This window comes from Corythoichthys intestinalis, chromosome 22 (genome assembly GCF_030265065.1).
Source record: "Corythoichthys intestinalis isolate RoL2023-P3 chromosome 22, ASM3026506v1, whole genome shotgun sequence".
NCBI classification, from domain to species: domain Eukaryota; kingdom Metazoa; phylum Chordata; class Actinopteri; order Syngnathiformes; family Syngnathidae; genus Corythoichthys; species Corythoichthys intestinalis.
This window is the reverse complement of record NC_080416.1, coordinates 22,576,510-22,648,598: the sequence shown is the minus strand read 5'-3', so window position 1 is coordinate 22,648,598 and position 72,089 is coordinate 22,576,510. Positions and strand designations below refer to the sequence as shown.

The window sequence follows — 72,089 nt, the reverse complement described above, 5'->3', positions numbered from 1 at the left end:
TAAAGGGGCAGGTTATAGAGAACAGTCATTTCGAGTTTTTTTTTTTCCAGACATCTGTCTTGCTGCTTCACGCTTCTCGTTCCACTGCTCCTTCCTACGAAGTGAACTGACCAGGGTTTGTTGCTGCGGTCCATCCCCAGCCACGCTGAAATATTCCAAAACACTGACATTTTCTTCTCCTCGTTTGTTTTTCCTCCATCTGAAAAAGCTGCCCCGGCATTGGTTAAGTGGAATTATTGGCCCGCTCTCATTGGTCTGGAGCAGGTCAATAGCGATAGCTGCTTTGGCATGCAAAGTAATCACGTGTGATGACACCACACAGAGTGTAGTGAGCATCAGGAGAAAGAAGGCTGCGGTCAAGTGTTATAATTCTGGACCGGTAAATAGTATCGGCGCCCTATTTGTTGGTACTCGCCGATACCGATACCACCATTTTAGAGCTGGATCGCTATGGAGGTAGATTTGTGTCTTTATTATGCAATCAAAAAAAAACCTTGCTTCAATCAAATAAAAAGTTGCTTCAATCAAAATATATATTTTCAATCAAAGAAAAATGTCACTTCAATCAAAAAAAATGTGTTTGAATGCAAAAATAAATTTGAAACTCTAAAAAATATATTTGAAAACTATTTTTCTTTGATTGAAAATTTTTTTTTTTAATTTGAGTCAAGTTTTTGTTTATATTGAAACAACATTTATGATTGAAGTCATGCAATTTTGCGTTTGGACCACATTTTGGCTAGGACATTTGTGTCTTTATTATGCAATGAAAAAAATAAGTTGCTTCAAACAAAAAAATATATATTTTCAAAAGAAACATCACTTCAGTCAAAAAAAAAAAAAAAAATTCAATCGTAGAAAAAAAGGTTTGAATGTGAAAAAATATTTGACTCAGAAATTCGCATTTGAACACTTTATTTTTCATTCAAACTGTTTTCTTTGATTAAAGCAATCCTTTTTGTGTTTGAGCCATATTAGGGGTAGGACATTTGTGTCTAAATCATTCAATCGCAATAAAACTTTCTTTAATCAAAAAACAATTTATAATCAAAGAAAAAAATCATTTGCAAAAATATATATTTTTTGAAAATATATTTTTTTATTTGAAATATATATATTTTTATTGAAGTGTCACTTTTTTTGAAAAGCAAAAAGTTTTAAACTCTTTTTTTTTTTTTTTGTGGAAAAAGTTTTGAACGCACTTTTTTTTTTGAAGTGGAAGAAGGCCCTCGTTTTCGATTGAATTATTTTGACACAAAGATTCAACTTCAACGCTAGTTCCGGTGTATTTGAGTGGCAGGTGACTCCACCAATGGCATAAAAGTATGATGAATATATATATATATATATATATATATATATATATATATATATATATATATATATATATATATATATATATATATATATTTTTTTTTTGTTTGTTTGTTTGTTTGAAGCAACTTATTTTTTGATTGAATAATAAAGACACAAATGTCCTAGCCAAAATGTGGTCCAAACGCAAAATTACATGACTTCAATCAAAAATGTTGTTTTAATCAAAAAAAACTTGACTTAAATGGAAAAAATTTTTTTCAATCAAAGAAAAATAGTTTTCAAATATATTTTTTTGAGTTTCAAATTTATTTTTGCATTCAAACACATCTTTTTTGATTGAAGTGACTTTTTCTTCGATTGAAAATATATATTTTGATTGGAGCAACTTTTTATTTGATTGAAGCAACTTTTTTTTTTTGATTGAATAATAAAGACACAAATCTACCTCCATAGACCCCCCCCCCCCCCCCGCCGATAGTGGTATCGGTATCGGTGCATCATTAATTATTATCATTATTGTTATTTTGATTTATAGTTATAATTTGTTTTGCATTGTGTAATTGGTATTTGTAATTGTACCAGCAGTAATTATTAAGGATTTAGCATACGTTTTTGGGCTGTCGAACAAATGAATCGAATTATAATGTATTCGTATGGGAAAGCACCACTCCACATACGACCATTTCGAATTACAAACAAGGTCCTGGAACGAATTCCAGGCCAAAAGTTTGGATACACCTCGTTCAATGCAACACAAATGAAGGTCCTAACCCCATTGATAAAGCAATCAAGATACCAGAATATTGTCTTAATATGGTTTTAGTTTTTTTTTTTTTTTTTGCTAAGTATATAATTGCACATGTGTTCATTCATAGTTTTATTACTTTCAGTGAGAATTTACATTGTAAATAGTCATGAAAAAACAAAGAAATCGCTCGAATAAGAATGCGTGTCCAAACTTTTGGCCTGGACTGTATGTAGCGGTATCACTGTAAATATAAAACGAACATTGTTTTGCTTCATGCTAAACAACAATGCCATAAATGAGACCATGTTACTGTATGTACGTAGAGCAACAGATGAAGAAAAACAATATAAACATACTAGTAAGGCTCCTTCATCCTCTGCAAACTAAGATGTAACCTTTGAAGTGAAAGTTTCTGAGGTGAAGGCTTATTAACAAATCATTAAAATAATATCAACTAAGAAAATTATCTAATACACACTGTGCCACCAGAGGGCACCAAATCTACATTTCTCACTTATTTCTGCAGATGCCTGTACTGGTGTACTATCTTGCTCATTCAGTATTTTAAACAAGTTCCTTCATACAGGTTATAGTGTGGGGGGATTACGGACGTATGGACCACAAGTGCTTCATGGGAATGGCCCAGATCCTGTTGGAGGATTTGGACCTCTCGGCGACGGTCGGCGGCTGGTATAAGCTGTTCCCTACCTCCTCTCTGGCAGACCCCAGCATCGGACCTCTGGCCCGACGCCTCTCGCAGTCCTCCCTAGAGAGTGCCACAAGCCCATCGTGCACCTAAGGCTGAGGCATGCAAACCCCTCGTACTGTACATACAACTCAAGACTACATCCTGAAGCGCAAGAGCCGATGTACATCCCACTCTGTACACGCACGTTCTCACCGAGCAATTTTTTAAATAGGGAAAAACTCATTAACATTCTACCGGAAAACGTAGCATTTTTCCTCCTCCATATTTCAACATTAACAACCATGACACATTTGGTTCACAGAGTGCCATAAACTGCATTCCAAGGTTCCGCAATGCCATCCCAGGGCCATATTGATGACACTTTCTAAACTCTCTATGCCAAACTTAAGGAAAAAAAACAACATTATTTTTTAAAACCAAAGCAATTGTTATTGTCGTAGTCATTGATGAAGTAATAGAAAAATATCAAGTATGAATATGTAGCAAAGCTAATGACTTTAAAGTTATAATCTGTGGGCCAAAATTATAACAGGAGCAGATATTCACATAAAGGAACGTATGTGAGGTAGCAAGTTAGCAACACTGCTATTGTACAGGGCAGGGCTAAGTTTATACATAGATATGCATATATACATACTATATAGTCCAACATTTATTTGTGTTTATGTCTGTATCGGCTGCAGTCTGCATGCTTGCTTGCAACCTTTGTCGAAACCTTTAGAAAGTGCTTCAAACTTTCTCTTTAACGTTTGACTTCAACTTTTTAAAAGGGCATTGGGTTCAGTGGAAAGCGAGGTGACTCATCGATGACCCTGTTTCCCAATCTTTACAGAGTCGAGGCACTTTATATGAAACGGCACACCACCAACAAAAATTTCATGAAAAACAGAACATTTTGTTTCATTCGGCACACTTGTCCAGTGCACTATAACCCCTTATACTGTAGGGCACTCATTTGCTGCCATTGACGGTAGCGATCATTAGCCGCCATCCTCTCCCAGTCAAAATAGATTGGACGTATAGCGCCGTCAATGGGACTGAAGCATGAGCATTCATAGCCATGCCTCCCAGTTTAAATAAATTGGAAGTTATCGTAGGTAATTGTAGGCAATAAGTTTAATACTATGAAAAAAAAATCCAACTTTACAGTAGGCATGTGCAGGTATGATATTCTGACGGTATGATAACCTTAAGCCAAAATATTACGGTTTCACGGCATTGCAATTTCAGCTCTAAAATGTGTTACTATGAGTTATCTGGGTTTAAAAAAAAAAACTAACTTTTTTCCATCAAACAGGATTTTTAATTTTCAAAACTTATTAGCAAACTGGAACATAAGTACCGTATTTTTCGGACTATAAGTCGCACCTGAGTGTAAGTCGCACCAGCCATAAAATGCCCAACAAAAAGGAAAAAAAAACATATATAAGTCGCACTGGAGTATACAGTGGGGCAAATAAGTATTTAGTCCCCCACTAATTGTGCAAGTTCTCCCACTTGAAAATATTGGAGAGACCTGTAATTGTCAACATGGGTAAACCTCAACAATGAGAGACAGAATGTGGAAAAAAAAACAGAAAATCACATTGTTTGATTTTTAAAGAATTTATTTGCAAATCATGGTGGAAAATAAGTATTTGGTCAATACCAAAAGTTCATCTCAAGACTTTGTTATGAACCCTTTGTTGGCAATAACAGAGGCCAAACGTTTTCTGTAACTCTTCAAAAGCTTTTCACACACTGTTGCTGGTATTTTGGCCCATTCCTCCATGCAGATCTCCTCTAGAGCAGTTATGTTTTGAGGCAACACGGACTTTCAACTCCCTCTTCACCCCGTGGCGTCAAAATGATAACAAGAACGGGGAGCAAAAATCCCAGAACCACACGGGGGGACCGAGTGAATGACTTACAGAGAGCTGGGATCACAGTAACAAAGGCTACTATCAGTTACACAATGCGCCGCCAGGGACTCAAATCCTGCACTGCCAGACGTGTCGCCCTGCTGAAGAAAGTACACGTCCAGGCCCGTCTACGGTTCGCTAGAGAGGATTTGGATGATCCAGAAGAGGACTGGGAGAATGTGTCAGATAAAACCAAAATAGGACTTTTTGGTAAAAACACAGGTTCTCTTGTTTGGAGGAAAAAGAAAATTGCCCCATAACCACTGTGAAGCATGGGGGTGGAAACATCATGCTTTGGGGCTGTTTTTCTGCAAAGGGACGAGGACGACTGATCTGTGTAAAGGAAAGAATGAATGGGGCCATGTATCGAGAGATTTTGAGTGAAAATCTCCTTCCATCAGCAAAGGCATTGAAGATGAGACGTGGCTGGGTCTTTCAGCACGACAATGATCCCAAACACACAGCCAGGGCAACAAAGGAGTGGCTTCGTAAGAAGCATTTCAAGGTCCTGGAGTGGCCTAGCCAGTCTCCAGGTCTCAACCCCATAGAAAATCTGCGGAGGGAGTTGAAAGTCCGTGTTGCCCAACGACAGCCCAAAAACATTACTGCTCTAGAGGAGATCTGCATGTAGGAATGGGCCAAAATACCAGCAACAGTGTGTGAAAAGCTTGTGAAGAGTTACAGAAAACGTTTGGCCTCATTTATTGCCAACAAAGGGTACATAACAAAGTATTTAGATGAACTTTTGGTATTGACCAAATACTTATTTTCCACCATGATTTGCAAATAAATTCTTTAAAAATCAAACAATGTGATTTTCTGGTTTTATTTCCACATTCTGTCTCTCATGGTTGAGGTTTACTCATTTTGACAATTACAGGCCTCTTTAATATTTTCAAGTGGGAGAACTTGCACAATTAGTGGTTGACTAAATACTTATTTGCCCCACTATATCTGGCGTCATCTAGCGTCGTGAATGGGTATAATGTCTAGACCGCGAATATAAGACGACCCCTTCTTTTTCAATCTTATTTCATTGCAAAAAACGCAGTCTTAAATTCGGGCCAATATGGAGGAAATCTCGACCACTCCTTGATGTCTGCGATTTCTGCATCGCGACCCTTGTTATAGGACCATGTTTCACCCATAAAATCCCCAATAAATCCAGCTGTGGCCATTCACAGCTGTGTCTTGACACGAGTGATACATGCTACATGGATTTTTTGGATTGAAACAAGGTAAGTACGCGATAATATCACGTTAAAGTCATGGCGTCTGTAATCCTGTTCTCACGTGCTCTGACCTCCAGATAGGGTTTTGCTGTTTCAAAAACTTGCCCTCCTGTTCAAAATTTTAAGCTTTCCAATGATATATCACACATTCATATCGGACAATTTTGAAAGTTGGCTAAATTGGGGGTCTCAGAGCGGAACTTGAAGTCACCTGAGTGTTTTCTGCCATATATAGTGTACTGGATTAACAAGTGTGCCCCTAGTGAGCTGAATTCTCCTTCCAGTGAGGAAATTCGAGTACTGTACATGGAAAATCAAGGATATCATTTCATTTTTCTGCCTGTCTATATAGGCTGTGGATAGGTAGACGAAAAATACATTTGTGATATGAAAAATATTTTCCAACCATTTAAGTAAAAGTGGACGATGCCGTGCTTGCTAATCACTGATTGAGGAGATAATGGGTAAAATACAAGACGGCTTTATTTTTCAACCCCAGAAATTTGAACAGCTTTATTTATTCCCAAGCAGGATGTATTACTTCTTTTTTCTGTGTACAAGCATTGGGAGTTATGTGAGTTTTTTATTTTAACTATGATTAAAAGGAAGGGCAAACCATGAAGGTGACCTTTCGCCACATCTGATCGCAACCAGATTTATTTCTACACTCGTGTTGCAGTGACAGTTATTCTAAAGACAGCACTTTAATGTGAAATACTAGTCTTTATAATTAATAATTAACGCTATTGTTTCTCATGTAACGTTGTGATTCTTTTTAAATTTAATGCCAGCATGGAAATGTAGTCACAGCACATTTGCTTGTTTATGTATTGTTTTTTTTTTTTTCTTTGAGGGGCTTTATTGATTTTTCTATTTTTTTCCCCCACTTCCAAAAGAGCAACAAAAACAGGTCAGTTTTACTTGTAGCACTTTCCGTCATTGATCGGACACACTTGCATCTCAGTAATAGAAAATTCAGCAAAACAAGTTGTAGCAGAAAGTTGAAATGTAGTTCTTAAGTAAGCTCAAGCTAGTAATTGGCGTTTTGGTTTCAATTTATGTACTGAATATAACATTTTTATTGTACTTACAAGTGTTGGGACCAGGACCAAGCTACACAAACAAATGTCCAGCTCTTAAAAAAAGCTATGAATTAGCATGTTTTTACACATGTACATTCCGTTTAGCTGCATTAATAGCTTTTGTCTTCACAGCACTTGGGAAACCAACAAATTTTCACACTTCCACTTTGGATTTGAATAATATGTGTGTTCCGATGTTTTGGACATGATCTATCATATTGTAGGGTATTATAAAGAGTATGAATATACACAGTATATATAGTATATATAAATCTTATAATTTGCGTCTTTGTGGACAACTGGCATGATGTAAAATGAGTACAAATACGTATTTTGCACACAATCTCTTCGGTGCACCTTTTTTTTTGTGATTCCTCGATCTTTTTATCTTTGACAAGGTAGAAATCCTATGTTGTTAAAGAACCCCTAAAGAGAAAACCACCTTGTAAAACATCCATGTTCACTGCTGAATGTTTACTCCTTTGCAAAAAAAAAAGACAAAAGAATATTTGCTATGTAAATTTCAGTGTTTTGGAGCCTCTATGGATGTGTTTGTTACCTTTTGCTGTACAGTGTAGTGAGGGCAGTAACTTCGCTGAAGAAATGCTTATTAATGAACATCCAAATCTTATGAATTCCGCAACCAAAAGCAAAGAAAAATATTGCCTTTCTTTAACGTGTGATGCAAGTGTGCACATTTATTGCATTGCATTTTGAGTGTGAAAGATTGAGATCTTTTAAAATGTGTAAATAGCTATTACTGTATTGCTGTTGAAAGGTGCAGGTTTTGAAATCAGAGCACGATTCTTAAAAGTCTCTGTAAAGTGAAAATGTCTTCTAAATTTGGCACAATACTGAAAAAAAGAGTACATCCTGCCTTCTCTTTGTGATGTTCGTACACTCACTGCCAACAACGAGGCACTCTATAGTGGCCACAACAGTGTACTATCTGAAGGGAAGGTGAAACGTTGATAAAACGTCATAACAATTATCAATTTTTCACAGCTGTATAGTTCTAAATTCACTTTACAGGGTCTTTAATCTTCACTCAAATGTTTTAAAGTGCTATGAAAAAGTTTCTGAACCTTTCGGAACTTGTCACATTTTTGCATAAAATCACTGTCAAATGTGATGTGATCTTTGTCAAAATCACACAGATAAAAAAGTGTCTGCTTTAACTTAAACCAACCAAACATTTATAGGTTTTCATATTTTAATGAGGATCGCATGCAAACAATGACAGAAGGGGGAAAAATAAGTAAGTGAACCCTCTGCCTAAGGTCACTTATAAAGCAATTGAAACTAGGGTTGTTCCGATTATGTTTTTTTACTCCTGATCCGATCCCGATCGTTTTAGTTTGAGTATCTACCGATCCCGATATTTCCCGATCCGATTGCTTTTTTTTGCTCCCGATTCAATTCCAATCATTCCCGATAATTTTTCCCGATCATATACATTTTGGCAATGCATTAAGAAAAAAATGAATAAAACTCGGACGAGTATATACATTCAACATACTGTACATAAGTACTGTTTTTGTTTATTATGACAATAAATCCTCAAGATGGCATTTACATTATTAACATTCTTTCTGTGACAGGGATCCACGGATAGAAAGACTTTTAATTCTTAAAGGATAAATGTGACTTTGTATATTGTGACTAAATATTGCCATCTAGTGTATTTGTTGAGCTTTCAGTAAATGATACTGTAGCCATGCCCAAATGCATGATGGGAAGTGGAACGATGACTGTGCGTAGTGCTACCAATTGATATATCTTCTCTGCGTTGGGAAATAAAACAGGGTGTTAAGGAAAAGATCAATTACTACCTTGCTTCCCCACATTGCTTCCCACGATATTTCTAATCGTAGCGAGAGGGATTGTAAGGCTGTAGCTATTTAAAACAAGGGTCCAAAGGCTGCCAAAATTCACTCTACTCATTTTACGCTGCCTTTTAGCTCTCTATATAGGTAAAACGGCACCATTACAGATTGAGCGCGACAATGCGTGAGTGGGTTGTGCAGCGCATTCATTATTTGCGTTAAATATTTTAACGTGATACATTTAAAAAAAAATAAATTACCGCCGTTATGGGGATAAATTTGATAACCCTACCTTAAGCCTAAACTAAAGACTCTGGATAAGTGTAACATATTATGTCTGTAACGTTAAATACAATTAGAAAACGATTTAATTAAAAAAAATATATATATTAAAAAAAGGCATGTCCGATATTTTTTTGCCGATTCCGATACTTTAAAAATGACGTGATCGGACCCGATCGATCGGCTCGATCGGGAAATCTCTCATTGAAACCAATTTTTACCAAACAATTTAAGTCAGGTGTGTGCCCAATCACTGATGAGCGGTTTAAAGTTGCCCTGCCCACTATAAAACACACCTGGTAAGAATTGTCTTGATGAGAAGCATTGTCTGATGTGCATCATGGCTCTGTCAAAAGAGCTGTCTGAAGACCTGCGATTAAGGATTGTTGATTTGTATAAAGCTGGGAAAGGATACCAAATAATCTCTAAAAATCTGGATGTTCATTGATTGACAGTCAGAGAAGTTGCCTACAAATGGAGAGAGTCTCCCAAGGAGTGACCGTCCACTAAAAATGATGCCAAGAGTTCAGCACAGAATACTCTAAAAGAACCCTAGAATGTCGGTTAAAGACTTTCAGAAATCACTGGCACAGTCCCGTATTTCTGTGCACACATCATCTATATGTAAAACTATGGCTAAGAATGGTGTTCATGGGAGGACTCCAAGGAGGAAGTCACTGCTGTCAAAAAAACAAACAAACAAAAAAACATTGTTATTCGTTTAATGTTCGCAAAAACGCACTTGGACACTCCACAGAAGTTTTGCCAAAAATATTTTGTGGACTGATGAAACCAAAGTTGAATTGTTTGGGAGTAACACATGTCATGTGTGGAGGAAAAATGGAACAGCTCACCAACATCAACACTTAAACCTCACCCTGAAGCATGGTGGAGCGAGCATCGTGATTTGGTGCTGTTTTGCTGCCTCAGAGCCTGGGCAATGGAAGAATTAATTCAAAAGTTTATCAGGATGTTTTGCAGGAAAACCTGAGGCCATCTGTCAGACAGTTGAAGCTAATAAGAGGATGGATGCTGCAACAAGACAATGATCCAAAACACAGAAGTAAATCAACTTCCGAATGGTTTCAGAAGAACAAAATACACGTTTTGGAGTAGCCAAATCAAAGTCCAGACTTGAACCCCATTGAGATGCTGTGACATGACCTAAAGACAGCGATTCATGCCAGACATCCCAGGAATCTGACTGAACTACAGCAGTTTTGTAGAGAAAAATGGGCCAAGATTAGTCCTGATTAATGTGCCAGACTGATCTCAAGCTACAGGAAGTAGCCGATCACGTCATTTTCAAAGTATCGGAATCGGCAAAAAAATATCGGCCATGCCTTTTTTTAATATATATATATTTTTTAATTAAATCGTTTTCTAAATGTATTTAACGTTACGGACATAATATGTTACACTCAGCCAACTCTTTAGTTTAGGCTTAATGTACCAATAACGGCGGTAATTAATTTTTAAAAAATGTATCACGTTAAATATTTAACGCAATTAATGCATGCGTTGCACAACCCACTCACGCATTGTCGCGCTCAATCTGTAATGGCGCCGTTTTACCCATTTAGAGAGGTAAAAGGCAGCGTAAAATGAGTAGAGTGAATTTTGGCAGCCTTTGGATCCTTTATAATAGGCTAAAGCCTTACAATCCCTCGCCCTACGATTAGAAGTATCATGGGAAGCAATGTGGGGAAGCAAGGTAGCAATTGATCTTTTTCTTAGCACCTTATGTTATTTCCCAACGCAGAGAAGATATATCAATTGGTAGCACTACGCACAGTCATGGTTCCACTTCCCATCCTGCATTTGGGCATGGCTACAGTATCACTTACTGAAAGCTAAACAAATACACTAGATGGAAATATTTAGTCACAATATACAAAGTCACAAGTCTTTCTATCCATGGATCCCTCTCACAGAAAGAATGTTAATAATGTAAATGCCATCTTGAAGATTTATTGTCATATTAAACAAATACAGTACTTATGTACTGTATGTTGAATGTATATATTCGTCCGAGTTTTATTCATTTTTTTCTTAATGCATTGCCAAAATGTATATGATCGGGAAAAATTATCGGGAACGATTGGAATTGAATCAGGAGCAAAAAAAAAGCAATCGGATCGGGAAATATCGGGATCGGCAGATACTCAAACTAAACGATCGGGATCGGATCGGGAGAAAAAAAACATGATCGGAACAACCCTAACAGGGAGCGTCTGGTTGAAGTCATTGCTGGCAAAAGGGGGGTGCCACAAAATATTAAATATGATGGTTCACTTACTTATTCTCACCATTTTTTCATTGTTTGCAAGTTATACTCATTAAAATATGAAAACCTATAAATGTTTGGTGGTTTTAGTTAAAGCAGACACTGTTTTCTCATCTGTGTGATTTTGACAAAGATCAGCTCACATTTGATGGTGATTTTATGCAGAAATGTGAGAAATTCCAAAAGGTTCAGATACTTTTTCATACCACTGTATCTGTTTCTTGACGCTTCCCCACTTGTTAGTGGCTTTTATAGAACTAATTACAGTATTTGCTGAAAGTAAATGTTGAAGCCTCACAAGCAGCAAGGTTGACAATGACAGTGTTGGGTCAGGTTCTGGTGACTTCTTGAATGTGAAGGTACTGAAACGGGTCTCTGGTAGACATGCTTTTTTTTGAAGGGATGCTGCATGCAGCACATGAAGCTGTTCAAACTGGTTGATCCAATGTAGATGAGGTTTGACTGTCCGTGTCTGGTATTTGTCAACCCGATTTGACTCATTTATGTGCAAAAAAGTACTGTATTGTTAATCAACCTGTTGAAAATGTATTTTATTTTTTATAATTAGAGAGGAACTATATAGAGGTGGCAGCATGTGGGCGAAGCTGCCTTGTGTTGATGAGGGCTTGTTCAGTTTACAATGGCCTTATTGTTCTAATACTTATTATTGTATTATGGAGATCAATGCTTCACTATTGTATTACATGTTCGGAAAAATGTATTTTGCTTGAAATATTGTTACTGGAGTTCTACATACAGTATATAGAGAATCCATGTGTATAGTTTTCTGAATGTATTTCTTAACCCTTACACATGTTTTTGATTTACTTTGCCGTCTTGTACTGTATTTTTTGGGGTGTATATTCCCTTGAAAGAAAACGATTCGGTGGTTGAAAGAAGCATGCACAATGCTCTTTATTTATTTATTGTAACTGCAATGAAAGCGTCGCTCCCGCTTTCTTGCACCAACAAAATTTTCAGCCACGATGACGGAATTAGTTTGATTTCAGTATGTGTCATTCTTTACCGCATGGTTCTTTTACAATCTGATTTTTCTACATTGTGTAGAATGATTCTTAATTTTTCAATTAGGATGCATTTGAAGTCAATGAGGGATTTTGAAGAGATGAATTGCATTCTTATTTCAAAATTAATAAAGCTGTAACTTGGGTTGCGTATAAAACAGAAATGATGAATAGTTTTGTGAAACTTTCGATGGGAAGTTTAGCTGAGGAAATTTGGAGAACTTTCTCTTCTTATAGTGCATATTTTTTCCTTTAACTCAATTTTGTTTAAAACTTTAAGGTTATTTACACGGCTACAATATATTGCATTTGTACAGAATTATAATGATCAACAAGCAACATGTATGCAATACAGTTCTAGAAATACTTTTATTCATGAAACGTATTTTAATCAAGAACAACAAGAAAAAAACATGAGCCCAAAACCCAATTATATTGTAACTCAATATTTATGTACAGTTGTGGTCAAAAGTTAAAATACACTTGTGAAGAACATAATGTCATGGCTCTCTTGAGTTTCCAGTTATTTCTACAACTCAGATTTTTTTCTGATAGAGTGATTGGAACAGATACTTCTTTGTCACAAAAAACATTCATGAAGTTAGGTTCTTTTATGACTATATTATGGGTTAACAGAAAAAGTGATCAAATCTGCTGGGTCAAAAATATACATACATGGATCTGAAAAAGCGAATGGCCTTCCCAAAACCCCATTGAGAACTTGTGGACAATGCTGAAGAAACAAGTCCATGTCAGAAAGCCATCAAATTTAACTGAACTGCACCAATTCTGTCAAGAGGAGTGGTCAAAGATTCAACCAGAAGCTTGTGGATGGCTACCAAAAGAGCCTAATTGAAGTGAAAATGGCCAAGGGACATGTTACCAAATATTAGCGCTGCTGTATGTATATTTTTGACCCAGCAGATTTGATCAATTTTTTTCTGTTCACCCATAAAAGTCATAAAAGAACCAAACTTCATGAATGTTTTTTTGTGACAAAGAAGTATCTGTTCCAATCACTCTATCAGAGAAAAATCAGAGTTGTAGAAATAACTGGAAACTCAAGAGAGCCATGACATTATGTTCTTCACAAGTGTATGTAAACTTCTGACCACAACTGTATCTATTTTTCCAAAAATAGATACATTCAAGACTTACCAAAAAACTCCAGATTTCCATTTTGTGCAAATCCCAGCTAATTCCCATGGAAAGTTGGACATTCCTAATACGATACAACCCAAATCTTAAAGTAGCACTGGCTCTGCCAATTTTCTCCAGGCAATAAGCACTGACTGTAATATCAAAGTTGCTCAAATTTACGCATTTTTAGACCGTGCAGCTGACAACCAGGACTTTAAATCTTATTAGCTGGAGCCTGAGGCAACAGCACAGCACGCAATGCATTGAGAGTAACGCAAAAGTAGTACAGTAGCTATTTTATCATAGCGCCCCAATGAGCAGCCTCTTTAAGTACTTTATCCTTTTTCCTGAGGTTTTTTTTATTGTAGCAAAGCGACACAACAAACTGTACTGTAAATCTTGTAATATTGTGTTCATGTCATGTGTCTCTGTCTTTAAAAGTCATATGAGCTTTTATCTGATAACCCTCTTTAAGGCCATATATGTACTTATTGTACTCACAAGACAAGTCAGCAAATGCAGAAATGCTATAAGTGACCAAGTCCATGAACTAATTGGCTCTTTGTCTTTTCTGGTACCAGTAGTGACAAGAAGAAGACGAAAAAAAAAACATTTTCAAACTTTTTATCATCTAAAATCCTACCGTAATTTTTGGACTATAAGGCGCCACCCACCAAATTTGACATGAAAATGGTATTTGTTCATAGATAAGCTGCACTGGACTATAAACCGCAGTTTCCTCACTGTATTATGGGATATTTACATCAAAGGATATTAACCAGTAACACTTTATTTGACAGCGGCATCATAAGACTGTCATAACATCAAATGAACCACCATGAAACTTTGAACCAATTGGCTGCAAAGCTTCATTGCACCATCACAGTTTCTTTGGTGAAGACAGTCAACCTCTGCTGCCACCTGCTGTCAACACTGTTGTCCTCCAAAATGCCGCTTAGCATGCATTGCAGCGCTACAGATGTAAATAACAATCAAAATTCATGTTCTGTGCTAATTCATTTACTGTTCCAGCTTTTACATTAAATGCTAGTTATCTATTTAGTAATACTTTATTTGACAGTGGCGCCATCAGACTGTCATAAGACCATTATAATTAAGACATTACACTGCCATGAGCATTAATGAATGCTTATGACGGATGTCATTTTGTATCATCCGTCTAATTATCTCACTTTTGAATGGATGTAAAAGATCCGAGATGGACCTAAATAGAGTTAGTGACATAATTTGCCGGATGACACTTATTGACATCTGTCATAAACATACATTAATACCCATGATAGTGTCATGTCTTAATTAGGACTGTCTTATGGCAGTCTTATGACGCTGCTGTCAAATAAAGCGTTATCTATTAACTTGAATAGATAAACAAATAAGCCGTACCAGACTATAAGCTACATGATTCAAAATGAGCGACAAAAGTAGCGTAATTAATTAATTACAGCTTAAAAATTAATTAATCGTTATTAATCGCAATTCAAACCATGTATAAAATATGCCATATTTTTCTGTAAATTATTGTTGGAATGAAAAGATAAGACACAAGACGGATATATACATTCAACATACGGTACATAAGTACTGTATTTGTTTATTATAACAATAAACCAACAAGATGTCATTAACAATATTAACATTCTCTTAGAGCGATCCATGGATAGAAAAACTTGTTCTTAAAAGTAGGGCTGTCAAACGATTAAAATGTTTAATCGAGTTAATTACAGCTTAAAAATTCATTAATCGTAATTAATCGCAATTAATCGCTATTCAAACCATCTATAAAATATGCCATATTTTCCTGTAAATTATTGTTGGAATGGAAAGATAAGACACAAGATGGATATACTGTATACATTCAACATACGGTACATAAGGACTGTATTTGTTTATTATAACAATAAATCAACAAGATGGCATTAACATTATTAACATTCTGTTATAGCGATCCATGGATAGAAAGACTTGTAGTTCTTAAAAGAAAAATGTTCGTACAATTTTTATATAAACGTTTTATTAAAACCCCTCTTAATGTTTTCGTTTTAATGAAATTTGTAAAATTTTCAATCAAAATATAAACTAGTAGCCCGCCATTGTTGATGTCAATAATTACTTACACAATGCTCATGGGTGCTGAAGCCTTTAAAATCAGTCGCACCCAAGCGCCAGCAGAGGGCGGCAAAACTCCATAAAACACAATTAACAAGTGAGCGTTTCACTGTGCCATCATTTAAATCTGTCTGAGCGGCATCTGCGTTAATTGCGTCAAATATTTTAAAGTGAATAATTAAAAAAATTAATTAACGCCCGTTAACGCGATAATTTTGACAGCCCTACTTAAAAGATAAATGTTAGTACAACTTAGAGAAATTATATATTAAAACCCCTCTTAATGTTTTCATTTTATTAAAATTTGTAAAATTTTCAATCAAAAAATAAACTAGTAGCTCGCCATTGTTGATGTCATTACACCATGCTCACTCCCCAAACCCATAAAATCATTTGGACCCAAGCGCCAGCAGAGGGCGCCAAACAACGAAAAACAAGTAACAAGCGGACATTACACTGCTGTCATTTTAATTTGATTAATCTGTTTGTGCGGGGCATGTGCGTTAAATGCGTCAAAGATTTTAACGTGATTAATTTTAAAAAATAATTACCGCCCGTTAACGCGATAATTTTGACAGCCCTAATTTATATGTATTGTTTCTTAGTGTAGATGGTCTAGTTGTATGATTCTCGCTTCGAGTGCGAGACGTCCAGGGTCCGGCTCCTTGGCTAGCCCCCAAATGTGTCGTGCTGTACAGCATAATAACAGAAAAAATGACCGGGTAAAAATGTAGGTGTCGAGAGCAGGTTGCAGAAAAAGTGTCCAAAAAAAGACAAAGATTTATTACAAACAAAAATCAAAAAGAGCAAAAGTACTTGATTACAGAGAAAATGATAGCATAGGGTAACAGAAACATGAGTAAAGTGATCAGCTGTCAGCAGGCAGGACCCCACTGGTCATCATCAGGCTGGCCGGCCAGTCTTATATACCAGGCTGATGACGATTAGGCTCAAGTGGGCGATCTGGGAGGAGAAAATGTGGGAGAATAACAACAAAAGAAAAAACTACGGCCTTGTGCCGTAACAGCGTTAATGAAAAAAAGGCAAAAATTGAATTCCTTTAAATAATATTAAATATTGCTGCTCGTCACCGTAAAGTCAAAAATAAGTTTAATTACAATAAAAAAAAAGAAAAAAAAATTCTGCACGATAAGGCGCAACTAAAAGCCTTTAATTTTCTCAAAAGCCAGCTGTGCGCCTTATAATCCAATGCGCTTTATATATTGATCAATATTGGTTAATCATGGCATTAAATTCCCTTTAGCGCAGCTCCATCTAGTGGTGCGCATAACACAACCCCTGCTACTACTACTACTGCGCCTTATACTGTGATCCCTCGCCACTTCGCGCTTCAAACTTCACGCCCTTATTCCATTGCGTTTTTTTTTTTTTTTTACAATGAAATAATAAATACATAGAAACAGATGAGCTGTCCTGATCCTATCACATAGTCTCACTCTCCCTCCTGTTCCTTTTCTTGGTCAGGCAGTGCACAGGAGTTGCTTAATAAAGTTAACGATGATTGACAGACATTAAGGTTTGATCTTGCCAGAGATGCCTGGAAGCCAAAACTTCAAAGCGTTGCATACGTCAATCATCGTATAACTTGAAAAACAGTTGCTGTAGCAACTCATTGTGTGTAAGTGAGTGGCTTGAGTGGATTTGAGTGGACTCGCTCAATGAAGCATTCAATTAAGACAAGCATTTTTTTACTTTATTCTTTTTTAAAATTAATTTGGTGGGACAGTAACATGTATAATACTGATTGTAATTGTTACATTTGAAGTGCTTAAACACCATTTATTAAAATGTATAAATTAGGGCTGTCAAAATTATCGTGTTAACGGGCGGCAAATAATTTTTTAAATTAATCACGTTAAAATATTTGACGCATTTAACACACATGCTCTGCACAAACAGATTAAAATGACAGCACAGTGTCATGTCCACTTGTTACTTGTGTTTTTTGGTGTTTTGTCGCCCTCTGCTGGCGCTTGGGTGCGACTGATTTTATGGGTTTCAACACCATGAGCATTGTGTAATTATTGACATCAACAATGGCGAGCTACTAGTTTATTTTTTGATTGAAAATTTTACAAGTTTTATTAAAACGAAAACATTAAGAAGGGTTTTATTATAAAATTTCTATAACTTGTACTAACATTTATCTTTTAAGAACTACAAGTCTTTCTATCCATGGATCGCTTTAACAGAATGTTAATAATGTTAATGCACTCTTGTTGATTTATTGTTATAATAAACAAATACAGTACTTATGCACAGTATGTTGAATGTAAATATCCATCTTGTCTTTTTTCCATTCCAACAATAATTTACAGAAAAATATGGCATATTTTAGAGATGGTTTGAATTGCGATTAATTACGATTAATTAATTTTGAAGCTGTGATTAACTCAATTAAAAATGTTATCGTTTGACAGCCCTAATATTAGGGTTGTTCCGATCATGTTTTTTTGCTCCCGATCCGATTGTTTTAGTTTGAGTATCTGCCGATACCGATATTTTCCGATCCGATTGCTTTTTTTTTGCTCCCGATTCAATTCCAATCGTTCCTGATAATTTTTCCCGATCATATACATTTTGGCAATGCATTAAGAAAAAAATGAATAAAACTCGGACGAATATATACATTCAACATACAGTACATAAGTACTGTATTTGTTTATTATGACAATAAATCCTCAAGATGGCATTTACATTATTAACATTCTTTCTGTGAGAGGGCTCCACGGATAGAAAGACTTGTGACTTTATATTGCCATCTAGTGTATTTGTTGAGCTTTCAGTAAACGATACTGTAGCCATGCATAAATGCATGATGGGAAGTGGAACCATGACTGTGCGTAGTGCTACCAATTGATATATCTTCTCTGCTTTGGGAAACAACTTAGGGTGTTAAGAAAAAGATCAAATGCTACCCTGCTTCCCCACATTGCTTCCCAAAATATATCTAATCATAGGGAGAGGGATTGTAAGGCTGTAGTCAATTAAAAAAAGGCTCCAAAGGCTGCCAAAATTCATTCTACTCATTTTACGCTGCCTTTTATCTCTCTATATAGGTAAAACGGCGCCATTACAGACTGAGCGCGACAATGCGTGAGTGGGTCGTGCAGTGCATGCATTAATTGCGTTAAATATTTTACTGTGAGACATTAAAAAAAAAAAAAAAAATTACTGCTCTTATTGGGATAAATTTGATAACCCTACCTTAAGCCTAAACTAAAGACTCTGGATGAGTGTAACATATTATGTCTGTAACGTTAAATACAATTAGAAAACGATTTAATTAAAATATATATACATATATATATATTTAAAAAAGGCATGGCCGATATTTTTTTGCCAATTCCGATACTTTGAAAATGACGTGATCGGACCCGATCGATCGGCATCCCGCTCGATCGGGACATCTCTACCTAATATAAATACATAAAAGTTTTTTTTTTTTTTTTTTTTTAATTAAACATGTCTTAAATGTATCTTTTTCCATTGCTAAATCTGAATACATTACACAAAAGAAAAAAAAAAATTAGGGGGTGGGGGGGGCGCCCGGTTTTTCAATATCGCGGCAGGTCCTGGTCACCATTAACCGTGAAAAACGAGGGATCACTGGACTGCTCTATATATGAAAAAAATTAAAATAGGTCAATCATTCAAGGTGCACCTAATATTGTAACGTAAATTGAATACATTAATAAATAAATGTTGGAAAACAAAAAGTTCCACGAAAAAATAACTGCAAATATATTGCACTTCAAAGTTAAATACAACTGAACTGAGCCTATGAAATACACTGCACAATAGTCATACAAGCAGGCTGAACTGTCTTACGAGTAAGGGCATCCTTGTAAAATGGACCTTCTGGTTCCATTAAGTCTATCAAATGAATGCTCAAAAGGTTTTTCATACTGTTCATGTTGCTAAACCACAAAGTAAGTTTCCTGAGTATCTACAATATGTTGTCAGTCTCTACTTTAGGCCACTGTATTCCCCTTTAAACTTCCTCCTCCCCCATGTAAAACCATTAAATTCCAAGCCAGCAAAGCACAAACATCCCTGAATGCAACACGGCGAGGACAAAGCAACTTAAGAAGGTACTTATGAGGGAACACAATGACGCCCACGAGCACACACATACACACAGCAGTTGAACAGCTTGGCGTTAGTACACAAATATTCATCCACATTGCTGGTGTTGGTCCTTTTCTCAAACTGGCCTTAACCTTTCCACTGAGGTGTTCGCAAAAGGGCAACGTATAGCAGAGCGTCTTTGTGATGGGAGGATGCATTTTATGGCAAAAGTAGAAAAAGGCGGAGCTGTAATTTTCTACCTGTGCTTTGTAAATGTTTTCTATGTGCAGTATTTGATAATGTAAAACTGGTATTTTTGTGGTTTGTAAGCTGCAAAATTGATTACTCAAGGTGCACGTAGTTTTTTAAGAAAATTCAAATTGAGGGGTTAAAAAAACCTAACATTTCGGGTTCGGAAGCCTGTATTTGCATGTCCTTTGACCAAGCAAGTCAATAAAGTTCATTTGAATCACAGATTTCTTCTGTCATGTGTGCATTCTATTTTGTGGCATTGGGAACTAATTTACAGTGGTATGAAAAAGTATCTGAACCTTTTGGAATTTCTCACATTTCTGCATGAAATCACCATCAAATGTGAGCTGATCTCTGTCAAAAATCACACAGATGTAAAAACTGTCTGCTTTAACTAAAACCACCCAAACATTTATTGGTTTTCATATTTTAAAGGGTATTACAACACCTGGGGAAATGCTAATATTCCATCATTTATCCATAAACGCATGTCTTTTGAATTGATATCATGTCACTTTGTGCAATTACACAAATCGCAACACCAAGAAAATCGGAGAAATTTGGATCGATTGTCAAGCTAAAACGACCGGCGCCCGAGATCCTGGAAATCTGGCAGATTGTGTGCGTGACGTCTTTGCGCAAGCATACCCTACAAGAAATAAGTCAGGCAAAAAAGCTGCCGAAAAGATATTTCAAGACTACATTCCCCGTTTCTACATTCCAAAAGAAGTAAATCAACTTCATAATGGTTACAGAAGAACAAAATACATGTTCTGGCGTGGCCAAGTCAAAGTCCAGACTTGAACCCTATTGAGATTCTGTGGCATGACCTAAAGACAGTGATTCATGCCAGACAACCCAGGTATCTGACTGAACTACAGCAGTGATGTTGAGAGGAATGGGCCAAGATTTGTCCTGATCGATGTGCCAGACTCATCTGTAGCTAGGCCTGTCGCGATAACAAATTTTAGTGGGAGATAAATTGTCACATAATTTTTTGCGATATGCGATATTATTGCACAAAAAAAAAAAAAAAAAAAAAAAAAGTGGGAATAGTGTATATTTTAATAGATGAGTACACTCATTTAAACGCAATAAATGTTTATTCTTAAATTAATTCAAAATTACTTTTTGAAAAATCACACCCAAAAACAATAGACGATGCACTTTAAGTAAAAGACAATATCACACAGAAACACAGAATAATAAATAGTCTTTTTCAAGAAAAAAATGAAATTGCACTTCAATAACAAGCATTTAGGCACAGAGGTATGAACGTGTTGTAACATGAACAATTGCACTTCAACAACAACAGAAAAAATAGAGTAATAAAGTAGCATTAACAAAAAAATGGCTTAGTATCATACAACATTAAAATGAGGTATCAAGTTGCTATAAAGTAGAAAAACTGCCAATCCAGTTTGTCAAAGGTAAAACAAAAAAGTGCAGAAGAACATTAACACTTCAGTATGAACAGTCTATCTGCATATATTTCTGGCTATTTTAGTTTGGGAGATTCCTTAAAAGAAACACACACATGTTGACATTATTTGGTTTAAGGCAGGATCTCTGTGGAGTTGCAATGTTGCCAGCTGTGCTAAACATTCTCTCTGAGCTGGAGCTTGTTGTGCAGATGCCCATGTATTTTTTTTGCCAATTTGGCCATCCAAGGATATCTTCTTTGATTTTCACGCCACCACATCAGGGGGTCAGATGATGAATCAAGGGTTTGTTCCTTGAGGTACATGGAAAGCTCTGCTTCAACCTGCACACTTTTTGGAACATTAGCCTGACACTTGAGCTGAGCTTTTCTGTTTTGAAGAAGGTCACTCAACTTCTTCTTTTTGGGTGGAGGAGACACAACCACATTTCCTCTGGCATCTTCTGAGCTGGTACCTTCTCCACTTTTTTCTGGATCCTTTAGGTCAAGTATCTCTTGCACTAGCTGATTTTTAATATCTTCCAAAGTCCCATCCGCCTCCATTGATGCACGATATCTTGGGTCCAAGATGGTGGCCTTTCTCAGGAGGAGTTGGATTGGAGATGAGCTATATTTATCCATTAACACCCTGCACATGTTTTGCTTAATATTGGCTGTCAGTGAATTATCATCAAGGCTTGGAGTGAGAAGATCAGCGGTCATCAGTTCCAGCACAGGCCTAACTGAGGACACAGTGACATATTTTTCCCCTGAGAGGACATCTGTGATTCAGCTACGGGTTTCATTGCTGCGTTGATGGACTCCAAAACAGAAATGTCCTGCCAGGTTGGGTTGAGGTGACCATGTTTTCTGTCCTCAACCAGAACATGTCTTATGGCTGGGAGCTGCTCCAGCACCCTCTCAACCATTTTCTGCTTAGTGCCCCATCGCGTGGCAACATCCTGTGGGGCATATAATACTTAGGCTACATTCATACTACAGGTCTTAATGCACGAATCCGATTTTTTCGTGTTTTTCCGACTCGAGTGAGGCATTAATTTGACGGTCTGAACGTGACAAGTCGCATAGAACGGGACCATTTCAAATCCGATCTGGGTCACTTTCGTATGTGGTCTAAATCCGATCTGGGCCACATTTTTCCAGACTGTCGCGGCGGTCTGTACTGTCCAGTCCCGCAAATCGGATTTCATGCAGCAATTACGTCATCAAATAGCGAGAGAGTCGTTACCGTAGCGATGCACCTGTGCGTTATTAGCGCCTAGCTTGCAGTGAACACGGCTTTCGGGGAAGGGCTGGGCTTCACAACAGTCATAAAAAATACAAATGGGTTGAGGATAAGCCTGAGAATGCTCAGTTTTCTCTGTTACAAGTGAGCAATATTTCAACATTGCTTACACGGCCGAGAGAGTCGGGGCAAACTGCCCATATGTGTGTGACGTGCACGGACAGTGCGTGCATGCTATCGATCCATATAAACTTTGAATATAAGCCTAAACGGGGATTATTTATGTCTGTTATTTGTGTCCTCCTTTTGAAAAGCAAAACATGATATCCCTGGAATGACGGATGATGTGTGTCATTTGTTTTGATGCTTCTGCGCATGCGGGTCTTCTTGCTTAGCGCATGTCGGACTGCGAATTAGTGCGCATGCGTAATACTTGAACGGTCTCAATGGATAAAAGCAGTCTGAACGGGCACGCCAAAAAAACGTATATGACAAAAAATCGGATTCGTGCATTAAGACCTGTAGTATGAACGTAGCCTTAATGTCAGCAAGCTCGACTCCCATTATGGCTCCAAAGAATTTGAAACCTGCAGACTTGGAAGAAATAAAATCCTCCATACAGAAGTTGGAGGTCTCCTTGACTGGCTTGATTCAAAACCAGAATCAAGAAATCGTCAGAGGGATCCAGTCAATTCGCGCTGAAAACGAGAAACTCAAGCAGGCGGTCGAGGAGAGAGATGTTCGCATCAAGAGGCTGGAAATTTTGGCTGACGATCTCGACCAGTGCCGACGCGCAAATGAGCTCATCATTTCTGGATTACAACTGACGCCTAGCTCAGGTGACAAAGTGGCGCAACTGGCAATTGCTAAGCTGAAAGAGTATGGAATAAACATGGAACCGCTGGACATCCGTCGCTGCTTTCTGCTCCCATCTGGGGGGAGAGGACCGGCGTCGGTGCTCATGAAGCTGGCAGTCCACAAGACCAAGACTGCCCTGCTTAACCAGCGCCGCCACCTGAAAGGGTCGCAGATTTTTTTTGAATGACAACTTGACCCGCCGAAATTGCAAGAAAAGCACGTCAACTCAAGAGAGCTGGGAAAATAGCCAACACCTGGTCCTCGGATTGCAGGATCCATGTTAAGACGCAAGATATGAAGATTAAAGCTATTATGAGTCTTGACCAACTGAGCTCACTTGAAAATTAATGATGACATCAACGGCAGGAGTCTCTACAAGAATCTTGAACACATTAAGGATTATCTACTAAAGATAACAAAGGCTCTGACTCTAATTTGCACGGATATAACATGACACAAATGAATCGGGCATCTAAGGGGGGAGGGGGCGTTGCAATTATAATTGACAATCTCCTGGAATGTATTACAATTGAGCTCCTTATCCCAAATTGTAAAAACATAATTATCTGCTGTGTCTACCGAGCTCCTGATTCAAATGTCTAGTTTACTAAGTATATGGAAAAGATACTGTATAAAACGAATAATAAGCATGTTTTTCATTGTGGAGACATTAATCTTGGGATAAAATATGTACAACATGTTTGATTTTCCTCATACATTCATGTCTGATGAAACTGTTACTGTGATCACCATGTACACCTTAGCAATGTATCCTTTTAAGAGACTTGTAAGAAAAGCATTTTGAGTCGCTCCTCACACCAGCTGTGATAACACATAATCACTTTTGCCACACACATAGCCACAACAAAATGTTCCACAGCAAACAGATGCAAAAATGTCAGGGACATGACAGAGCCATAACCTTGTACGCCCTGAAATTAATCGAGCTGCTTGACTGGACGCTAAGTTACTAAACCCAGATTGTTGATTGTGTTCTTGTACAGTTTTTGATGTATGTTCCATGCCTGAATGGTTTGGTTGTATGGGGGACAGGAAAACTGATAAGCATATGCTTCATCTCTTCCGCCTTTGTCTTCTTCTTCGGTTCCTTCGGGCAAATCATATCACATTTTATAATTGTCAATGATTGTCAACGATACCGATGATGATGACAATAAAATTCCATTCCAATTCCAATGTAGATTTTTCACCATTTTGCCTACATCAACAGTCTTAAGAATTAAGAAATGCATATCCTCTATCATTAATTTGCACATTGTGTTGTTAATATACAGTATGTAATGTTGCATTATAGTTGTCAATGAATTAAAACATCACACACCAGAACTAGACTGTGTTGGGGAAGATTAGCATCATTCTGTGCCTTCCTCTTATTCCAACTTAGATGAAATATGTTGACTAAACTTCTGCATAGTCCATTGGCACGGGCTGTCCATTCTTTTTCGCTGTCCAAAGCGTGGGAGACAGCAAGATGAAGGTTGTGGCCAAAGCAATTTAGCCATGGCCAGCCGAGGTTCCTTATTGCAGCCACAATGTTGGCCCCATTGTCTGTAGTAATGCATGCTAGTTTGCTTTCATCCAGTCCCCAGTCTGCAAAAGCTGCTTTTAGGTTTTCCTCCAGGGTGTTGGCAGTATGGCTTTCTGGAGTGTATTTGGTTTCTAAACATTTTGAGTGCAGAGTCCAGTCATCTGTGACATAGTGTATGGTCAAACTCATGTAGGGAGTCATGTTTGAGCTTGACCACATGTCTGTCGTGGCGGAGTAAAATGAGATAGTTTTTATCTCGTTTAATATGTCATCTTTCACTCTATTGTACAGTGCTGGAATTGCAGTTTGTGAGATATGACTTCCCTGGCACTTCATACTGTGGGTCAAATGTTCAATGCTGCTTTTTCAACAGTGTTAAACGGTCTCATTTCTTTGGCAATGTAGCAGACTGTCTGTGAGGGAACGCCACTTCGCGCTGTCACGTTTGTATTTTAGACATCGAGCAAACCCTTCCGTAATTGTTGATTGACGTAGCGAGAGGGGCTCTGCTCGCTGCGGTGCAGTTTGCTTACCAAGCAGTGAATATTGAAGAGGTGGTGGTGTCTCAAGTGAGCGTGAAGATCTGTTGTGTTGGCCCTCTTCGTCGAAACAATGTCAAAACAAATTTTGCAGACTGGTTCGTCCTTGTTGCCTGCCTTGCCATTGTCATTGTCATGCCACGTCACTTCCTGTTTTATTTTGAAAGCTTCACCCTCTTCATAGTCGCGTACTTGCCCTTCCTCTTGTCATCTAATCACCTATTGTTTCCACCTGTTCCCCATTACCTTGTGTGTGTATATAATGCCCTAGTTCCCCTTGTCTTGTGCAGAAGTGTCTTTCATGTAAGGTCAGTCACGTCAGCCTCTCGCCATAGCCATCATAGTTATTTTGTACATTATCCTCCATTGGAGTGCTTTGTGTTTGTAACTTTTGATCCTAGCCAGCTTGAATTTTTCCTTCTTTTGGAGCGCTTTATGTTTTTGCATTACCTCCCGTTTGGAGCGCTTTGTGTTTGAAACCTTATTTTGTTTCTAGTCATCCTGACTCATTTCTCCGTTGGAGTGCTTTTTGTTTGTGCTTTTTTCATCCCCGCATGTTAGCGGAAGAACCTGTGTTTTCAAAATAAATTTTTGCCTGAACCTCCGCAGCTGAGTCCGCCTCGTCATCTCGGCCTGACAGTCATTTGGTTTAAAACCAAAATATTCCCACACCGAGCTGTGGTGTTTGGCTTGGAAATAAGGATGTTTCCTTTTTCATCTTTCCCACTGTGCCCGCTCATCGCTGCGCGTCGACTGTGCACGCTTCTTCTTTTTGTTTTGGTGGCAGTCGACTGTGCACTTGGCCCCGCCTCCCTCAATTGAATGATTGACATGATGGTCACTCAAACTCAAATGTATAAAACGAACATACCCAGAAGTCAAAACAGAGTGAGTCCTCGTCACAGCATACTGCATCGCTGGTAACAACAAGGAAGCCAAATTTACAGTACACTAACCGTATGTCTGCCGCAGGCACACGCGCGCACACACGCACACGCGAGCACACACACATATCCGTACGCACGGAGCGATAAATCGCAGCGGGGAAAATTACTGCCTTCATTTTTTTTTTTATCGTGCGATAAATGGATTTATTGCATATTGCGACAGGCTTATCTGTAGTTACAGAAAGCGTCTGGTAGAAGTTATCGCTGCTAAAGGGGAGGGGCACAAAATATTAAATGTGATGGTTCACTTACTTATTTGTCCCCCTTCTGTCATTGTTTGCATACTATCATCATTAAAATATGAAAAACTATAGATGTTTGTGTGGTTTTAGTTCAAGCAGACCTGTTTTTTCATCGGTGTGATTTTGAGAATCAGATCACATTTGATGTTGATTTTATGCAGAAATGTGAGAATTTCCAAAGGTTTAGATACTTTTTCATACCACTGTATATAGTTTACTTTTAAGTTTGCTCGATTTTTCACATGACCTAAATTCCTCTTAACACTGGTAAAGCCATAATTCCAAACTAAATCGCATTAAATCAGAACATTTATTGTCTTACATTCTCATGATGTGTAAATATGACACCAGACAGGCAAAGTATACAGTATGAAAAAAAATCCTAATAGAAAGTAGGTGATTATATAGATAGAATCATAATAAACAGTATTTAACAAGATAGTCATTGACAAATTCTTGTGCGGTAGAGATAATGAATGATTGACAAGTTTGGTGAATGATACATTCCTCTATTTCCTTTCTTTTGACAGAAAATGTCATATAAAACACATTATAAATAAAAATGGGTCATCTTTTGAAGTGACTCAACAAATAAAGCAGAGATGATTTACAATCATAATTCATGCATTGAGTTTGAGATACATTCCAAACACGATCAGACATTCAGTTTCATTTTGCTTGCTTAAAAAAAAAAAACGCAATGGTTTACTTCGCAAGGTGTTTGGTCCTATTGTAAAAAACAAATCCAAATATCTTTTCCAAAATTCCAAAGATTCAAATGTGTATTGCTTAAAACATAAGAGGAAGAAAAAAGCAAAATAACATCACTAAAATATCAACATTCCCCATTTTTGTTGTTGGTGATACACACTCAAAAGATGCATTCAAAACAAAACCACATGACAAAATCATTGTATAAACATTTGCCTCATGCAATTCAGGTGGAAATGCAAATTGAGCGATAAAACTAACCCCCCCCCCCCCCCCCCCCCCCCCGTGACACATTATTTACAAACATTCAGATCACTCCTGGCTTTGACTACACAAGTTAACGCCATGTATGTTTACATAGCGTCACTGCATGCAATTGTTACGTTTAAGTGGCTTGCCCTTGCTCAGGAGGTAGCACAGTGAACAAGTTGTACATGTATGAGGTGCTGCACAGGCCCGAAATAAGCAATTGATCTCGTACACCCCAAAAATTAAAAAAAAAAAAAACCTCAGACACAAGAAAACAGCTTACACACACACACACACACGCAACAAAAATGTCTCCCACACATAAAAACATTCCTTTGTTCTATGTGAGGACAGGTATATGCTATTTTCGGCCTACAAAGCACCTCAAAGTTATGCCCTGTCTTTCATCCTATGAGAGCAAAACTCTCACACTATAAATTGACAGCACACTGGCTACATACAGGATATAACAAAGCCTACTGGAATCCCCATAAAGCTAGTCTTTATCTTTGGTGTGTGCCAAAATCTAGTTCAGGTCTCTCGCGTACTGCAGACAAGATATTGATTTGAGAGGAAGTCTTGTGTACATTAAAATAAGGGATGCTTAGCTGCCTGGCTGTACATGTAGGAACTCAACTTATCATCAGATTTAAAAGACTTACAGTGAGGAAAATAAGTATTTGAACACCCAAGTTCTCCCACTTAGAAATGATGGGCGGGTTTGACATTTTCATGGTAGGTGCTTGTCCACTTTGAGAGACAATCTAAAAAAAGAAAAATCCAGAAATCACAGTGTTTGATTTTTTAAAAACAATTTATTTATAATATACTGCTGCAAATAAGTATTTGAATACCTGTCTATTAGCTAGAATTGTGAGCCTTATAGACCTGTTAGTCGCCTTTAAAAAGTCCAACGAATAAGTGGAGTGGAGGTAGACTTTTTGACCTGTTTGAGGCGCTTAGCTGCATATAAACACCTGTCCACCCCATACAATCATATGACTCCAATTACTAATACCAAAGGATTGTCCGAAGACACCAGAGACAGAATATTAGAACTCTACAAGGCTGGAAAGGGTTACGGGGCAATTGCCAATCAGCTTCGTGATATAAGATCCACTGTTGGAGCAATTACTAGAAAATGGAAGAAGCCAAACATGAATGTCATTCTCCCTCAGACTGGGGCTCCATGCAAGATCTACCTCGTAGGGTCTCAATGATCCTAAGAATGGTGAGGAATCAGCCAAGAACTACACAGAAGGAGCTGGTCAATGACATGAAAGGAGCTGGGACCACCATATCCAAGGTTACTGTTGGTAATACATTAAGACATCATGGTTTAAAATCATGCATAGAACGGAAGGTTTCCCTGCTTAAACCAGCATATGTCTTGGCCCGTTTTAAGTTTGCCAATGACCCTTTGGATAATCCAGAGGAGTCAAAGGAGAAAGTCGTGTCGTCATATAAGATTCAAATGTAACCTTTCGGTTTTAATTCCACTCATGTTTGGAGAAAGAAGAGTGAGGTGTACCACCATCCCAAGAACACCATCCCTCCTGTGAAACATGGGAGTGGTATCATCATGCTTTGGGGATGTTTTTCTGCACATGGGACTGGACAACTGTACTGTATTAAGGAGAGGATGACGAGGGTCATGCATTGTAAGATTTTGGGGGATAGCCTCCTTCCCTCAGTTAGAGCATTGAAAAGGGGTCATGACTGGGTCTTCCAACTTGAACATGGCCTGAAGCAGACAGCCAGAAAAGGCATATTAAGGTTCTGGAGGGCCCTAGCCAATCTCCAGACCCAAAACCAATAGAAAATCTTTGGTGGAAGCTCTAACTCTGCGTTTCTCCATGGCAGTCCAGAAGCCTGATTGATCTAGAGTGCTTCCCGCACCTCTTTTATCGCACCAAATACATAATATTCCATGGAGCGGGTGGGGGAGGGGTCAGGTCTCCAATCTCGCAACGCCCTGCCGCGGCTTCTCCGCATTCTTTTGCTTCCGCCTTGCCCTCTCTTCTCTGCCTGTCTATCTGCCCTACGCTCCGGTGCGGGTCGCTGGATGGATGCCGGTGGGTTGGCTGGGTATCGCCCTGCCCTGGGCTCGGTGGGCTTTTGGGAGTCCCACGATGTGCCGTGCCGCTTGGGGGGATGCGGCTGTGGCTCGTGGGCCAGGTGGGCGGGCGGGGATGGGGGTGGACATGGGGGGTGTTGTGTCCCTTTATCCCATCCCTGAGGGCATGTTGATATGGGTGCAGGTGGCCCGGGGGACCACCCTGGATCCCTGGGGGGTGACGATGGCCCCTTTGCTGGGCTGTGGAAGGAGGGATGGGCTTCGCTGGCTCGCCATCCCCCCCGGATTGGCTGGGGTGGCACCCACGCAGCATCTCCACTCGTCTGTGGGACTATCACATTTTAGATGGGACTCACGCATGACTAGGTGAAATTAGACACACTCAAGTAGAAAACCTCGGTGTCAGGATTAGCGATGAGACAGCATAGAATAGGATGCCAACATACTGACACTCACAAGGGATTCACACAAATACGGGGCTATCTCTCAGACACCCCCCCCCCTTTCCTTGGTTTTAGGCCCCCCACATGGTTAGTTACAGTTCTTGTTGCTTGTGCTTCTTCTGTCTCTCTCCTTTTCTTCTGTTTCCCCATTAAAAAAAAACAAACAAACAAAAAAACGATCTATAGAAGATCTGTGTGGAGCAGTGGTGCATAATCCCTGCTGCAGCCTGTGCAAACTTGGTGAAGTTATAGAAACGTTTGACTGCTTTAACTGTAATCAAAGGCTGTAGCAAATCTTAACACTGATCTTCTCAGATGTTCAAATACTTATTTGCAGCAGAATAATACAAATAAATTGTTTAAAAAACCATACACTGTAATTTGGGTTTTTATATTTTTAGATTGTCTCTCACAGTGGACAATCACCTACCATGAAAATTTCAACCCCCCCCCCCATCATTTCTAAGTGGCAGAACTTGCAAAATTGCAGGGTGTTTAAATACTTATTTCCTCAAGGTAAATATCATTTTAACCATTTTTCACCTGGTTATAAATCTAAATGTGCCTGAGTGCTACATAGCTTTTGAACATGAAACGATCCTTTCTTTTGTTCACAGGTTAATTTTAAATTTTCAAGCAATCACACTTTTGGTTGAAGTATAATCAAATTCATATTTAACGTGCTTTAAACCACCCCGGAGAAGTCGGCTTCCATTTTAAAACTTCTATGCTGCAAATTTATAGCTGCAGCAAGTGCACAATGTTGGACTAACAATCGTTGAAATACAATAATATTCATTCTGGGAGAAAAATAAATTAGGGCTTGAATACTTTTGCAGAATATGTGTACACTCTTACATATACATTCACATGTATGTGCAAATATTAAAAAGATGTTGTCTTAGATAACAATGTTACCCTCTTAATATGGCTGGATTTTCTTTCAATACAAAGCCTGAATAGATTGCTTTTTTTTTTCAGTGGGAAAACTATTAAAATGAAAATATTTCTCATCAAACTTTTACACAATTGATACATTTTGTTGGCATGTTTGAAGATCTGCAACACAACTATTAACACACAAAATGTCCCAAATAAAACTAGGGTCTGTGTTGTGCACATAAAAATAACACGAATAAAGCAAAATATTCTCCTTCAGTTATAAAAATGTGCACGTCTGACCCTGTTGCTGCATTGACGAAATGTTCCAAAGGCAAGTGTGGACATTTTTTAAGTTTGGCCGAGGCGTTCGCGGCTGGAATTGGACTGGGGTTGGGCAGGGTGGCGAGGGAGGAAGAGGTAGTTGTACTTTTCTAATTCTCGTCTCCTCCTCCTTCCTTCTAGCATCGGAAAAGCTCGTGCAGAGTCCCAACCACACAGCTCTCGTTTAGGGCTTCATAAGTTCCCTTTCAGTACAAATACAATTCATTTCCAGACGTGTGCTGTCATGTGCGCTGAAGTTGGGGCCGCAGTGCTCCCAGTAGCATGACTGAACAGGTTCATGTCGGACATGTGCTGAGTCATCTAAAAGACAGCAAAGAATTTAGAATATTTAAACATACGTGAACATATTACAATGCAAGTTGTACCAGTATTGTAAAACATTATTGGTAAGACACACATGAGCAAACACATGTGCACACCTGTCCAATGTTCCACTGCTGGGTTCCAGCCACTTGCTGATGAGGTAATGACGACAAGCCTCCAGCCTGCGGGTGTCCCATCATCCCAGCCCCTTGCTGCTGCATCATTATTCCACCTTGCTGCTGTGCTATCATGCCATTCTGCTGCGGCGCCATCATTGCATTTTGCTGCTGTCCCATCATGCCTTGGCACACTCTATGCTGAGATGCCATCAAGCCGTTCTGCTGCTGACCCATCATGGCTCCCTGGGACATGGCCATAGTTCCACCCATCCCAGCAACATGGACCAACGAATGGTAAGAACCATACGGGTGTGTCAGGTATCCCATTTGGTTCATGTACAGGCCTATGGTAAATAAATATAGACCATGCAAACTACTTCAAAATAAACAATGAATGTAGAATACTTTAGTAAAAACAAAAATGGAGGCTCCCTAACCGTGAGGAGGCGCCATACTGCTTTGGTGCACTGATGGTGTAGAGCCGTACAGGGACAGAATGGAGTCCTTGGACAGCTTCCTGAATGTGCCTTCCGCCTTTCTAGGTGCCGGATCCAAGAAGAGGCTGAGGTTTTCAGGCACAGAGGCGGTCACTCTGCTCTGAGGCAAGAAGGTGGAGGCTGCCTAAAGTTGATGTAACTTTTTTTTAGTGCCGAAAAAGAGAACACAAATAAAAGTACAATGGTGTAGATTCCATACTGTGTTGTTTGTGGAGGACAAGGAAGAATCTGAGAGGTGACTGAAGAGATCCAAGGCAGGCTGTGCAGAATTGGCGCCTGCTGGACTCTCATTGCTGTTTGGAACACCATTGGACACTGCAGGACATGGAGCAGGTGCATCTAGGATGTACATGTTACAATCATGTATGTGTTTATCTCTCATTCAAGCATGAATTTATAACAGGGCTGTCAAACGATTAAAATTTTTAATCGAGTTAATTACAGCTTAAAAATGAACTAGTCGTAATTAATCGCAATTCAAACCATCTATAAAATATGCCATATTTTTCTGTAAATTATTGTTAGAATGGAAAGATAAGACACAAGACGGATATATACATTCAACATACAGTACGTAAGTACTGTATTTGTTTATTATAACAATAAATCAACAAGATGGCATTAACATTATTAACATTCTCTTAAAGTGATCCATAGATAGAAATACTTGTAGTTCTTGAAAGATAAATGTTAGTACAAGATATAGAAATTTTATATTAAAACCCCACTTAATGTTTTCGTTTTATTAAAATTTGTAAAATTTTCAATCAAAAAATAAACTACTAGCTCGCCATTGTTGATGTCAATAATTACACCATGCTCACTCATGGTACTAACCCATAAAGTCATTGGACCCAAGCGCCAGCAGAGAGCGCTAAACACTACAAAACAAGTAACAAGCTGACATTACACTGTACTGCCATTTTATTCTGTTTGAACGGGGCATGTGCGTTAATTGCGTCAAATATTTTAATGTGATTAATTAAAAAAATTAATTACTGCCCGTTAATGCGATATTTTCTGACAGCCCTAATTAATAATTGTTGACAGTCTGATAAATACAGTATATATATAATTCACAATTTTTGTTGATTTTAGGGTTCAACCCTTTTTTTGGAAGCATGTAATACTGTATTACATTTTATTTCTCACATTTCTGCATAAAATCACCATCAAATGTGATCTGATGTGATGTGATCATTGCCAAAAACACAGATGAAAAACTGCTTTAACTAAAACCACCCAAACATTTATAAGTTTTCATATTTTAATGAGGATAGTATGAAAACAATGACAGAAGGGGGGGGGGGAATAAGAAGTGAATAATCACATTTAATATTTTATGCCCCCCCCCCCTTGGGCAGCAATGACTTCAACCAAACGCTTCCTGTAGCTGCAGATCAGTCTGGCACATCGATCAGGACAAAACTGCCGTAGTTCAGTCAGATTCCTGGGATGTCTGGCATTAATCGCTGTCTTTAGATCATGCCACAGCATCTCAGTGGGGTTCAAGTCTTGACTTTCACTTGGCCACTCCAGAACGTGTATTTTCTTCTTCTGAAACCATTCTGAAGTTGATTTACTTCTGTGTTTTGGATCATTGTCTTGCACTGAATAGACATTCAGTATATTGGCATTTAACACAATGTACCTCAAAGTACTTAATTTTTACTTTAGCTTATTAATATGATGTATAACGCATGTTTTTGGACAGTTATTTTGTATATAGGGGTACTTAAGAGGTACTTAAGTGTTATAGAGTATAATAAGTTTAGAGAAAATTAAATGAATTTTTCAAGGTTATTGTTAGTTATACATTCATCCTGAAATTCAAACTAAACCTGAAAAGTTCTGATTTCTTGTGAAAACAGCGATCCTTCGCTACTTCGCGCTTCAAACTTTGCGCCCTCAGCCCATCGCGGATTTTTATCAATTACAAAAAAATACAAATACAAATGAGCTGTCCCGAGCCGATCACGTGGTCTCACTCCCGCTCCCTCTCTCCTTCTCCCTGCTCTTTGTTTGTCAGTCCGTACACTGGAGTTTCTTATTAAAGTTCAGGATGTTGACAGATGTTTAGGTCTGATCTCGCCAGACCCGCTAACTTCAAAGCGCTGCATGCGTCAATCATCGTTGTTAAACTGTTGCTGTGGCAACTCAATGTGTGTAAGTGAGCAGTTTGAGTGGACTCAATGAATGAAGCATTTAATAAAGGCAAGCTACTACAGTACTTTTTTCTCGTTTAAAAATAATTCGGTGGGACAGTAACATGTTTAAAACTTATCATGATTGTTAAATTTGAAGTGCTTAAAAAAACATTATTTAAAAAATTTAAATAGATATATATACAGTACATGTATATTAGGGCTGTCAAACGATTAAAATTTTTAATTGAGTTAATTACAGCTTAAAAAGTAAGTAATCGCAATTAATCACAGTTCAAAACATCTCTAAAATATGCCATATTTTTCAGTAAATTATTTTTGGAATGGAAAGATAAGACACACGATGGATATATACATACAACATACTGTACATAAGTACTGTATTTGTTTATTGTAACAATAAATCCACAAATGGCATTATTAACATTCTTTCTGCTAAAGTGATCCACGGATAGAAAGACTTGTAGTTCTTAAAAGATAATTGTTATAGTTACAAGTTATAGTAATTTTATATTAAAACCCCTCTTCATGTTTTCGTTTTAATAAAATTTGTAAAATTTTCAATCAAAAGTAGAGTTAATATAATAACAATAAGAATAAAAATAACAATACTAAAAATAGAGTGACCAAAGTCTAAGTTTTACGTGTATTTTACATAGCTATTTTGATATGGAATGCCAGTTCATTTTGCATTGTTGTTTAACTGTGTGTCAGAATAGGGCCTCATTACTATAGACTGAAGTGCTTTTCTTTTTGTGAACATTATTTTTTTTGGAGAGATAGGAATATTATTTTTATTGAGCTTATCTTACCCAAAATACAACGAGAGACACATAATTGCCACTAAAAGAAAGAAAATTTACCGAAATATGAGTAGAGCACAAATAGCAATTTGCATTGCATTGTGAATACAGCATGAACGTCTCACAACTACTGATTCTCCCACGTTTAGAAGAAATAACATGAGTATGGAACGGCGCTGCCCCCAAGCGGCTGGTGGCGTTCTCTTCACTCTTAATGTCCATAAACGGCCTCATTGTAATCTGTTTGAGGCAATGTGCAAGCGGGTCATTTAGTGCATGCGTTAATTGCGTCAAATATTTTAACGTGATTAATTTAAAAAATTAATTAACGCCCATTAACGCGATAATTTTGACAGCCCTGATATATATATACATTTTTTAAAATTATGCTTTGGGAAAGTGAAAACATGTCCAATATGTATCTCATACGCAGACTTACGCGAAAATTCGGGTTCCATCGCCAGCCTAGGAATGGAGACCAGGGACTACCTGTAGTTGCTTGAAATCCGCCATTAAGCTAAGTTTTGGAGTTTTTGAGCTTGTGAAACTTCTGTTTACTGTGCAGTCAATTTTATTGCTTGTTTATTTCATTCTGCACAGATTTATATAAAACTGAGTTCTTTCTTTGAATATTGACTCAGACTTTTGTATGTATGTATGTACCATATGTATGTATATAGAAATATATAGATACACATATTAGGGCTGAACGATATTGGAAAAAACTTTCATTGCTACTTTTTGGGGGTCTGCGATATATAATGCAAAATTAATAACTAAAATAATTTCCACCAGGTGACTTGAATAGCTCTGTTTGGAAAATACTTTGTTTTTGTATTAGTGCATCAGTATTTTACTAGATTGTTTTTCCTGAATTTACCCCTTGTTTTACCTCATTTATACTTGTATTTTTAATTTTTCTTTTATATTCTTTCAGCAATTTATCATATTCTTCATGATAAAAATGCTGTCTTAGATTCTGTACTTTTTTATTCTTGCATTATAGATTTAAGGTGTTTCAATTTACTTTTATTGTATTTATTTATTTTTAACCGATACTGAAAGTGGAGAAAAATGGCAAAACTGCAATATATGATTGTATTCATTTAATACCGTTTAATCCAGGCTAATGAGATTTATCTGTGAATGATGAAGATTGCTGTAGATAAAAGAGATACAGCAAGCCATGTCTCTGCACATTTGGTGATTTTATGAAGCAAACCAAAAGTTCCCAAAAAAATAAGAATAAAAAAAAAATAAGAATAATAATAATTGCACAGCCGGCTATAGGACTATTGCGCATGCGCGCATCGCGATGGCAATATTCAAATGATATATTGTGCAGGCCTTATACACACACTTGTTGTGACCTTTAAATTAATGCAAGTACTTTTGTACTTCTACTTGAGTAATTGTTTTCTTATGTAATTGTATTTAAGTATTTTTTTGCACCTGTATCTGTACTTTCAAGTAAAAAAGTGAGTACTTTATCCACCACTGTATTTCATTAATGGGATGAACAATACCTAATCCCAGCAAGTCCGTAACGCTTTCAGAGTCTATCTTCGGGCTGACGTCTTTTTTCTGTCAAAAACGACAAAGGGATTCAATGAATGCAGCGCATTTGCATACAAACACATTATTCTTGCAGCTGCACTTACAATTTTCATTTTCTCGAACACAACCGGTTCCTTGGGGATGTTCTCACAGCTCTTTTCTTTCTGTGTTGAGAATGTGTTTTTCATGTTTTCAAAAATATATCAATGCACTCATGGTGAAATCATGTGGACTCACCCTGAGCATCTGAATGTCGAGGACTTTATCCATGTATTTTTTCTTGTCATACTTGTCCCTGATGAAGTTCTCAGCTGACTGGTCGCTCTCTGGTCGCTGGAAGCATTCGGGTAGGAATGCTTCGTACAAGCGCCTGGCTTTGGCATTTCCCATCTCCTGAACACACTGGAGTTGGCAAATATAAACACGTGCAACAAGTAGACTGAAAGAGTCACTGAAAAGCATAGAAACATGCGTATTTGGAAATTCTTAAATGCACAGGTAGCCAGGTGAGGGAGGCCAGAAGAGTGCTCTCACTTACAGTGGGGCAAATAAGTATTTAGTCAACCACTAATTGTGCAAGTTCTCCCACTTGAAAATATTAGAGAGACCTGTAATTGTCAACATGGGTAAACCTCAACCATGAGAGACAGAATGTGGAAAAAAAACAGAAAATCACATTGTTTGATTTTTAAAGAATTTATTTGCAAATCATGGTGGAAAATAAGTATTTGGTCAATACCAAAAAGTTCATCGCAATACTTTGTTATATACTCTTTGTTGGCAATAACGGAGACCAAACATTTTCTGTAACTCTTCACAAGCCTTTCACACACTGTTGCTGGTATTTTGGCCTATTCCTCCATGCAGATCTCCTCTAGAGCAGGGGCCCCCAACCTTTTTTGCACCACGGACCGGTGTTATTTGGGTCTTTTTTTCACGGACCGGTGTTCTGACAAATTTTGCAACCCATCAAAAAATTGCAACGATGCAGTTACGTTGCAAATGCATTAAACATTGCCGCAAAATGCGCAAATGCAGCGATTCCAAAGTAAACATGACAAACTTTCTTGAAAGAAAGAAATATTAACTTACGGTTGATCATGGAAGGACTTGTAGAAAAGCTCTCCTCCGATACATCCTGCCATGTAAGCTGTACACAACAACTTCACACTGCTCTCACCATTAACGACTTCGCCTTGTTGTTAAACATTAATTAGGGAGCCCGCTTCACAAAGATACGATGTTGGAAGTTGTAGCAAGGTTTTCACTGCTCTTGTAGTGATGTCAGGATATTCGAGAATGACTTTAATCCAAAACCTCGGTAGAGTTGTTGTCTCAAATGTACGTTTAATAAGGTCGCCGTCAGTTGCGATCTGTACAAGTTGATCTTATTGTTGCACAGACATGTTCGAATCACTCGGTTTATTCACAAACGGGTCACGAATCCACTCCTTCGCAGTTCGTGGGTCTTCGAGGTTGTACGCTCGTCAGGTGCCCTTTTCGCCATAAAAATATCTCCAAAGAAGTCTGTTTTCAAGTCATCTTCGCTCGTGTGGGGGCTAATTATTTCCGGGAACAAGTGTGCTGTGCCTAGCAATACGTGATTATGAGGACAAGCGCACATAGGTATATTATATACACAAACAAGATGTACTGCTAGCAGTCCAATCAATGGATTTCTATGACGACATTCTAATCTATCCCGTAGTATTATATCTAGAGTAGACAGGGATATTGGTGTGTTAAGCAGGGGCACAGGGTTAACTCTGCCAGAATGCGGTCATTATTAAATAATTATTTCTGTGCGGCCCGGTAGCAAATGCGCCACGGACCGGTATTGGTCCGCGGCCCGGCAGATGGGAACTCCTGCTCTCGAGCAGTGATGTTTTGGGGCTGTCATTGGGCAACACGGACTTTCAACTCCCTCCGTAGATTTTCTATGGGGTTGAGATCTGGCTAGGCCACTCCAGGACCTTGAAATGTTACTTACGAAACCACTCCGTTGTTGCCCTGGCTGTGTGTTTGGGATCATTGTCATGCTGAAAGACCCAGCCACGTCTCATCTTCAATGCCCTTGCTGATGGAAGGAGATTTTCATTCAAAATCTCTCGGTACATGGCCCCATTAATTCTTTCCTTTACACAGATCAGTCGTCCTGGTCCCTTTGCAGAAAAACAGCCCCAAAGCATGATGTTTCCACCCCCATGCTTCACAGTGGGTATGGTGTGAACCTGTGTTTCTACCAAAAAGTTCTATTTTGGTTTCATCTGACCATAACACATTCTCCCAGTCCTCTTCTGGATCACCGAAATGCTCTCTAGCGAACCGCAGACGGGCCTGGACGTGTACTGGCTTCAGCAGGGGGACACGTCTGGCAGTGCAGGATTTGAGTCCCTGGCAGCGCATTGTGTTACTGATAGTAGCCTTTGCTACTGTGGTCCCAGCTCTCTGTAGATCATTCACTAGGTCCCCCTCGTGTGGTTCTGGGATTTTTGCTCACCGGTCTTGTTATCATTTTGACGCCACGGGGGGAGATCTTGCATGGAGCCCCAGATCGAGGGAGATTATCAGTGGTCTTGTATGTCTTCCATTTTTTACTAATTGCTCCTACAGCTGATTTCTTTACACCAAGCCTTTAACCTATTGCAGATTCAGTCTTCCCAGCCTGGTGCAGGTCTACAATTTAGTCTCTGGTGTCCTTCGACAGCTCTTTGGTCTTGGCCATAGTGGAGTTTGACTGACTGTGTTGTGGACAGGTGTCTTTTATACCAATAATGAGTTAAAACAGGTGCCATTAATACAGGTAGCGAGTGGAGCCTCGTTAGACCTCGTTAGAAGAAGTTAGACCTCTTTGACAGCCAGAAATCTTGCTTGTTTGTAGGTGACCAAATGCTTATTTTCCACTCTAATTTTGAAATAATGTCTTTAAAAATCAAACAATGTGATTTTCTGTTTTTTTTCACATTCTGTCTCTCATGGTTGAGGTTTACCCATGTTGACAATTACAGGCCTCTCTAATCTTTTCAAGTAGGAGAACTTGCACAATTGGTGGTTGACTTATTTGCCGCACTGTACGTGTTCCAGTTAAGAAGTGAGCAGTATTGATTTGAGCTAACTGTAAACACTTGTTAGTTTGCTTGTTCTAGAGTACAATAAATTTAGAGAAAATGAAATGAATTTGTCAAGGTTATTGTCAGTTACACGTTCATCCTGAAATTCAAACTAAACTTGAAAAATTCTAATTTCTTGTGAGTAGTGCATTATCCCACTTCAAATTACAAATACTATAGATGAAATATCCGACCTGAACTTGTTCCTGCGTCCACTGGTCCAAGTTGACAGACTTGACTTTGGAGATGTGAACCCCGAGATTTCGATGAATACCGGCACATCTTATACAGATAAAAATTCCCAAATTCCATGAAGACCACCTAGGACCTGAAAGATAGATTGATTTAGACTTATTTAGATTCTCCTGGGAAACCCTTGTGATAAAGAAAGTCTCGTCTAGAAGACAGGCTGAAGACAACCAGGGAAAGACAATTTTTTTAGACAAATTACAGAAAATCATGCCTGAGACCTCAATTACAAGCCACAATTCAGCAGGGAGCTCATCTAGTCTCGTGTTAATCAGGCAGTGTCCTGACACATAATAGCTTTCAATTGGACAGGTATCCTATATAACAGAGGCTGAGTGGGAAGTTTCACATAGACACACAGAGGCAATAAAGGCTGCACATGCATAAGACCTGCAGGCATTTAGGTCTGTGGGTGTATATACATGTGTTTCAGTGTTTTGTTAAATATTGCACGTTATCTCTCTGGCCAGAACAGCTAAACATAATGGCGGAAAATGTGTTAGTAAGAGACCATGTGGGTGAGAATGGAGCCTCCAGTGTCTTAAACCAGAGTGTAAAAAAAATACTTCCGTGTATAATTTAAGGGTTTGTTCTATTTCAATATTGATTAACGTAATTTTCGGACTATAAGCCGCACCTGACTGAAAGCCACCACCCACCAAATTTGACACAGAAACAGCATTTCTTCATAGATAAACCGCACTGGACTATAATCCCTAGCTGTCCTCAGTGTATTATGGGATATCTACACCAAAAGATACTAACATACCTGTCAAGTTGTACGGTTTCGGCGTAATTTGTACAAATGAGCACTGATTTTTAAATGTGTACGCCGTACATTCAAAATCTGTACGTTTTTCGTGCATTATGTTTTTTTCCCTCCGTTCAGATTTTGTCACCATTTCGGCAACGAGACAATGTGCGTTACTTGCGTTACGTTGGTTGAATGACGCGAGAAAAGTCAAGAGACATGGAGAGAGAAGAGTTTGTTGAGATGCTGTAGCAAACGCGATGCTTGGCAAAGTGGCTTCAATATTTCCTGATTGTAGCCGACAGCCTACAATCTACGCCTACATATACATGCATATAGAACTACGTGCGAAATGACAGACTCGGCGGCGCTGGTAAACAGCCGCCATTTTAAAGCAGTAGGCATCTCAGAAAGGCTCTGTTGTAGTGAACCTTCCTAGCTAACCTAAGTAACTTTTTATCTAAAATAGTCCTAAATCGGCAAATCATGACTTGAATCTATCTTTAAATGATGAAAATGTTTTAAAACTTTCACATGTCGAAAGTAGACAGAGGGGAACTAATGCAAAAACGGGAGCAATTTTAACAACTTTATGGGTTGATTCACAACATTTAATGACTTCCAAACATAGCAAAGGTTACAATGTTTTGTTTGTTTCAGTTTTTTTTTTTGAAAAAAAGAAAAAAAAAAGAAAAACAAAGCATGAAACCTAACACCAGTTACTTTGCCCGTTAACTAATTACTCTTACAATCAGGTAACTGAGTTACTAACTCAACTTTTTGGGAGAAGTAATTTGTAACTGTAATTAATTCTTTTTAAAAGTAAGATTAACAACACTGGTCATAAAGATGAAGTCTGCAGAATGAAAAGTGGCGAAAGCGGAGATTTTATTCTGCCAATTCGTTGCCGAACACAATTTGTCCGCAAATATTGCTGATCACTTCTCAGAATTAGCAAAAGAAATGTTCCTTGACTCAAAGATTGCATCGGTAAGTTAATTTTATCAACTGACCTTTTTAATTTAGAATTGGACACACTAACGAATGACCTTCAAGTCGAACTGAATTGCGAGCTGATGTGCCATGAAGTGCAGCCAACCAAAGACATGATAGAAATTGCCAAAAGTGCTTCATACAACTATAACAAAAGTCACTGTTAAATTTTAGTAATCATGATGTAGCTGAAGATATTGATTGTTCTTTGATTGCACCAGGTTATATGTTACAATATTACCAATAAATTCAGATTATTTTAAAAATTGAGTTTTATTTTTGTTTCATATTGCACGCTATATACGACTAGAGGTGGGAATCTTTGGGTACCTAACGATTCGATTACGATTCAGAGGCTACGGTTCGATTATAAATCGATTATTGATGACACCCTACTGCTATTAGCTGCTTTTAATGTTTTGTACATTAGTTACAAAAACTGTAAAAAAAAAAAAAAAAAAAAAAAAGCCTTAAATAAACGACTATTTCAGTATCAAGTTAACAGTTAAAAACAATAAATAATATACTCAAATCCCTATTCTGTATGAGCAGCTTTAAACTACATTCAATTAATTTAATGTTGTGACTCAACCATTAAAGTTGTTAATTGCTCCCGTTATTCCATAATTTCCCTTTTGTCTACTTTTGACATGTGAAAGTTTTAAAACTATTTTAAAGATAATTCAAGCCAATATTTTACCGATTTAGGAGTATTTTAGATAAAAAGTTAATTAGGTTCGCTTGGAAGGGAAGTCTACTGCCTTAAGATGGTGGCCGTTTACTAACGCCCGCATCTAGTTTTCTGTACATGTGCTGCTAACGCCACCGAGTCTATCTTGCATCTAGTCCTATATAAATTTGATATCTACCGTAACATTATGTGGACGTACTTTGTAGCAGCTGTCGGCAGCAGTCAGGTATGTTGTTGTTTTTTTATCTCGCGGCATGAGTTGAGCTAGAGCCGTGAGTTGAGCATTGGCAATACCCGAGGGGCCGGGTAATGACAAGCATGATGTTTAGCTACTCTCGCTCTGTTCCTCATTGCGTCCCGAAGACTGCGTGGCGCACTGAGTGTTTTTTACTTCCGCTTTACTTGACATATTTCAATAATCGGAATTTAGATGTTTGTGAATCGTTCTCGAATCTTCCATGGCCGACTCGCGAATAATCTAAGAATCGGAAATTTCGCACACCTCTATATACGACGCTGTAAGATTAGTCACCAATTTGTAAGGGCATACGTCATTATTTGTAAGACTGCCAACGGCCTCGGGTTGACAGGTATGTACTAACCAGGAACGCTTTATTTGACAGCAGCATCACAAGACTGTCATAAGACGAAAAATGAACCACCATGAAACTTTGAACCAATTGGCTGCACAGCTTCATTGCTTCAAGAAGCTTCATTAGGTCATCACCGCTCCCTTGAAGGAGACAGTCAACCTCTGCTGCCACCTGCTGTCAACACTGTTGTTGTCCAAAATGCCTCCTAGCATGCATTGCAGCGCTATAGATGTAAATAACAATCAAAATTAATGTTCCGTGCTAATTATTTCTTTAGTTAATGTTCCAGTTGTTTCATTAATTGCTAGTTATGGTAGTTGGTAACACTTGACTGTCATAAGACCATCATAATTATGACAGGCCACTACCATGAGCATTAATGAATGCTTATGACAGATGTAATTTGGAGTCATCTGGCAAATTATCTCCCCCTTTGAATGGATGTAAAAGATTTGAGCTGGACATAAATGGAGTTAGGGACATAATTTGCTGGATGACACTTAATGACATCTGTCATAAGCATTCATTAATGCCCATATTACTGTCGTGTCATAATTATGACGGTCAAATAAAGTGTTACCTAGTACCCCCAAATAAATCAACAAAAAAGCCGCACTGGACTATAAACCGCAGGATTCAAAATTAGGGAATAAAGTAGCGGTTTATAGTCTGAAAATTACGGTAGGTACATTGAGTGAGTACTTCTCCCACCATAAAACCAACATAACTTGTTGCTGTAGTGTGGCTCTTTCGGCACTAGGTAGCGCATAAGCCCTTAAATTGGTACTTCCTCAAATGCACCGTTGATTGTAAGAGGAAGTTGTGAGTTTGACTGAGGCAAATGAATAACAACATTAAATCGTTGTTTTGTTTTGTGACAGCTGAAACATGTTGCCTATTCCATGTAGAAATAATCATCAGCCACAGGCTTTTTGGGATAAAATGAGCAAACGTTGCATGAAGATAAATGAGAGGTTTGCAGACAAGTCTGTCTGGCAAAAGCATTAGCTGTCACGCTGACTAATAATAGAATTACTGTGCAAAGCCTTCTTAACTGCAGCAAACACTTGTGAGGGATTATCAAATATGTGGAAAACTCCCTGAATAGAGGAACCAGTTTGCCCTCGACATCCTTTAAAGTCTCCATTTTCTCCCCTGTGTTGTCCTTTCTCTTGCACCTTTATCGCTTTGCGACAGTTTGACCTTTTAGTTCTTCCCTCTGTATTACTGCAGTTTCACACTCAAATAGCCTTTGTTTATATTGGATTCAGCCCAACAGAGGTGGTTAATTTGTCCTATAATGAGATCTACTGTATTCGTCCATCTATCTGGCTAAAAAGCTAGTCAGTACTGTCGGCCAATGTTCAAGGTACCAAGTATGTACAGTGTATGAGTATAAGTTAAAATGCATATGTCTGTACATAGGATCTATAACAGAGTAATACTTGAAAGAAGTTAAACAGACATTAAAATATTGAAAGTGATTGCTATAGTCACATTCAGCTGTTGTATTTCATAAAAGGCCCAATTTGAAATTGCAGTTGCTTGCGTTATATTTATTACTGCTATTCACTAAAAGGTACATGCACTAGATAACAAGCCCCATGCACCAAAGGTCACATCATGAAGCTAATTACGGATAAGTGGTCCTGATGTTTGTAGAGGTTGCATGGCAACCAGATAAGGCTCGAGGTTGGGGAGGTTGTGAGACGATTTGGGCATGTATGGAATGAACTACACCTGCACACAGTACCGCAGGAGCCTCTTCAGTGGCGATCCGTTAGGCGTTATGTATTGTTTATTGAACCCGTTCACACCTCCGGTTACTTTGAACAGAAATAGTCTGGAGAGTAGGAGGCAAAGTTGGAAAAGGAATGAAATGCGGAGCTTTAAATTCACCTTGTTATGCGCTTCGCAAAACCGAGACTTCTGAAAAAAAAAAAAAAAAAAAAAAAAATCACATAGATGGACTCAAAATAATGTCCATTGTTTGTTTATACAAACCTATTTCAGCCACACTGACTGGCTTACACTCACACGTGCATGGGAAGGCTGCAGGTGCATACAGCTCATTAGTCGGCATCCCACAAGGATAAATGCTACTTTCGGCAGTTAATCCCGCAGAGCTGGTATTGTCAGAACCTGCGCACTACTTACTATCACCACTCAAACACATGGCAGCAGTACAATGTGTTGACACACAGATTTACGTATTTAACAAACATAAGAAGGCAATGCAAAAATGGACATTTACTGTGACACTACATAGGCATGAAATAACACTCAGAAAATACTAATTGTCTCATAATTTAAATTGTTTTTTGTTTGTATGAATGTATTCATTAAACTTGCGGAATAATAGCCAAATGGGCATTCAAATGTACTGTGTAGTCCCTTTTGAGTCTCAGACATGTACTGTAACAACAGTTTTATGGAAATGAACAAAAGTGTGAAAAACACACACAGACCACAATTATCCTCTACTTCCATTTTCGAGCACCTAAAGCCCCACCAGCACCCCTGAAGCTATCCCTGACCTAGCAGTACCAGTCAATGTTCACGAGCAGATGGACCCTGATTGATAATTTACTTACATTCTTACCATCTGCATAACAATGTGGGGACCAACTGTTATGAATGAAGGTCATTGCTGGGATGGGAAACAACGCGACTAGTGCTGTAACGCTTAAACGATTAACTCGAGTAATTCGATTAGAAAAAAAGCTTTGAATCAAATTTTGCTGCTTCGAGCATTCGTTTATTTAGAGTGGCATTGTAATGGTTTGTTTTGAAAGCGTTTGCATTTAGTTTGAGTGATAAGTAGGGTTGTTCCGATCATGTTTTTTTTTGCTCCCGATCCAATCGTTTTAGTTTGAGTATCTGCCGATCCCGATATCTCCCGATCCGATTGCTTTTTTTTTTTTTTGCTCCCGATTCAATTCCAATCATTCCCGATAATTTTTCCCGATCATATACATTTTGGCAATGCATTAAGAAAAAAAATGAATAAAACTCGGACGAATATATACATTCAACACACAGTACATAAGTACTGTATTTGTTTATTATGACAATAAAACCTCAAGATGGCATTTACATTATTAACATTCTTTCTGTGAGAGGGATCCACGGATAGAAAGACTTGTAATTCTTAAAGGATAAATGTGACTTTGTATATTGTGACTAAATATTGCCATCTAGTGTATTTGTTGGGCTTTCAGTAAATGATAGTGTAGCCATTTAAATGTTCTGCCCAAATGCATGATGGGAAGTGCAACCATGACTGTGCAAAGTGGCACCAATTAATATATCTTCTCTGCGTTGGGAATAACATAGGGTGTTAAGAAAAAGATCAACTACTACCTCTCTTCCCCATATTGCTACCCACGATATTTCTAATTGTTGAGAGAGGGATTGTAAGGCTTTAGCCAATTAAAATAAGGCTCTAAAGGCTGCCAAAATTCACTCTACTAATTTTACGCTGCTTTTTAGCTCTATATATAGGTAAAACGGTGCCATTATAGATTGTACGCGACATTGCGTGAGTGGGTCGTGCAGCGCATGCGTTGATTGAGTTAAATACTTTAACGTGATTAATTTTTAAAAAACTAATTACCGCCGTTAACGCGATAAATTTGATAACCCTACTTTAAAACAAAACTAAAGACTCTGGATGAGTGTAAAAGACATTTTGTCTGTAACGTTAATACAAGTAGAAAACGATTTAATTAAAAAATATATATATTCAAAAAAGGCATGTCCGATATTTTTTTGCCGATTCCGATACTTTGAAAATGACGTTATCGGACCCGATTGATCGTGACGCCGATCGATCGGGACATGTTTAGTGATGAGCTCCTCGGTGGCAAGGCCCCGGGGGCGGATGAGATCCACCCGGAGTTCCTAAAGGCTCTGGGGGTTATGGGGCTGTTGTGGCTGATATTCCTCTACAACATCGTGTGGACGTCGGGGAGAGTGCATCTGGATTGGCAGACTGGGGTGGTGGTCCCCCTTTTTAAGAAGGGGGACTGGAGGGTGTGTTCCAATTATAGAGGGATCACACTCCTCAGCCTCCCCGGTAAAGTCTATTCAGAGGTGCTGGAGAGGAGGGTCCATCATTAAGTCGAATCTCGGATTCAAGAGGAACAGTGTGGTTTACGTCCCTAATGTGGAACAGTGGATCAGCTCTACACCCTCCGCATGGTCCTCAAGGGTGCATGGGAGTTCGCCCAACCAGTCTACATGTGTTTTATAGATCTGGAGAAGGCGTTCGACCAAGTGCCTCGGGGAATCCTGTGGCGGGTGCTCGGGAGTACGGGGTACCGAGCCCCTTGGTAAGGGCTGTTCGGTCCCTGTACGACCGTTGTCAGAGTTTGGTCCGCATTGCCGGCAATAAGGCTAATTTGTTCCCACTGAGGGTTGGCCTCCACCAAGGCTGCCCTTTGTCACCGATTCTGTTCAAAATTTTTATGGACAGAATTTTTAGGCACAGCCGAAGCGTTAAGGGTCCGGTTTGGTGGCCTCAGCATTGCATCTTTGCTTTTTGCAGATGATGTGGTGCTGTTGGATTCATCAAGCTGTGACCTCCAACTCTCACTGGAGCGGTTCGCAGCCGAGTGTGAAGCAGTTGGGATAAAGATCAGCACCTCTAAATCCAAGACCATGGTCCTCAGTCGGAAAAGGGTGGAGTACCTTCTCCGGATAGGGGATGAGATCCTGTCCCAAGTGGAGGAGTTGAAGTATCTTGGGGTCTTGTTCACGAGTGAGGGTGGGAGGGAGCGGGAGATCGACATGCGGATCTGTGCAGCGTCTGCAGTAATAGGGATTCTGCACCGGTCTGTAGTGGTGTAGAAGGAGCTGAGCCGAAAGGCGAAGCTCTCCATTTACCAGTCGAGGTATGTTCCTACCCTCACCTACGGTCACGACCCACAGCTCGTGACCGAAAGAACAAGATCCCGGATACAAGCGACCGAAATGAGTTTCCTCCGCAGGCTGTCCGGGCTCTCCCTTAAAGATAGGGTGAGAAGCTCGGTCATCCGGTAGGGACTCGGCATCAGGCTACTACTCCTCCGCGTTGAGAGGAGCCAGCTGAGGTTGTTTTCGGGCATCTTTTTCGGATCCCTCCTGGACGCCTCCCTGGAGAGGTGTTCCGGGGATGTCTCACCGGCGGGAGGCCCCGGGGCCGACCCAGTACACGCTGGAGAGACTATGTCTCTCGGCTGGCCTGGGAACGCCTTGGGATCCCGCCAGAGGAGCTGGTTGAAGTAGCTTGGGAAAGGCAAGTCTGGGCTTCCCTGTTGAAGCTGCTGTCCCCGCAACCCGACTCCAGAGTAAGCGGTAGATGATGGATGGATGGATTCGGGTGGATACACTGCCCTCTATGGGCAACAGTCAGTATGACATAACTAATCTATCATGGCTGAATCCAGCTGCTCCCTGTTATGACCAACATAAGGTAAGTTTTTGTTTGAGCTAATATGTTTGTTTATACATTCGTAATTTAGCTTAGAGGTATATTTAGCATTTTTTTGTGGGGATATGTGTTTGAAAAATTTGTTAAGAGCATTGTAAAAACATTTCTAGCATTTTATAGCATTTAAGATAGCGGACTTTGCTATAGAAGTTGCCAATTTTGTTGTACTTAGATCCTCATTTATTTATTGCTTATAGCGTTTGGGGCTAAGCTCATGTATTTTATTTTTAAAGGCATTTATTGCTCTTGTGAAGTGAAAGTGCAATTCTGCTTAGTTTGAAGAAGCACCCAGGAATTTTATTTTGTATTCGCATTTAATGCTCTTTTGAAAGTGTAATCTTAGCAAGCCAAAATAAATATTATTGCAAGCATCAACACTTGTTTTACAAACCCTAAAATGTATTATGCAACGCATTTAAAGTTCGTAATCTGATTACTCGAACAAAGTGATCGATAGATTAATCGGTTACTTAAATAATGGATTGCTGTAGCCCTAAACACAACATTTTCAATCAAGATTCTAAATTACATGGTTTCTCTGTTTGTGGATTGTGACCTATTTTGGAAGTGTCTGATTAAAAGAGGATCACTGCAAACACTATTACAAAAGTGTACAAACAAATAAGAACGCTGTATTCTCTTTAGATGTCACACTCTCCTTGACTCCATGACTAAGGGGATGCAAAGAGGAAAATCCCTGCTGGCATCTGACTTGATAAAACACGTGAGGGGAGGGACTGGGAGCCATGACATCAACAGATGACGTCCCCACGGCAACACAAGAAAGACGGTTGTTTCATTAAAACAAGGGTAATCACGCACAATCATGAGTCCCTCATTAAACTTTATGCAATTACATTCTGCAGTGACGTGTGATTATAGAAGCACATTTCCATATTTAAAGCAGAAGTGACGCAAACAAAAAGCGTGTATTCTGAAACCAATAAATATATATTTATGTGTTTCTCTGTACAGTGATTGCCTCCCAGCTTCCTTATTGTACTTTTTGTGGGTTTGCATACGCCACCGCTTTGTGCACTCATGTTGCCACTTCCTCTTAGAACACTGAGGAAGGGAGGTGAGAAACACACAATCTTTGTCGAGGCAAACAAGATTACAACCAACTGAGATGAGCTGCATTGAGAAGCGGAAGCTGAGTGGACAAATGCTTTCAGGGAGAGCATGTTTTAGTGATGACAGCTCATAAGTTACACTTAAAAATGAGCCAGTCATGGAGGAGGAGGAATAGCACCAGTCCATCCACAAATTCCACATTACTTATCGCGGACTCATACCATGCCTACTTAGGGGGCGTTTACATGGTGACGCTCTGAGAGTACAACACGCTTCATGTTTGCATTTACATGTTTCCGTCTCCATTTGAGTGATGTTGCAATTCCGCGTTAAAACCATGTTGTATTCATGCCAGGCTCTAGGGGGCAGTGCAGTTTAACAAGGCGACAGCTAATCATGCACTTCCTTGCAGGGGTCGCGTTAACCGGAAATTTTCCGCCGTTGACCGGTTTTTTAAAATGGTGACGGAAAAAACTGAAGTCCGTCCGTCATTTTGACAGGTTGCAATTCACACCCCAGACCACAGGGTGGCGAGTTAGCATATTAATTAGCTATTGTCTCTCTTAATGCATGACGTCGTTGGATATTCTGTCAGAATATTGTAGCGTCACCGGGGTCTGGCGGCGGCACCGTGATTGACACATCAACGCGAGGTTCTTATTGGTGCACCCGGTGTGCCAGCGCGTCATCCAATTGATGGACAAGATTGCCGCCTGTGTATAGACCCCAATCACATGACGTCACAACTCCGCCCTCCTGATCGGAGCCGCCATATTGTGTGTCAGCTCGTCATGTTTACACATTACCGCTACGTACATGCCTCCTATTACGGCGTGTTTTTCTGCTCGTTAATATTAATAATCAAAATGGTGAAGGCGTGTGTGGCGGTTGGTTGCTGTAACAGAGAAGATAGACGGAGAGACTTGAAGTTCTACCGTATTCTGAGAGACCCGAAGATGAGAGCGAGATGGACTGCTGTAATTCGACAAGAAATCTGGGCACCAAACGATCACCACAGACTATGTAGTAGTCTTTTTATATCTGGTAAGATGCATTTAATATATATTTAGAAGATTTTGGGCTGACAACCACAATTAAGATCATTGTGTGACGTTGGTGATTGGGGTCTATATCGTTGCCTCCTTTTCTTTGGGGGCGGAGTTGTTGGCGGTAAGCAGAGTAAAAAGGGAGAAAAATACCACGACTTCCGTGTCTAATTTTTCGCCGCCATGCAAGCGTTACAATATTAATTAAAAATGAATGAAAACTAAATACTATTGAATATGTCATCATTACCATTTTAAAAATGTGACGGGTAAAAGTAGACTATGACCGGATTTTTATGACCCTGTCAGTCAAAATGACAGACAACGAAAATGTCTAGCGCAACCTCTGCTTCCTTGACAACACCCTCCTCAGCCCGGAAGACAGCGGCTGCGTTCAAATCACGGTTTGAGTTGCCCTCACAACACGGTGTTGGAATAGCGCTATACTGCCTATTTCAAATCAGTAGCGCCGCCATAAATTCTTCATAGGGGTGGCCAAATGGGGCCACTTAAAACCTTGGGGTGGCACACCAAAAATAAAAGCCATAATTTCCTGTTTTTACTATGTTGTAGTATTAAACAGGCCAGTAGAAAATTGTCAGAGACTTCAAGACACACCTTCTGATATACTTTTGTTGATGGTGTTATATTGTTTATTGTATACTGTTATATTGTTTATTGTATACTATTATATTGTGTTAATGTACAAAATTTTGAGTTCCGCAGCTACGACAATCTGACATTATACTGGCGAGTGGGGTAGCCAACAAATTCATTGGTGGGAGCCGTGGCCAGGCCTCGCCACCCTCTGGTGGCACCATTATAACATATCGCACAAAATAAACTGCGACTCATGTCAATAAGCCGGAGAAGTATTCCGCGCTTGATGGCAATACGTTGGTTCCTGGGAATGATCAGAATTATAAGTTTTGTATCAAATTTCATTTGGGCATTTCATTATTTATTTATTTGTTTATACCTTTACAATCTGTAAACAGATTTGTTGTTCAAATACATTTAACCTATTTGAAGTTTTAAGTTCAGTCCTCCCTACGCCATTTGATTTACAGACCATTCCCTTCGTTAAAAGCAAAATAGAAAAAGCTAGTGTAATAGAAACATCAATGACAAAAATTGTCATTGTTTTTTCCTTTTCTTTACTGACCAAAGTGAAAGTCAATAAAAAAGTAACTTTAGTCTTTATTTATTCATTTATTTCTCTTCATGTTTATTTATTTATTTTTTATTTTGGCACTCCTGTGATTCCATACACCCTGCGATAACTGCCACATACAGTCTAATTTTTTTATTTTTATTATTTAACAACGATACATTTTACAATTCCAAAGGCAGTTTGGTATCACATTTAAACACCATGCTGGCTCCTCCATTCATTTTCTTCTTTGGTGGTAAATAGACAGCAGCCAACGGTATTTGAGCTTCATTATCACCACCGCATGGACATATTTTCCGTGTACCACTGCAATGCATTGTGGGATACAGTGAGCTCCGGAGTGACCATCGTTTTTCACTCGATCACTGAGGCCTCTGAGGGTCCATTTCACCATGTTCACTTCGCTGTTTTGGGAATTGGAACGGCTCTTAAGATGGCGGCGGGGATTCCCCCGGGGGGGGGCGTTGGCTAGGGCAAGTGAGCGAGGGCTCATTTAAACGGCGATTGAAACGCAGCCAACATACCCGTCCACTCGAACCATTGGCGTCCACTCGTTTTTTTTCTTGCTGTTTCAAAACGCAAAGAAACGCAGGCGTTCCAATATGTTTGCTGTGTTGAATGTTTAGTAGCAGCGACTTTGCACGCACAAAGTGACTTGTGCGAGTGCTGACATCATCAGAGCAAGAGTGTTCCATTCATATGGTTACTTAGCAATCCCCACAATCGAATTGTTCCACTTTGGAGGCAGGAATTAAAAGTTTGCGTATTCGCCTTCCGTTTTCGCTGTCACTGTGTAAAAGCGAGGTCATCCTGCAACACAATCATTGCGTATTGGTGTTGCAGCATCACCATGTAAACGGCCCCTTAGTTTGCAGTTGTCCGCGCAAGTTATAAACCACTGCAAGATTAAAATGTTACAAAATTCAATTCATTCGGTGTATTGAACAGCAGTGGTTATGAAAATTAAATGCACCCATGTTTAAATTTCAAACCCATACGTGGAGATTAGGGGGGGGGGGGGGGGGGGCTATGGTGGCCGAAAATGGCATTGCATGTAACTGACTTTCCGATAGATAAATTTGGAATTAAGACTAAGACTATAAAAGTTGTGAAATGAACCCAAAAAATATTTGTATAATGAGTCAAAATTATTTTTCAAACAGATCATGTGACTAGCACCTTAGAGACTCTCATTTGCTTTGCTTATCCAGGATAGAAGAGGCAAGATGGATATAAGTAATTTTTTCAAACCTAAGCTTTCAAAGGCGACAACTACTGAGCGAAAACCAAGGACTGAAGATGAAGACCATGAAACACCGGCGAGCGCTGCCAAAAGTTTGCTCCACTAAAAATGTTAACCCTAAAAAATGATGGGAAACAAAACAAAACAAAAAAACACTCATTTTCAATGTATTATTACAGTAGTTTGAAAAAGTATCTGAACCTTTTGGAATTTCTCATTTCTCATTTCTGCATAAAATCACCATCAAATGTGATCTGATCTTTGTCAAAATCACATAGATGTAAAAACAGTTTCTGCTTTAAATAAAACCACCCAAACATTTATAGGTTTTCATATTTTAATGAGGATGGCATACAAACAATGACAGAGGGGGGAAAAGTAAGTACATGAACCCTTTGCCTAAGGAGACTTAAAGAGCAATTGTAACCAATTTTTACCAAACAATTTAAGTCAGGTGTGTGCCCGATCACTGATGAGTGGTTTAAAGCTGCCCTGCCCACAATATGTGGATACTGTATCAATCGAAAGTCAGAGAAGTTGTCTATAAATGGAGTGAGTTTGGCACTGTTTCTTCTCTCCAAAAGATTGGCCGTCCACCAAAGATGACACCAAAAGTTCAGCGCAGAATACTCAGAGAGGTAAAAAAAGAACCCTAATGTGTCTGCTAAAGACTTACAGAAATCATGGGCACAGTCCAATATCTCTGTGCACACATCAACTATATGTAAAACTATGGCCAAGAATGGTGTTGATGGGAGGACTCCACGGAGGAAGCCACCGCTGTCTAAAAAAACATTGTCGCACGTTTAATGTTGGCAAAAAGGCACTTGGACATTCCACAGAAGTTTTGGAAAAATATTTTGTGGACTGATGAAACCAAAATTGAATTGTTTGGGAGTAACACACAACGTCATGTGTGGAGGAAAAATGGAACAACTTACCAACATCAACACCTCAACCCCACCGTGAAGCATGGTGAAGGGAGCATCATGATTTGGGGCTGTTTTACTACCTCAGGGCCTGGACAACTTGCAATCATTAATGGAGGAATGAATTCAAAGGTTTATCAGGATGCTTTGTAGGAAAACCTGAGGTTGTCTGTTAGATAGTTGAAGCTAAAAAGAGGATAGATGCTGCAACAGGACAATGATCCAAAACACTGAAGTGAATCAACTTCAGAATGGGATCAGAAGAACAAAATACACATTCTGGAGTGGCCAAGTCAAAGTACGGACTTGAACACCATTGAGACGCTGTGGCATGACCTAAAGACAGCGATTCACGCCAGACATCCCAGGAATCTGACTGAACTATAGCAGTTTTGTGTGAAGAATGGGCCAAGATGAGTCCTGATCGATGTACCAGACTGATCTGCAGCTACAGGAAGCGTCTGGTTGAAGTTATTGCTGCCAAGGGGGCGCACAAAATATTAAATGCGATGGATCACTTACTTAATTTCCTCCTTCTGTCATTGTTTGCATACTATCCTCATTAAAATATGAAAACCTATAAATGTTTAGGTGATTTAGTTAAAGCAGACACTGTTTTTTCTTCTATGTGATTTTGACTAAGCTCAGATCACATTTGATGGTGATTTAATGCGGAAATGTGAGAAATTACAAAAGGTTCAGATACTTTTTCATACCACTGTATAAATGTTGCTGGCTGGAATATTCAATCAAAAAAGATACGGCGTCTACCTCTCCACGAGGTAAGACAGAAAAACTCGTGCTCACACACCCACACACAGCTGGGATGCCTGTATGTACGTGCATGGACTAAGCTACTATCCGAGCATATATTTTGTAACTAACTTAATATTATTGCCTGCGTTTTGGGGCCATCAACATTTTCGTCCCCCTGCCACAAAAGTCGAACTCCGCCTCTGGTCAAATCCCACAGATAAGATGTTCTAGGAGGCTTTTTTTGGGTTGCTGTAGTTTAAATATTTCGTGCCATAACTGACTGCTATTTTAAACTGTTGAAAAAGGTTCACCATGCATCACTGTAGGCATGGTGATGTTTTAGTTATGAGCAGTGTTGTTTGTCCCATAACAACTTTTGGAACTATGAGTCAAAAGTTCAACTTTGTTTTCATCAGACGAAAACAAACAACATGTTTAGAAAATTTAGCAGCTGCTTATATGGCTTTTAGGAAAGTAGCGTAATGAATACACATCTTAAGTGTATTACAACAAGCAAGCAACTATAAATAAACAAATATTCATGACAACATCTGAAGTTCAAAAACGAGAGCCTACGTTTTATCATTCCCTGTGAGATCATGTTTCGCTACATCATATCTTGTCTTGTTGGGAGACAAGGTGGAAAGGACTAATGAATAAATCACAACATTAAAGCACTCAAGAGCCTGCTTGCTGAGTCTCATAAAAAATTTGTGAAGCCAGCAACTTGTGTGACTCCAGCTTGCATTTAGCAGGTAAATAACGGCGAAAAAAAACCACACACGTGCACACCTGGATCCCGCTTAGTCATTCCACCATTCATAATATTCTCGTCAGCGAGCCGGGAAGGATGCCAGCAGTGACTTTCATTGGATTTATAGCTGAGATGGAAGTGCTGCTAAGTAGTGAGGGAGGCCAAACAGTGATTGTACTCCTATTGAATCCCTCTCAAGGTCTGAGGTCATCCGCGTCAACACCAACACTTTAGCCACAAAAGGCACCTTTCTATGAAGACTATACAAAATGTGTGTCTATGGAGTATTTTTTAACCATTCAATAGAGCTCAAATGTTACCAATTCATACATCCATGCCTTTTATCAAGACAACTACTGTATTCGCTCACATTCATATCATCACTAAATGGGAACTCACCTTTTTACTGGTAGTTGCTACACCAATAACAGTCAGACACTATAGGTTTGCTCAATTTATTCCTTTCAGGCGCTTATCCAACTTGCGTATTTGTGTTTAAAACAGCAGCGTTTAATGTGGAAAAACAGGTTTAACAAATAGAAGAGCACCTCAGTGCACTGGACACACAACAGATCACACTTCGAAAACATACAAACAAACATACTAAGTTGGCACAGCAAAACAACAGTGGTGGGAATGAAAATAGTAGTTTTTATATTACTTTTTCTTTTACTCACTATCGTTCATTTAAAAACAGACATCACAGCTTTTTACTCTTTTGTCAAAATGGACTGTTGACATTTTCAATCACGGCGGACAATGATATGACGCAAAGAACATGAAAATAGAGAAAAGTAAAGTCAAATTATGGTTTAGATTTTGATAGTGTTTGGGACTTATAGAATGAATGTGGGAACCACTAAGCATTAACAAAACTAATTCAACAGATTCCGAGAAGCAAAACATTCCTCAACAGAACACACATTTTAGCTCTAAGAAACATTTTTGATAGATATGTTGTGTTTTTGCATGTCAAAACTCCTGACACTCATATTTATTATCTAACATTACAAGTAAATATATTTTTCCACCCGGTGGTATTTACTAATTGTCGTTTAGATAATTTGTAAGTCAGTTCACGATGCAGAAAAAAAGTCAGGTAACACGTACGGAGAATAAAAGCCTGACGATACACAACTTTTAAAATTATTTTTAATTATTTAGTTTTTTATTATACCGTAACTTTCGGACTGTTAGCCACTACTTTTTTCCCTCATTTTGAATCCTGCGGTTTATAGTTCATCGCGTCTTATTTTATGATTTATTTGGGTTATTAGGTAACACTTTATTTGACAACGGCATCAAAAGACTGTCATAAGACCGTCATAATTATGACATGACACTGTCATGTGCATTAATGCTTATGACAGTTGTCATTTAGTGTCATCCGGCAAATTTAATTACTAACTCCATTTATGTCCAGTTCAGATCTTTTACATCCATTCATAAGTGAGAGAATTTGACGGATGACACAAAATGACATCCATCATAAGTATTCATTAATGCTCATGGCAGTGTCATGTCATAAGTATGTTGGTCTTATGACAGTCTTATGGCGCCACTGTCAAATAAAGTGTTACCACATGCCATAACTAGCAGTTAATGAAACAACTGGAAGAGTAACTGAAGAAATAATTAGCACAGAACATGAATTTTAATTGTTATTAACATCTGTATTGCTGCAATGCATGCTAGGAGGCATGTTGGATGACAGTAGTGTTTACAACAGGTGGCAGCAGAGGTTGACTGTCTCCCCAAAGGGAGAAGTGATGGCCAAATGAAGCTTATTGAAGCAATGGTACATTTGGTCTTATGAAAGTCTTATGATGCTGTTGTCAAATAAAGTGTTAATAATTATATTTTGGTTTAAATAACCTATAATGCAGTGAGGACCGCTGCAGTTTATAGTCCAGTGCGGCTTATCTTTGAACAAATGCCGTTTTCGTGTCAAATTTGGTGGGCGGTGGCTTATAGTCAGGTACGCCTTATAGTCCATATATGACGGTATAAACATTTTTTTTTTAATTGACATATGCTTCGTATTTTTCTATTCTATTCTATTCTATTCTATTCTATTCTATTCTATTCTATTCTATTAGTGCACATTTAGAACCAGTGCTGTTTTTATTAATGATGACTATGATGAAAACATTTAGTCAACGAACAGTTTTTATATGAAGACGACGAGACAATAACGAGCTAAAAATGTGTTTTGTGAGGCTAAAACATATCGAGACTAATGACAGTTTATGTCTGACGAGAAGAGAACGAGACGAAAATGCACAATACTTTCCGTCACATGTTCACAATGTGTGACATTTTATGTGTAGTTAGCCTGCTCCTAGCAGCGTCTGGTTGTGTCACTCAAGTGACGTGCTGCGCCTCCCGCCCTGACTCACCAGTGTGTCCTCTCCAGTCTCCAAGATTGCACACACGGAAAGATTTGTTTTCTTATCTTGGCAAGAGAGAATATGCAATGTTGCTTTAGCCATTAAAGGTCTGTGCTGAGTGATCATCACACACTAAATGTAACACGTAGCATTAGCATAGCGTTCACGTTAGCTAATGCTAACGGCGAGCGTTCTCTTAAACGCTCGGATAACTTTTTTTACAGACAGTTCATGGCGTACAGGTGGGTATGATCAGTTGAAAATAATGTACTGTTTTCCTTCTAAGTCTGTATTACCAACAAGTTGGCGTTGCCCTTGTAGACGGTACAATATGTGCTTGTCTGTCAATGTAGTTGAAAACCTTTATTTATTTATTTATTTATTCTTGGAGTATTTTTTTTTTTTATTAGTCTTGAGTTTTCGTCAACAAAAACTAGACGAATACAAACACATTTTGAGATGACTAAAATGTGATTAAGAGTAATAAGTATTATCGTCGAAAAGACTTAAGATATAAATTAAAAGGGCTGTCACAACTGTTGAGAATTAAAAGGGAAACTATTATGAATACAGAAGAGTTTGATTTTTTGGATGCCAGATCAAAATGGGCATTGCAACTTAAAATATTAATAATACCACAACAAATTTATGAATGATTTTTAATTTATACTTTCATTAAAGCACATTTCAGGTCTGTCCTTTTAATTAAGCCAAGACATTGTATCAGTACTTCTACTTTCACCAGAGTCGTTTTCCTTTACACAAACCTATCTGGAAGTACAGTGAGTACTTTTTCCACCTCTAGAAGAGAAGTGCAGGTAATAAAACATGCATGATAATATTACATCAGAACCTTCTGAAGCAGTTTCTTAAAGAGCAATGAGTGATCCCCGATTGTAATAAACACCTTTCAATACTAATATGATATTAATTCCCAAAAAAATACAATTACTTATAAAGCCCGTTTCAGTACACAACTCATATATTCAAACGTTTCAAAACATAACGTTGGTGAATGCAGTGGTGCAATCGCCCTGACGCATGGTGTTGCAGGTTGTATTCAGCAAGAAGACGACCCACCTTTTGATTCGCAGTCCGCGCAGAATTTATTCTCTTCCAACGCCAGTAAAGAGTTCAGCACCGACTGGTATCTGTCGACATCTTTCACAGATTTGCCCGTCATCATTGCGCAATAGTTGACCTCACCTCGATCGGTCCACAGCAGCCACGCCGTCCGTGGATTCTCAAATAACCTCCTTGATTCGATTCCTGGAAGCGATGAGCGACAGACTGGCGCTCCACGATGGGATGAGGTGGAGGAGGAGGAGGAGGTGGATGAGGATGATGATGATGATGTTGAGGTTGAGGATGATAATGGTGATGACGGTGGGAATTGCCTATAGGTCAAACAGCATGTAGACTGTACTATAGTCCCATCAGAATGTATATATATTCAAAAAAAAAAAAATACAAAATAAATAAATAACCGTTTTCAGTGAGACTTTAAAACAGATGAGTGGAAGCAATCACTGACTTTTTTAAAAAGCTCCGCCCTAGCTCCCCGCCCCTTCCACTTTCACTCACACTAAATTTGTAATTGATCAACGCAACAAACCACAATTATTCTACCGCTGCTGTTCTACGGAGACATCAAACGAACTAAACCCCGCCTTGCTGCGGAATCGTACGTCAAGATTTCCGCCATATTGAATGTGGCTCAGTGTCATGATAAAGCATTTAGATGCCGATGTGTCGTTGTGGTTTATTTAAATCACGGATGTATTTCTAAATAATGATAAACGTGCTATGAGGTTATCCCTCAACTGTGTTATACAAATCTTTTTAGATATCTAGAGGAAGAGAAAAAGGGAACAATATGACTCAGCAGAAATTACAACTGCCATTTAAATGCTCTGTCAACTGTTGACCTAGGGTAATTTCTCTTCTGTTTTTTTGGCTATAAATTAAAAAGAAAAAAGAAGAAGAAAAAAAAAGAAGAGCACTTTCCAAATAAATATTTTGGATTTACGTTCAGATTATTGGAAGTAGATTTTCTTTATATAGTTTAATATCTCATTCTAGATAGGTTTTCCATTAATTAAGAGGGTAAAAAAGTAGTGCCACTGTGAAACCGAAAAGGTTTTCACAATTTACTAGTCCCTCTCCATAGTGATTGCCGTTATTTGTTGCTTAATTGGTACAAATCATTGAATATCTAAACAGTTGAGTACAAAACTAAAATACATCTAAATCTGTCTAAATTTCAGGATCTTGATGATTTAAAACAAGAATAGAGCACATTTAAAATATTAATATTTCAATATTTTTAACCAGTAACTAGAGTGTTGTAGACACTACGTGATAAAAAAAAAAGCTTTTGTTGCTTACCTTTACAAAATATAACATGAAAAAAAAAATCTAAATAAACATTGCGTATGTTGTCCTGTTTCACCGAATACGCAGTATTCGTTCGAGTCATAATTTGCACACTTTGAATGTCGTCACTTTCTGACGTTCTTGTCAATTGATGGCTTAATTAACGGGAAGACATGAGTCATGACACATTCAATATGGCAAACAGCTCACGTATTTTCACAAGTTTATCGCTTCGGCCAGTAATATTTGAAATATATGCTATCGCAATGAATAGTTACACTGCCACCCAGTGGTTTGTTAAAGCGTGGCACGCTTCAAACGTTTCGTTTTCTGGTTATTTTGCTCTTCCTAACCGCAGGAGGGCAGTCAATCTACAGTTATGTGTTAGAAAAATCAAGTTGAAATATCTGAACACCGAAATAACCTTTTAAGTTCTTCAAAATAAAACATTGATTTGTAATTTTGATTTGTCAGTGTTGTAGTAGGAGTGGTATGGATAACGTCTAATAAAGCAAGATAAGAGCAGATAGCTGCTTTAAAAATATTTAGGGCTTTTAAGGCTTTAATGATGAACGTTCGTAGAATAATTTGTTTTAGCTTTCGAGTTTTACCGGAAGTTATTCGCATGTGTAATCTAACTTGTACTGATGGATGCGAGTGACTGCTGTCGCTAATACGGAAATAGTACCAACGCGTCCATAAAAATCATTAAAAATATTAATATCGACTCGTCTTTCTTCCTGTGCACTATACAACCATCTTCACAATGTCTCGGCAATCCAATCGCACAACAGACAGCAAGAAGATGGTAAGCAACTCTCACTAAAGGATTAATTAAACATTGCTAATGTAGCTCGTGCAAGGTGCTAACTCAAGGCTAGTTCAACTTGGAAGATGAATATCACCTATTGTCCGTGATTTACGTGTTTAATTAGTCCTCAACCGTTTCCACACATTTCCATTTTACGAATTAGAAAAACATTTTTTTCTGTAATCTTTCTTTGTAGAATTCTGAGCTGTTCACACTGACGTACGGGGCTCTGGTCACGCAACTATGCAAAGACTACGAGAACGATGAGGAGGTCAACAAACAACTGGACAAAATGTGAGTTTGCAAAAAGCAGCATTTAAATAGATGAAGTGGATTTTTAAATCGGTGACATTACAGCGGGAGCCTTAAATCTTCATTCTCTAACAAAGATCTGAACGTGAGCCTAAACATTTCATAGTTCAAATAGAATTTGTATTCAAACACTTTAAACAGGGTGTTCCCCGCAGGACGAGGAAAAGGAGCTTCCAGTGTTTCTCGTATGTTGCACCAGAAATACTGGAAATTAGTTACAAAAAGCATGACTCTTTTCATATATATGACATAATTGAAAATGCGCATAAAATCAAACATGTGGTGCAAAATTTACCATTCTGCTCCTTGTCAAGGAACACAAAGTTCTGCTCAAATCAAGATAACCTCTGAAGGTTGTTCAGTAATGCGTAATATTTTCATCCTGGAGGAAAACTCAAAAGCGGAATATCATTTGTGATTTACACAAGAGTCCGAACGGGTTGAATATTCTCTGTTGTGCTGTGGAGTAAATTGCAATTTTGATAAATTCTTTCTGAATCTTTTTTTTTTTTAACATTAGAACTCAAAACCAAAGGTCTTAAAATAGGATAAAGCTTGCTTTTTTTCCCACATATTCAATACATACAGTGTTGGTGCTTAGAATTATTCATTCTCTCTCTTCTTTGTAGTTAATATAGTGTACTCTCCAGACAAATACCGTATTGGCCCGGATATAAGACGGCCCTGATTATAAGATGACCCCCTCTTTTTCAAGACTCAAGTTTGAAAAAAGACTTTGAACATCAAATTAATTTTAATACAGAAAATAATTACAGTACATCTGAAAGAAATGATTATAACAATATATTTTGAGAGAACATTTTTATTTTGCCTTATTCGAATTTTAATATCTGAACATTTAAATATGTAAACTAAAGTGCAATCACATTCGTAAATGAATGGCTTCTGGTTTTTGAAATGTAAATAAACCAATCTATTGTGATAAAACAACAAAATTGCAATAACTGCATTAACCATCAAAGTGAGTTCTAACTGTAACTGTAGTCTTGAAACAAATCTGAATAAGGAAAAACATTGCAATAAAATAATGCAAGTTCAGCATTCGCTTCAATGATATCTGCCGCCATCTAGCGTCGTGAATGGGTCTGATGTATAGACCCCGGATATAAGACGACTCCCACTTTTTCAGTCTTATTTCAATGCAAAAAACACTGTTTTATATTCGGGCCAATATGGTAGTTATGTAAATGGAAATTTAAGTCTCTCACAGAAAAAATTTCACTAGTCCACTGTGCTGCCTTGTTTACCAAATATTTTAAAAAACACCTCCCCCCCAAAGACAATCACTATACATATTGTGCAGCTGAAAGAAAGTAGACTTTAAGTGTTTCAGCCTCATGTTTCCTGGCCTCTGATGAGTTTGTCAGCATTGTTCAGTGGGCCAGCACTTCAGACGGGACTTGTAGAGAATTAGAATCTCTTGCCAAGGTTTTCAAATTGAAACAACCATGTGTTCCGTTTTATTACAACAAAACGTCAATTCCACATTCTTATTTTCCCTTCTTACTTTCATAGGGGTTATAACATTGGAGTGCGTCTCATCGAGGACTTCCTGGCACGCTCCAGCGTCGGCAGGTGTCAGGATTTCCGAGAAACGGCCGATGTCATCGCTAAGGTGATTGGACGCGTCCAGGCTAATCAGAGCGTGACTGTGGATATCTTCCAAATGGGGGGGGGGGATAAATCTGATATAGAAGACGGAATCCTTATTAAACATGCGTTTACTGAGGATAAATTTTGCCATTTTAATATGTGCTCATATTGACAAGACCTTCATATGTTCAGCTGGCTGACCTAATCCAGCTTCCATTTCCTTAGAAACACGTGTTCACGTCTTACTTCCGTCCTTCTCTGTCATATTCTGTAAAGGTCATCATTTCCTTTGTGACCCCAGAAAAAAAGAATCCAGGCGGAACTGCATTTCTAACTAGGCCATCTGTTTTCAATATGTTCCTTGCATCATGGTGTACACGTTATTCCGTACTCTCTCATAACGAAGCTTACCGCAGAACTACAGCAGTGGTAAAACAAACATTTTTTAGATCATAAATACTGTTTGAGCTCCATATTGCATATAGTGCACATTTTCCGTATGCATGCACACACGGTAGAAGATCAGAGCAGGAAGCAGATGTGTGTACATATAGTCTATGCAAGATTTTCCACTGTGGCTCTTTTGATCCCGTTTTCCTATTTCAATTTTCATGCCTTCTTCACCCAGGTGGCGTTCAAGACATACCTCGGGGTGACCCCCAGCGTGACCAACTGGAGCCCTGCGGGAGATGAGTTTTCCCTCATTCTGGAGAGCAATCCGTTGGTGGACTTTGTGGAGCTGCCCGATAACCATAATACACTTGTCTACTCCAACCTGCTGTGCGGCGTCCTCAGAGGAGCTCTGGAGATGGTAATTTCACACCACAACGCATAGAAAACCTTAAGTGCTGCAGTAAATTATATATTTTCACTGAAGTGGTCCAGTTAATTTTAGAACAAATGTGTCTTTGTTCATCTGTCAGTGTCAGTGACTTATAGTGACAGGTAGAAAAATGAAATACATTTCCACTAGTCTGTTGTCATTCAATAGAACACTAGCTTTGTGTTAAATAAACAGGCCCACACAGAATCCTCATGATTTCAGTATATTTTAGCATATTTTCATTCAGTGTACCCTGAGATCTTGTCATCTAAAACAGGGGTCCCCAACCTTTTTTGCACCACGGACCGGTGTTATTTGGGTCTTTTTTTTCACTCACCGGTGTTCTGACGAATTTTGCAACCCATCAAAAATTGCAACGATGCGGTTCTGCGCATGCGCGTAACGTTAAACATGGCCGCCAATGCAGCGATTCCAAAGTAAACACAACAAACTTTCTTTAAAGAAAGGAATAACTTAGGTTTGATCATGGAAGGACATGTAGAAAAGTTCTCCTCAGATACATCCTGCCATGTTAGCTGCACACAACCAACTGCACACGACTTCGCCTTGTCGTTAAGCATTAATTAAGAAGCCCGCATCACAAAGATACGATGTTGGAAAGTGTAGCAAGGTTTTCAGTGCTCTCGTAGCAATGTCAGGATATTCCGGAATGACTTTAATCCAGAACCTCAATAGAGTCGTTGTCTCAAATGTACGTTTAAGGTCGCCGTCATTCGCGATCTCTACAAGCTGATCCTCCTTTTGCACAGACATGCTCGAATCACTTGATTTATTCACAAATGGGTCACGAATCCACTCCTTCGCAGTTCGTGGGTCTTCGAGGTTGTAGGCTCATCTTATGGCTCGTCAGGTGCCCTTTTTGCCGTAAAAAATATCTCCAAAGACGTCTGTTTTCCAGTCATCTTCGCTCGTGTGGGGGCTAATTATTTCCGGGAACAAATGTGCTGCGCCCGCTGCCCAGTAATACGTTTTTATCGAGGAGAAGCGCATATAGGTATATACACAAAACAAGATGTACTGCTAGCAGTCCAATCAAGGGATTTCTATGACGACATTCTAATCTATCCTGTAGTATTATATCTAGTGTAGACATGGATATTGGTGTGTTAAGAAGGGGCACAGGGCTAATTCAGCCAGAATGCGGTCATTAATAAATCATTATTTCTGTACGGCCCGGTAGCAAATACGCCACGGACCGGTACAGGTCCTCGGCCCGGCAGATGGGGACCCCTGATCTAAAACGTACGAAAAGGCAACATGATGTAAGCAAAAATTAATCTTTATTTTTGATATAGTGTAAATTAATCTTTGGTTGCCTCACGATCTGATGCGATTGGCGATACAAGGCTCACAATAGCGATCTCACGATATGCCGATACAACAATTATTGAGACACAGGTAAGGAAATCATTCTAGGACAGTGGTTCTTAATCTTGGTTCGATCGAACCCCAGGGGTTCGGCGTTGTAAAGAAACGCAGAGCCCTATTTTCGTACGCTAATTAAATCTAGGCCAAGTGGCTTTTTAGACCAGATTTTGGACTGGTTTTTCTACCAATTTACAGGCTTAATCCATTTCTTTTAACTGTTAGTCCTCAATCTGATGGGAGGAGGATCTGGTTTGCTCAGTGGAAGGTTGACTCGTACTTGGTATGAGGGAATACAACAGACCAATGGGCAGCGTGGTCTCAAATTTTGACCTGTTTATAAAACATTCTGTCAAAATGAGAGGAATTTTTAACACGAATTTGCTAGTTGCTAATTAGCGTGCTAGCTTAGATGTATTGGTTTTGAATTTGTAAAAACATGCTTTTTTTTTTATCTCATTCTGAAGGGTTCGGTGAATCCACGTATGAAACGTATGGGGTTCGGTACCTTTAGCAAGGTTAAGAACCACTGTTCTAGGATATTCTACAAAACTAATAAACAAAAACCAAGCTATTTTCATCCTTCTGCTGTGAATTGGAATGAGTTTATCTCTAGGAGACGTCCAATCTAGTCGAACTGAGAGGGTGGCAGCGAATTCGTTCATTCGCTGCCATCCCTACCACTTCAAACGGATTGAATGTCTTTGGCCGTCAGTGGCAGCCAATGCCAGGCAGCGAGTTATTTTTGGGGCATTTCAGGTAATTTCCTGTTTATTTTCGATCACTTCTTGTTGATTTTGGGGCATTTACGTATCACTCCCTGTTGATTTGGGATTACTGAACATGAAGTGACTCGAGAATGTCCCCAAATGAATAGGACGTGACTCAAAATCAACAGGAAATGACCTGTAAATGCCCACAAAAGACTGGAAGTGAATGCTCTGGTTTCAGTGCCATTGAAGGCGCTGGTCGTCCAATCCTTTTAAAATGAATTGGATGTTAAAAGCTGTCAATGGCAGCCAGTTAGCTAACGTAGACACTATTCTAATGGCAGATTTTGGTAGTGCCCTGTTGGTTCCTTTTTTTTTTTTTTAAAAACAGTGAAACATTTAAAATATGATATATTGATTCTTGGCGGGAGCATACCGATAACCATTTTGGTTAGGTTTTGCCAGAGGTGAGTAGAGTAGCCAAAAATCTTACTCAAGTAAAAGTAGCGTTATTTCAAAATAATATTTCTCAAGTCAAAGTAGTTGTCCAAAAAATGCACTCAAGTACAAGTAAAAAAGTATTTGGTGAGAAAAATACTCAAATAATGAGTAACAGCCTATATTTTTTGTTGGATTTTTAAACAATGGTATTTTTTTTCCGAGCACAAAGTTATCGATATGAACTGTTGTTATAATGATACTGTAAAATAACCCATTACATAACCATATTAAGCCAAAGATGAAGATTAAAAAAAAAAAAAAAAAAAAAAAAAAATCATTGAATTCCAATGAGAGAAAAAAAATTACATAAATGAAGCATAATTTGTCCACAGAGCATGAGTGCCCTCTGGTGGAGAAAATTGTTCCTAGTTTGAATAGTGAAGATTTCTTTCATAATTGCTATTTTGAAATTAAAAGGATCATATCTCAAGTTTTCCGTGGTCAGTCGGTGCTAAATTGAAAACTAGGAGAGTGGTTAAAATCTGCGCTTTCGAGTCATGTTGAGGGCAGCGCTCGATATCAAATACTTATTTTTTTTTTTTTACGGTGTTTTAAAGACACCACATAATTGAACAGGCTGGCGTAAAAATAGAATGGCAAGCTTGCATCTGATTGGTATAATGGAGTCATGTTATTATTGTTGCGATGTCTCATTGGAGAAATCCGTAGAGCTACTCGTGCATCGCTGGCTAAAAAAACAATAAGCTGCAAAATAAAGAGGAAAATGTAACAACTCTTGTGTAGCCCAAAGTAGCGGCGTAAGAGTCGCGTGTTTTCTTCGCCAATCTACTCAAGTAAAAGTAAAAAGTATAGCTTAGTAAAACTATTCTTCGAAGTGAAAATGTTCTCAAAAAGTTAAAGTAAATGTAACGGAATACGTGTAACGCGTTACTACCCATCTCTGGATTTCACGATATATTACCTTTTGGATAAATTGCCACACCGCTAATGTATATACTGTACAGTACATTGTTGTCATAATACAAGAAGACACCGGTGGCAATAGACTGGAAACATTCACGATGACCTGTAAAATATAGTCATCATTTAAAAAATTATAAGATCAGTTCATCCCCGGATCCTGCTGTCCTGAGTTTTAAAAGTACCATTGTGGAACGTAACAAGGCTGCCATCATGTGAGTTCTTGCTTTTAATCATTTGTTACTGTAAAATCTTGTTAAGCATTTTGAATGTACTGCCACCTACAATACTGGACTGGAACAATGTTTACCACAACACACGACTTGGCTGTTTGTCAATTTTTCCCCCTTTACTAACAAAGCAGTTCCTTCTTTATGTATTAGTGCTTTGCCAGTCCCATTTTTACGGTAATGCACTAACTGTGACTCTTAAGCATTATTGTTAAATCACACTATTGGATGGGCAGGTGGGATCTGACTTTTAATCCAATTTATCACACATTGCCTCTTGTTGATTATGGTGCTGCTATACTAAATTCTGATTGTGACCTGTTCAAATTCCAGGTCCAAATGGCTGTGGATGTAAAATTTGTCCAGGACACACTTAGAGGGGATAATGTAACAGAAATCCGCATGAAGTTCATCAAGAGGATTGAAGAGAATCTCCCCGCAGGAGATGAGTGACAAAATGATCAATGAGTCAACATTCTGCCTCATCAGCAATGTTTGATTTTTCTGGAAGAGAACTTGGTTTACAGACTGGAAGAGACTGAGATTCATTCAAGACAACACTGAATTCCAGAACAATTGTGTGGCCCTGCTACCTTCAATATACGTTGGATTAAAACTATCCTTAGAGCTGATCTGTAGCCAAGTACAGGTCTGTTACTCCTGAGGGGGCTGGCTTTTCCTCCACTGCTTCACTTTGAAACAACAATGTTTTATTTTGCTGAAACAGACAGGCCACATCATTGAAAGGCATGTCGTAATATGCATTTTTTTTTTTTTATTTGTCCATATTGCTGCCAATTGTCTGGCATGCTAAATTATGTATATGTTAATAAATGCAACATATTTGATGGTTACTCTGTCAGTTTTTCAGTGGCGCCTCCAGAAATTTTTCATAGGGGTGGCCAGATGGGGCCACTTAAAATCTTGGGGTGGCACACCAAAACTGCAGTAAAAAGGTCAGGGGAAAACTATCAAAAATACTTAAGGACACGGCTACCGATATACTTTGGTGTATTGTGTAATATTTGATGTTACTAATGATTTAATGTGGATAGTCCATAACTGTCCAGTCAACATTTTGAGTTCCACAACAATTCTGTTTTATTGTGTTATGTATATATTAGGCATAAGGTGTACATTTAACAAAACAAAATACTTACTTGGAAAAAGCAGGTGCTGGCAGATTTGCATTTGGGTTGAAATGCATAACCGATGCTACAACAATCTAACGATATACTGGCAAGCGGGGTGGCCAGTGGGGTGGCCAACAAATTTATAGGGGGGCCGTGGCCACCCCTGGCCACCCCCTGGTGGCGCCACTGCAGTTTTTGTTTTTACATGCAAACCATAATTTTCGAACGATAAGGCGCACCTGACTATAAGCCGCCATCTACCAAATTTTACCCGAAAATTGCATTTGTTCATAGATAAGCTCCACTGGACTATAAGCCGCAGCTGTCTTCACTGTATCATGAGATATTTACACCAAAATATATTAACCGGTAACACTTTATATGACTGCAGCATCATAAGACTGTCATAAGACCAAATGAACCACCATGAAGCTTTGAACCAATTGGCTGCAAAGCTTCATTGCTTCATTTGGCCATCACTGCTTCCTTGGGGGAGGCAACCTCTGCTGCCACCTGCTATTAACACTGTTGTCATCCAACGTGCCTCCTAGCATGCATTGCAGATGTAAATAAACCAATTCATGTTCAATGCTAAATATTTCTTCAGTTACTGTTTTAGTTGTTTTATGGTTATGGTATTTGGTAACATTTATTTGACAGTATCTCACTTTTGAATGGATGTAAAATATCCCAGCTTGACATATATGGAGTTAGTGTCATAATTTGCTGGATGACACTAAATGACAACCATCGTAAACATTCATTAATGCCCATGATAGTGTAAGGCAGTCTTATGACGCCCCTTTCAAATAAAGTGTTACTTATTATCCCAAATAAATCAACAAATAAGACACACACTAGCCACGGCCTATAAGCCGCAGAATTCAAAATGAGGGAAAAAAGTAGCGATTTATAGTCTGAAAATTACTGTGCATCCGCTATACTACTATTTTATGCTCTAGTCCTGTAATTTTCGGTTTACCCAAATATTTTTGACTAACAATTTTCCTCCTCCACACAAATGGCTTTAGTATACCGTTTTCATTTTGACCTCTCCTTTAAAGAGGCATGCAGAGGCAAACAATACCACGTGTGTAGGCTTACATGTGTGTTCACAGGGGACTAGCCTGCTTCTAAGGCGACTGGTTCTGGTAGTCACACCTGTGAATGGCTCTGCGGTAACAGGAACAAACTTGCTATTTATATGCAGTACACACCTTGTCAATAACTGAAAACAGATGGCTGTTCACGTTCAACCAAAAAATGCATGAATAAACAAATATGTCTCCCCTTAGAATAAAAATGCTTTGAGTTCTACTTTTGTCTCCATTTTGGAAAAAAAATGATGCAGAGGAAACAATGAATTCTCAGATTAACCACCAGAGAGCACTGTTTACATACCATTTCTGTGCTTTAGGCATGCTTGTTCACCAACTAGAAGCAGAAATGGGCCCACTTTGCATTTCTGGCCCTGGAGAACTACTTTGAGTGCCATATTTGAAAAAGTTTCATGTTGACTTGCCAGAGTACATAAATTAAAGGATACAATTTCAGGTTTTGAATATGGAAAGACAAAACAATCCATAGCGGGTGGCCGGTGCCAGTATGTAGACTCTCAGACGCATCCCGCTCCTATCTGCACGCATCTTATAGGATAAAGTGAGCATCGTCAGCATACTGTGAACCCCGTGGGCCATTAGGCGAGCTCTCAACTGTGCTATCGACTAAACACCCTGCAGGCCAGTGATGTGGATGTTGGATGGGAAGCTGGCAGAGAATAGTTTTTTAAACAGAATTAGAGGAATATACCTGAGGGATAGACAGCTGGGTTTGTTTACTTGAGAAAACCTATCATTCTGCCATGTGCTTGCACGGATGGATTGGACAAGTGCACAAAGCCGAAGAAGTGGATGGACACACATTTCCTTAAAACGGTGGATATGAAGAGCCTACAGGCCCCTGTTCAAACGGGAGATTTTTGTGATGTTTGTAAAAAAAGCCACATTTAACATGACCTTTAACCTTGAGAGTTTTGGTATTAAGGTCATAAGTTCAGCCTTCTTTTTAATGGATCATGACAATCTACCAGACATGTAAGAAAATGTGCTCTGGGCCAATGAAAATGTGTTATGGTTTATTGAAACTAAGTTTTTTTTTTTTTCTTCTAGACACATCTCATTACCACAATAATACCAGACCTATAGGCTTGCATGGTGGAAGCAGCAACATACTTTGGGGCTGTTTGCCAAGCTGTATAGAATTACACTTTGTAACACTTATATTGTTCCCAGGTTCTAAGTGGTATTTCCTAGTTTGTTTCATTGCATTGACATATAAAACCACTTTTGTTTCCCCAAAAGTTTGGGATTTGTGGCAGTGGTGTTACCAGGATGCCAGGTTTGGGTGGGCGTTAGTCTTACCTGGGTGGGGGTGGGGGAATTAATAAAATAAAGCTACAATGCTCAAGCAGGTCGAAATCCAGCGTAGACATGTAAAACATGTTTTGTTTTCTCCTTGAGATAACTGTTGTTGTGATTTGGTCTAAACAAATAAAAGTCGATTTGATTTTATTTGACTTACAACACATCATTAACTGAACAGTATGGACATGCAGGTGACAGTTTTTTTTAGGTAACCTATTGTGGTTCCTCAGTTTTATTATTATTATGATAGTTATTCTTTGTTCCGCAGCACCTTTGAGCTCAATTTGACCCCCTTAGAATGCTTCAAAATGCACCAAAATCGGCAGGCAGGTCAAGACAGGTATAATCTTTGATACCGTGTAAAGACAAATTCCAAATACACTATGTAGCACCCCCTAGCAGTCATTCTTTCTCCCGCCGACACTTTGAGCCCTACTTTGACCCCCTCACAATTCTTCAAAACTCACCAAACTCAACTTTGATAAAACAGGAGGTAACAGCGCAAAGGTTAAAACTTAGAACACATCAGTACTATACGCGGTGCCCAGACTGCCGTTAGTATTACATCGAGTTTTCTTTGGGTGGGCAGAGCTCGTCCGTTGTTGGGCAACCCCCCCCCCCGGTAATGCCCCTGGTTTGTGGTCACAACTTTGG

At 38.7% G+C, this 72,089-nt stretch overlaps 3 protein-coding genes across 3 annotated transcripts in view; 2 read left to right on the top strand and 1 right to left on the bottom strand.

The window, feature by feature from the left end:
• The window catches only part of rims3 (regulating synaptic membrane exocytosis 3), an 87,201-nt gene extending 82,938 nt beyond the window's left edge, over positions 1–4,263 (top strand). Inside the window, exon 7 of the mRNA XM_057828086.1 lies at positions 2,652–4,263. Coding sequence (XP_057684069.1) covers positions 2,652–2,864 — 213 coding nt within the window. The 3' untranslated portion in view covers positions 2,865–4,263. The remainder of the gene's footprint in view (positions 1–2,651) is intronic.
• Positions 4,264–27,820: 23,557 nt separating this feature from the next.
• Positions 27,821–60,639, bottom strand: smap2 (small ArfGAP2). The gene is made up of 10 exons (XM_057828379.1): positions 60,584–60,639; positions 59,276–59,592; positions 40,274–40,407; positions 37,207–37,371; positions 37,074–37,133; positions 36,939–36,996; positions 32,644–32,783; positions 32,385–32,568; positions 31,945–32,291; positions 27,821–31,825 (listed from the first exon to the last, which is right to left on the bottom strand). The coding sequence occupies exons 2-10, from the start codon at positions 59,379–59,381 to the stop codon at positions 31,727–31,729; spliced, it is 1,293 nt and encodes a 430-aa protein (XP_057684362.1). The 5' UTR covers positions 59,382–59,592; positions 60,584–60,639; the 3' UTR covers positions 27,821–31,726.
• A 572-nt stretch (positions 60,640–61,211) lies between these two features.
• trappc3 (trafficking protein particle complex subunit 3) lies at positions 61,212–68,733 on the top strand. The gene is made up of 5 exons (XM_057827449.1): positions 61,212–61,379; positions 61,579–61,676; positions 63,231–63,330; positions 63,937–64,119; positions 68,213–68,733. The coding sequence occupies exons 1-5, from the start codon at positions 61,338–61,340 to the stop codon at positions 68,330–68,332; spliced, it is 543 nt and encodes a 180-aa protein (XP_057683432.1). The 5' UTR covers positions 61,212–61,337; the 3' UTR covers positions 68,333–68,733.
• The last annotated feature ends 3,356 nt before the right edge of the window (positions 68,734–72,089 follow it).

Coding starts and splice junctions, on each gene's coding strand:
- smap2 (XM_057828379.1), bottom strand. CDS start 59,381: ATGATGACGGGCAAATCTGTGAAAGATGTCGACAGATACCAGTCGGTG. Junction 36,997..37,073: donor TGTTCGAGAAAATGAAAATT/GTAAGTGCAGCT, acceptor CGTTTTTGACAG/AAAAAAGACGTCAGCCCGAA. Junction 32,569..32,643: donor TGTCCTCCACAAACAACACA/GTATGGAATCTA, acceptor CATCAACTTTAG/GCAGCCTCCACCTTCTTGCC.
- trappc3 (XM_057827449.1), top strand. CDS start 61,338: ATGTCTCGGCAATCCAATCGCACAACAGACAGCAAGAAGATG. Junction 61,677..63,230: donor AACAAACAACTGGACAAAAT/GTGAGTTTGCAA, acceptor TTACTTTCATAG/GGGTTATAACATTGGAGTGC. Junction 64,120..68,212: donor TCAGAGGAGCTCTGGAGATG/GTAATTTCACAC, acceptor TTCAAATTCCAG/GTCCAAATGGCTGTGGATGT.